Source organism: Triticum urartu, chromosome 1 (genome assembly GCF_003073215.2).
Source record: "Triticum urartu cultivar G1812 chromosome 1, Tu2.1, whole genome shotgun sequence".
Classification (NCBI taxonomy): domain Eukaryota; kingdom Viridiplantae; phylum Streptophyta; class Magnoliopsida; order Poales; family Poaceae; genus Triticum; species Triticum urartu.
In genome coordinates this window covers 198,309,975-198,382,063 of record NC_053022.1, presented here as the reverse complement: position 1 = coordinate 198,382,063, position 72,089 = coordinate 198,309,975, and the positions used below count along the sequence as shown (strand labels likewise).

The following is a 72,089-nucleotide window of genomic DNA, read 5'->3' as shown; positions in this document are numbered from 1 at the left end:
TGTGACCTTGAGGTTGTGAATTGTTGGAGAGACCAACAATGGCAGACATCCTACCGCAGTGGTACGGTTAGGATGGTCCTCTTAGTCAAAGATGATGGGTGTGCGTGACCATTTGAGTGGTTTCCGAGCCTCTGGCGCTGGCTCCACGGCATTGACCTCACGTGCCCACCGTTTGAGTTGGCGGTGAGAGGAGTGCATGTATGCACCCCCGTCAATGCAAGGGCGTTAGTGGCCTTCTGGAATTCCTGCTCACTAGTTTCCTCTTCATCCCCTCCATCACTCTCATCATTGCAAGCTTCCTTCTGTCGGCCCCTAGCATGTTTTCCTTGGTTCTGGAAAGGTTTGCTGGGGCGATTTACTTCACCGTCTCGGCCCTTCCCGCCAGCGGCATTCTGACCTTTCTCCCTATCACGCTTCTCATATTTTGCTCTCTACCTCTTTACCAACCGCTCAACCTGATAACACTCCTGAAGATCGTGGCCCTTGGTCCGGTGAATCTTGCAGTACGACCCGTCGCCTTTCCCATCTTTCTCGGTAGCCGCGGCCTCCCGGCAGTCAGCGCACACGGCAGCCTCCTTGCCGGGGGCTTTGGTTTTAACCTTCTTGCTGACACTAGGTGTGCCTGATCCTCCAACAGTCATTACTACCTTATCCTTGCGCCTCTTGCTGCGCTTCTTGCTCTTCTTCTAACTGGTGGATTCATCATCATCCTCTGAGTTGACATTGATGCAATCCTCTTCTCCTGGGAGTTTCCTTCCTTCCTCCATCCGAGCACACTTGTCCACCAAAGTGTAGAGATCCTTCACAGTCCTGGGCAGCCGCACGTTCATCTTGGAACGAATCTTGCGGTTATGCACATTAGATTGGAAGGCAGCTATCACAGCTGCTGGATGGATATTTGGGAAGTTCGTGTGGACTCTGCTGAACCTCTACAAGTACTTCCGGAGGGTCTCTCCATCTTTATGTTGGAGGAGCTGCAAGTCACTGGGCCGCCCTGGTTCTTGATGGCCGCCAGTGAAGGCGCCAATGAACTCGTGGCACAGGTCAGCCCATGAAGAAATGGAGTTCTCCGGTAGGTGCATCCACCAAGACCTCACATTGGACTTGAGCGCCAAAGGGAAGTAGTTGGCAAATACCTTCTCATCTCTTCCCCCGGCAGCCTGAACAGCGATGGTGTAGATGCTCAGAAACTCTGCCGGGTTTAGCCTCCCATCATACTTCTCGGGTATCTCTGGCTTGAATGTACGGACGGACGACCAACGGACTTGCCGCAACTCATGAGTGAAGGCAGGGCACCCAACCTCAAAAGGCAGGCACCCGCCAACCTCGAGCGCGGGATCATTAACGCCAGGACCATCGCACCCATTGGCCCGACGGGGGTTGTCGCGGCGTCGCTCGATGATAATGCGAGCGTCTCCCCTCTGCCTGTCCTTCGGGGCTCGCCGTTGGCCCGGACGTGCTCGAGGGTCAGAAGAGGCCATCGAGACGTTGTCACGTTCTTGATTCTGCCGCGCTCACTCTGGTTGCCGTGGTGGGGACTGTACCATGGGGTGGCCCCTTTTGGACCAGCAGAGCGAGCCGTCGTTGTTGCTTGGGGAGGCCGTGGCGGGTAGCTCGCTGCGATCCCCCAGCCTCAGCGAAACCGAGCAGACTCTGGATGGTGGCATGATGACCCATAAGTATAGGGGATCAATTGTAGATCTTTTTGATAAGTAAGAGTGTCGAACCCAACGAGGAGTAGAAGGAAATGACAAGTAGTTTTCAGTAAGGTAATGCCTGCAAGTGCTGAAATTGTAAGTAACTGAGTAGTTTGATAGCAAGATAATTTGTAACGGGCAAGTAACGATAGTAGTAACAAAAGTGCAGCAAGATAGTGTAACGCCCTCGATGCGGCTATAGCTCCCACGTGTCGAGGCACGACTTAGAGACATAACCGCATTGAAAGCAATGTCGCAAGTCAGGCAATCATTACAACATCCCATGTAATATATAATAAAAGGGGGAGAAACATAGTTGGCTTACACTCGCCACGTCACATTCAAGTACATAAATAACATCCATCATACAAACACTCATGGCCCGACTACGGCGCCAAAATAGAAAATGACCCAACATGCGACAAGGTCCCAATCAAACCCCAACTAGGCACCACTACTGATCATCAGGAAAAGACATCGTAGTAACGCTGAGAGTCTTCATCGAACTCCCACTTGAGCTCGTACTCGTCACCTGGAGCGGAATCACCTGGACCTGCATCTGGAGTTATAGTATCTGTGAGCCACAGGGACTCAGCAATCTCGCACCCTCGCGATCAAGACTATTTAAGCTTACAGGAATGTAAGGCAAATATATGTGGAGCTGCAGCAAGCGACTAGCATATATGGTGGCTACTTATTCCGCAAAAGAGAGCGAGAAGAGGAGGCAAAGCGCGAGCGTGAAAAACTAGAGGAACAACCTGCGCAAACATTACTCCAACACCGTGTCCGCTTCCCGGACTCCGCCGAGAAGAGGCCATCACGGTAACACACACAGTTGATACATTTTCATTAATTAAGGTTCAAGTTATCTACAACCGGACATTAACAAATTCCCATCTGCCCATAACCGCGGGCACGGCTTTCGAAAGTTCAATCCCTGCAGGGGAGTCCCAACTTAGCCCATGACAAGCTCTCACGGTCAACGAAGGAATAGACCTCCTCCCAAGACGTTCCGATCAGACTCGGTATCTCGGTAATTCAAGACACTTCGACAGGTTAAAACAAATCCAGCAACACCGCCCGAATGTGCCGACAAATCCCGATAGGAGCTGCACATATCTCTTTCTCAGGACACACTCAGATGAACACTACGTACAACTAAAACCAACCCTCAAGTTGCCCCGAGGTGGCGCTGCAAGTGGCTCTATTTGGACCAACACTCAGAGGAGCACTGGCCCGGGGGGTTTAAAATAAGATGACCCGCGGGCTCCGGAAACCCGAGGGAAAAGAGGCTAGGTGGCAAATGGTAATACCAAGGTTGGGCATTGCTGGAAAAGCTTTAATCAAGGCGAACTATCAAGGGGTTCCCATTATAACCCAACCGCGTAAGGAACGCAAAAATCCGGGAACATAACACCGATATGACGGAAACTAGGGCGGCAAGAGTGGAACAAAACACTAGGCGAGAGGCCGAGCCTTCCACCATTTACCATGTATATAGATGCATTAAGATAACATGGCAATGTAATGATATCCCAACAAGTAAATAAATGATGTTCCAACAAGGAACGGCCTCCAATCTTCACCTGCAACTAGCAACGCTATAAGAGGGGCTGAGCAAAGCGGTAACATAGCCAATCAATGATTTGCTAGGACATGGTGGGTTAGAGTTTCAACATGGCAATTGGGAGGCTGACAAGCAAAAGGTAGGCATCGTAGCATTGGCATAGCAAAGAGCGAGCAAACTAGCATAGCAAAGATAGTAGTGATTTCGAGGGTATGATCATCTTGCCTGCACAGTTGTCAGAGTTGACTGGATCCTCACAAGCAAACTCAACGGGCTCCTCGGTAGCGAACTCGTCTCCCGCCTCTACCCAAACAAGACAAACAAGCAACAAGGATACAATCAACCACGTGCATGACCAAGCAATATGATGAAATGATGGCATGCTATGCGGGATGTGATGCAGGATGCAAAATGCAAGATATGACAGGAAATGCATGAACCTGGCCTCAACATGGAATTCCAAGGGTGCCACTGAAAAGATGATATGAAATCACTTGAAAACGATATAAAGATCATCGGAATCGGAGTTACGGTTTGGAAATGGCAAGCGTTTTAAGAATGACACCGGTCTGCGATTTACAGCAAGTAGGCATCTAAATGCAATGAGATGAACATGCTACAGCCACCAAACATGACAACAAAATACATGTCAGGGATGTACACAAGATTCTTAACAAAAGACTAGCACTGAGCTATGGCCAATTAATTCATTATGAGGTTCAAACAAGCATGGCAAAAACGCAAATGCAAAACAGATTCCAGACTTAGTGAAATTAACACTTGTCTGAAATTTCAGATCGCGAAGCCCTCTTCAGAGCAGCAAAACAACATAATAAATGACCTGATTAAGACAAGTAAGAACATGGAATGGAGCTACTCAACGAGCTTAACAAAAGTCCCTAAGTGACCTGGGGTCAAAAGGGATCACAAAATATACTAACGGGCACACGAACATAGCTAAAACACAATCAGTTTTCAGACTTCGTGAAAACTGAGACATGCTGAAATATAACTCACGAAGGCATGTAAACGAGCTCGATGCACTCACCACGGTACAAGTCATGGCAAGGAAAGCATATATTCATTAATAAGGCACAAAATACAAGCTATACATGGCAAGAACAATGGCATAGCATGCACGGATCAACTACAACAACGCTGGCAAAATCGCAAACGAGTTGACGATCTGCCCAGATTCACAACGAAGCAAAAGTAGAGCTCGATTGACTCAAGCTAGGGTGCTCCATAATTGCAAAAAAAGACATGGATGGATAGAGCATAACATGATTAACAAAACTCCTTTACTGATCATCCTCAAAAGAGGTGCGGATCACTAGGAAACAAGCTGAACATATGGCATCATGAACTAAATAATCCCAGACTTAGTGAAAACTACTAAGTCTCTGAAAACAAATTTCCCGGGTACCTCACTTTGCAAGCTTGCACAAGTCACCACACACATCCTAAAAATGCATGGGTTGCACCTCTGGAAAGAAGACAAAATCCTTAATAAAACATATGAAGGACTCACAGGCATAGCATGCACACAATAATCATGGCAAAAATGACAAAAGTCTAAGATGAACTAGCAGATCTGACAATTAACTCACGAAGCCTCCTTATAATAGAATTTTGGGCATCAAGATGAGCTCAAATGAAAATGACGCAATGGAATGAAATGATGTACTCGTCGAGTCGAACATTTTGATATGCTATACGCCCAAATCGGAGCTACGGATGCAAAGTTACGGCAGGTCAAAGTTTGCATAAAATTAGGGTTTCGGGAGGAGAAAGTCAACTGAGATTCCAGATCTGGATCCAGATCACTGTAGCAGTACTGTTCACGCGCGCGAAAATCAAGGTTCGCCGGGGTTGAAGACGACGGCGGCCGGAGTTGGAGGGGTCGCCGGGGTAGGAGAGGAGGAGGCCGGAGAGGGCGGCGGAGAGGCGGCGCCGGCCGGTGGCGGCGAGGGGCGGCCGGTGGCGTGGAGGCGGCGGTGGTCGCGGCGAGGCGGCAGCCGGCGTCGTCGGGCGAGGCGGCGAGCGGCGGCGGGGCGGCGTCCGACGTCGGAGAAGATGCCGAGGGGCGGCGCGGCCTCGCGCGGGCCGGGGAGAGCCTCTCGCGGGCCGGCGGGCTTCGGCGGCGCCGAGAGGAGAGAGAGGGCGACGTCGAATCGGGGAGCGCCACGTGGCGGCGGAGGTCGGGTCAGACACGTCCGGCCCAGCAGTTTTTGTCCGGCGGCGGCGTGGGAAATGGATCTAGGGTTTCGGGGAGGGAGAGAGATCCGAATTTCGGGGGGCCTTTATATAGGCATACAGGGAGCTAGGAGAGTCTAAATGAGGTGCGGTTTTCGGCCACGCGATCGTGATCGAACGCTCTAGGACATGGAGCAGAGTTTGGTGGGTTTTGGGCCAAATTGGAGGGGTGTTGGGCTGCAACACACACAAGGCCTTTTCGGTCCCTCGGTTAACCGTTGGAGTATCAAACGAAGTCCAAATGGCACGAAACTTGACAGGCGGTCTACCGGTAGTAAACCAAGGCCGCTTGGCAAGTCTCGGTCCAATCCGGAAATGTTTAATCCCCACACACGAAAGAAAGCTAGAAATGACCACCGGAGGAGAACGAAGCGCCGGAATGCAAAACGGACAACGGGGAAAATGCTCGAATGCATGAGACGAACATGTATGCGAATGCAATGCACATGATGACATGATATGAGATGCATGACAACGAAAACAACACACGGAGACAAAGTCCCGAACCTGAGAAATAAATATAACTTAATGCCGGAAACGACAAGAGTTGGAGTACAAAATGGAAAGTTACATCCGGGGTGTTACAACACTCCACCACTACGAAAAGATCTCGTTCCGAGATCTAGGACTGAAAGAACTCCGGGTACTCAAAACGGAGGTGATCCTCGCGTTCCCAGGTAGCTTCACGGTCGGAATGGTGTGACCACTTGATTTTGAGAAATTTGATTGACTTGTTGCGAGTCTTGTGTTCAGTCTCTTCAAGAATAGCAACTGGGTGCTCACGATAGGAGAGATCTTCTTGGAGCTCAATGTCCTCGAAGTTGACGGTGCGGTCAGGAGTCTTGAAGCACTTTCGAAGCTGAGAGACATGGAACATGTCATGAACATTTGCAAAGTTTGAAGGAAGTTCGAGTTGATAGGCGAGGTCGCCTCTCTTGCTGACAATCTTGAAAGGTCCCACGTATCTAGGGGAAAGCTTCCCTTTGATACCGAAGTGACGAGTACCTATCATAGGAGAGACACGGAGGTAAACATGATCTTCGATCTCAAAAGCCAAATCACGGTGCTTACTATTATAGTAGCTCTTCTGGCGGGATTGGGCTGCTTTGAGGTTATCACGAATGACTTTGCACATTTCTTCTGCTTCTATGATTAAGTCATTACCCAAAAGCTGACGTTCACCGGTTTCAGACCAGTTGAGAGGGGTACGGCACTTCCTGCCATACAAAATTTCAAATGGGGCCTTGCCCGAACTTGCTTGAAAACTGTTGTTATAGGAGAATTCAGCATCAGGAAGACAATCCTCCCACTTCATTCCGAAGGAGATCACACTAGCCCTGAGCATATCTTCAACAATCTGGTTGACACGCTCGACTTGACCGCTTGTTTGAGGATGGAAAGCAGTGCTGAAGCGGATGTTGGTGCCCATGGCCTTCTGAAAAGAATCCCAAAACTTGGAGGTAAAAATGCTGCCACGGTCTGAAGATATCACTTGAGGAATACCGTGCAGAGAGACAATTCGAGAGGTATAGAGTTCCGCCAATTGAGCTGCAGTGATCGACTCTTTGATAGGCAGAAAGTGAGCCACTTTGGTGAGTTTGTCGATGACAACGAATATAGCATCATTGCCATGCTTGGACTTTGGAAACCCAGTCACGAAGTCCATTTCAATGTGGTCAAACTTCCATTCTGGAATGGCAAGAGGTTGGAGGAGACCAGCTGGCCTTTGGTGTTCTGCCTTCACTCTTCTGCAGACATCACATTCATTCACGAATTGAGCGATCTCGCGCTTCATTCGAGTCCACCAATAAGCTTGCTTGAGATCCTGATACATCTTCGTGCTCCCAGGGTGGATGGAGAGGAGAGAATTGTGAGCCTCGTTCATGATCACTTTACGGAGGTCACCTTTGGGCACAACAATACGATCCTCGAAGAAGAGAGTGTCCTTGTCATCAAGGCGGTAGCACTTGTACTTGGACTGACTCTTGGCAATCCCAATCTTCACCTTTTTCACCATAGCATCAAGAAGCTGGGCTTGGCGAATCCGGTCTTCTAAGGTAGGAGAGACTAGAAGGTTGGCGAGGAAACCTTGAGGAACAACTTGCAGATTAAGTTTGCGGAAAGCTTCACAAAGCTCGAGTTGATAAGGCTTGAGAATCAGACTGTTGCAATACGCTTTCCTGCTCAAAGCGTCAGCAATCACATTGGCCTTTCCTGGAGTATACTCGATACTCGGATTATACTCTTGAATCATCTCAACCCATCGAGTTTGCCTGAGGTTGAGATTAGGCTGAGTGAAGATGTACTTGAGACTCTTGTGATCAGTGAAAATATCCACTTTCCTTCCCAATAGAAGATGTCTCCAAGTCAAAAGAGCATGCACAACTGCTGCCAACTCGAGATCATGAGTGGGGTAGTTCTTCTCATTAGGCTTCAACTGACGAGATGTATAAGCAACAACTTTCTTCTCTTGCATCAAAAATGCGCCAAGTCCTTGGAGAGAGGCATCACAAAAGACCTCGTACGGCTTGGATTCATCAGGCGGAGTCAGAATTGGAGCAGTGATCAATTTCTCTTTCAAAGTGTTGAAAGCAATATCACACTCCGGAGACCAAACGTACTTGACGTGCTTCTGAAGAAGATTTGAGAGAGGCTTCGCGATCTTAGAAAAGTTTTCAACGAATCTTCGGCAATAGCTTGCGAGACCGAGGAAACTGCGGAGTTGCTTCACGTTCTGAGGAGGTTCCCAATTCGCAATTGTGGACACCTTCTCAGGATTCACGGAAATGCCCTTGGCAGAGATGATATGACCAAGATAAAGAACCTCATCGAGCCAAAATTCGCACTTGGAGAACTTGGCGTAGAACTGATGTTCTCTGAGCTTATCGAGAACCAAACGCAAGTGCTTGGCATGATCTTCCTTGTTCTTCGAGAAAACCAGAATGTCGTCGAGATAGACCAAAACGAAGTCATTGGTGTAGGCGTTGAAGATGAAATTCATCATGCGAGAGAACGTCGGAGGAGCGTTGGCAAGGCCAAAAGACATGACAGTGTATTCATATGAACCAAAGCTTGTTCTGAATGCTGTCTTGGGAATATCTTCTTCACGAATGCGAATCTGGTGATAACCCATACGGAGATCAAGCTTGGAGAATACTTGAGCACCTTTGAGTTGTTCGAACAGCTCATTGATGTTGGGAAGTGGGTATTTGTTCTTGATGGTCTTCTTGTTCACTGGACGGTAATCGACACAAAGTCGGTCCGTTCCATCCTTCTTCTTCACAAAAAGAACACCACAACCCCACGGAGAAGAACTAGGCCGGATGAGACCCATTCTTTCTTGCTCATCGAGTTGCTTCTTCAGCTCCTTCAACTCTTCAGGTCCGAGCTTGTAAGGACGTTTGCACACAGGTTCCGTGCCAGGCTCAAGTTCAATAACGAATTCAACTGGCCGGTGCGGAGGCATTCCTGGGAGCTCTTCTGGAAAGACGTCTTGATATTCGCAAACGACTGGAATTTGCGAAATAGCGTCCAATTCACCCTTCTCATTGAGAGAAAACAGAAGGATAGTATCATCACGAGCGGCAAAGACAATTACATCCTCAGACGAATGAGTCAATTGAATCTGCCTGGCTGCACAATCAAGCTGAGCCTTGTGCTTAGAAAGCCAATCCATTCTGAGAATAAGATCAATATCCGAGTTACCAAGAACCACCGGAGAAGAGAGAAACTTGTAATCGCCCAACGTGATAGAGACATCTGGGACGCAATTGTTAGAAGTCATTTGCTTGCCCGGAGACACAATCTTCAATGGAACAGGAATCCTTTCGGTCACAAAATCATGCTTGGCCACAAATGGAGTTGAAATAAAAGAAAGCGATGCACCAGTGTCAAAAAGAACTTTTGCAGGAACATCGTTAAAAGGAAGGTTACCCATGATCACATCTGGTGAGTCCTCTGCCTGAGCTGCATTTAGCAGATTGACCTTGGCGTGCTTGGGGTTATGCTTGACCACAGCTGTACTTGCCGATCTGACAGGAGGAGGAGGAGGAAGACGCCTCTGGTTGAAACACTTGTTGGCATAGTGACCCTTCTGTTGGCACTTGTTGCACGTGACCTCTGAAAGCGGACGGTGATACGGAGCACTCGATCTTGGAGCTTGAGACGAAGTCTTGTTCTGAAAGCCAGGGTTGGGTGGGTGGGAAGAACCACTGCCACCTTTGCTCTTCTGCTGGAATGGCTGACGGAACGGAGGAGGAGGAAGCCAAAACTTCTGCTGCTTGGCCACTTGAGTAGAGGAAGAAGGAGTAACATCTCTGACTCGCTTCCTGGAAGCATCACACCTCAACTGAGCAGCCTCTTGCTTCAGTGCCATGTTGTAGAACTCATCGTATCTCAAGGGCTCGAAGAGGACAAGAGCGAGCTGAATATCTTCTCTGAGACCACCCCTGAACTGATATATCATGCTCTTCTCATCAGGCACGTCCTGCTTGGCAAAGCGGGCGAGCTTCTGGAACAACTTGTTGTAGTCATAGACAGACAAAGAGCCTTGCTTCAGATTGCGGAATTCCTCACGCTTGCTTTCAACCACACTCTGCGGAATATGATGAGCTCGGAAATCTTGACGGAAATCATCCCAAGTGATAACACGTCCACCTCTGGAATCCTTGTACTGCTGGAACCATTCTGCAGCTTGATCTTTGAGTTGGAAGGAAGCGAACTTGACAAAGTCCTCAGGCCTGACGTTACTGCACTCGAAATGCTTACACAGATCCACAAGCCAATCGTCAGCATCGGTTGCCTCAACACAATTGCTGAAAGTCTTTGGCCCGTTAGCAAGGAACTGGTTGAGTGTAGCAAAGTGACTCTGTTTGCTGCCTTGATTCCCTTGACTGCCTTGATTGCGCTCTTGAAGAATTTGCATGATCAGCTGAGTGTTCGCATTGGTTGCGGCCATCACAGCTTGCCATGCCTCTGGAGGAGGTGGAGGTGGTGGCGGATCAGGATTCGGAGTCGTGCGTGTTGGAGGAGCCATCCTGAAGAGGTTGACCACCATTAGCACATTGACAGATAAATATTGAAGCTGAATCCAACGGAATGAAAATTGCAACATATAGTCTTCACATCCGAAAAAAATGAATGAATGCATTCCTCTTGAAATGGTCACATATCCATAAATTGAGAAGCCACGTAGAATTAAGGTAGAGAAATAAATCAACAAGGTATGGATCAAGAACGAATAATCGGTAAGAAATCCCAATCTCAAACCAATATCCTTGGAAGAAGAACTAGAGCTACTAGAATTCCCACCTATGAAACTCCCGAACCTTTCCGGTTATGCAATCAGGTGTTGGGGATACAGGGGAAGCATAATATCTCACCCAAACTAACAAATCCTACATCCAGCTGTATCCATCCTTCAACACATAACCGAGAAAACTTCGGAAACCATCTACCTCAACCTTCGAAAAGCATCTGTTATACAAGTTATGGCGATACTCCCGAACTCCCGCCCCAGTACTGGGTGGCGTCGAGGTTATCTCACCAACGAACTGCATAAAAGAGATTTTCGATGTCGGCGAACATATCTCAAGTATTCCAGAATTGCAACGATAAAATTATGATGACAACACCTCAGAGCTCAACTCCCCGGGACACTTCCACTAAACCCCTGACAGGAGGCACCAAGTCAATGTTCTCATCATAAGCCATCGGAACGATTCCAAGATACTCGCGTGATCCTAAATTTTTTTTAGTGAAATTTGAGAAGAGAAGAGTCAAAACTCTACGTCAGGATGCCTTACCAGAGCGATGAGGAGACTGGGAAGTAAAAAGAATTCCTAAGCTCTCCGATATATAATTCCTAAATTACTCAAAACATTTTTCTAGACACAACTCGGCTGCTAAAAACGATCAAGCAATGGGGCTCCTAAGGACGGGGAAGGCTCTGATTACCAACTTGTAACGCCCTCGATGCGGCTATAGCTCCCATGTGTCGAGGCACGACTTAGAGACATAACCGCATTGAAAGCAATGTCGCAAGTAAGGCAATCATTACAACATCCCATGTAATATATAATAAAAGGGGGAGAAACATAGTTGGCTTACACTCGCCACGTCACATTCAAGTACATAAATAACATCCATCATACAAACACTCATGGCCCGACTATGGCACCAAAATAGAAAATGACCCAACATGCGACAAGGTCCCAATCAAACCCCAACTAGGCACCACTACTGATCATCACGAAAAGACACGTAGTAACGCTGAGAGTCTTCGTCGAACTCCCACTTGAGCTCGTACTCGTCACCTGGAGCGGAATCACCCGGACCTGCATCTGGAGTTATAGTAATCTGTGAGCCACAGGGACTCAGCAATCTCGCACCCTCGCGATCAAGACTATTTAAGCTTACAGGAATGTCAAGGCAATATATGTGGAGCTGCAGCAAGCGACTAGCATATATGGTGGCTATCTTATTCGCAAAAGAGAGCGAGAAGAGGAGGCAAAGCGCGAGCATGAAAAACTAGAGGAACAACCTGCGCAAACATTACTCCAACACCGTGTCCGCTTCCCGGACTCCGCCGAGAAGAGGCCATCAGGTAACACACTCAGTTGATTCATTTTAATTAATTAAGGTTCAAGTTATCTACAACCGGACATTAACAAATTCCCATCTGCCCATAACCGCGGGCACGGCTTTCGAAAGTTCAATCCCTGCAGGGGAGTCCCAACTTAGCCCATGACAAGCTCTCACGGTCAACAAAGGAATAGACCTCCTCCCAAGACGTTCCGATCAGACTTGGTATCTCGGTAATTCAAGACACTTCGACAGGTTAAAACAAATCCAGCAACACCGCCCGAATGTGCCGACAAATCCCGATAGGAGCTGCACATATCTCTTTCTCAGGGCACACTCAGATGAACACTACGTACAACTAAAACCAACCCTCAAGTTGCCCCGAGGTGGCGCTGAAAGTGGCTCTATTTGGACCAACACTCAGAGGAGCACTGGCCCGGGGGCCTTAAAATAAGATGACCCGCGGGCTCCGGAAACCCGAGGGAAAAGAGGCTAGGTGGCAAATGGTAAGACCAAGGTTGGGAATTGCTGGAAAAGCTTTAATCAAGGCGAACTATCAAGGGGTTCCCATTATAACCCAACCGCGTAAGGAACGCAAAAATCCGGGAACATAACACCGATATGACGGAAACTAGGGCGGCAAGAGTGGAACAAAACACTAGGCGAGAGGCCGAGCCTTCCACCCTTTACCATGTATATAGATGCATTAAGATAACATGGCAATGTAATGATATCCCAACAAGTAAATAAATGATGTTCCAACAAGGAATGGCCTCCAATCTTCACCTGCAACTAGCAACGCTATAAGAGGGGCTGAGCAAAGCGGTAACATAGCCAATCAATGGTTTTCCAGGACATGGTGGGTTAGAGTTTCAACATGGCAATTGGGAGGCTGACAAGCAAAAGGTAGGCATCGTAGCATTGGCATAGCAAAGAGCGAGCAAACTAGCATAGCAAAGATAGTAGTGATTTCGAGGGTATGATCATCTTGCCTGCACAGTTGTCAGAGTTGACTGGATCCTCACAAGCAAACTCAACGGGATCCTTGGTAGCGAACTCGTCTCCCGCCTCTACCCAAACAAGACAAACAAGAAACAAGGATACAATCAACCACGTGCAAGACCAAGCAATATGATGAAATGATGGCATGCTATGCGGGATGCGATGCAGGATGCAAAATGCAAGATATGACAGGAAATGCATGAACCTGGCCTCAACTTGGAATTCCAAGGGTGCCACTGAAAAGATGAGATGAAATCGCTTGAAAACGATATAAAGATCATCGGAATCGGAGTTACGGTTTGGAAATGGCAAGCGTTTTAAGAATGACACCGGTCTGCGATTTACAGCAAGTAGGCATCTAAATGCAATGAGATGAACATGCTACAGCCACCAAATATGACAAAAAAAATACATGGCAGGGATGTACACAAGATGCTTAACAAAAGACTAGCACTGAGATATGGCCAATTAATCCATTATGAGGTTCAAACAAGCATGGCAAAAACGCAAATGCAAAACAGATTCCAGACTTAGTGAAATTAACACTTGTCTGAAATTTCAGATCACGAAGCCCTCTTCGGAGCAGCAAAACAACATAATAAATGACCTGATTAAGACAAGTAAGAACATGGAATGGAGCTACTCAACGAGCTTAACAAAAGTCCCTGAGTGACCTGGGGTCAAAAGGGATCACAAAATATACTAACGGGCACACGAACATAGCTAAAACACAATCAGTTTTCAGACTTAGTGAAAACTGAGACATGCTGAAATATAACTCACGAAGGCATGTAAACGAGCTCGATGCACTCACCACGGTGCAAGTCATGGCAAGGAAAGCATACATTCATTAAGAAGGCACAAAATACAAGCTAGAAATGGCAAGAACAATGGCATAGCATGCACGGATCAACTACAACAACGCCGGCAAAATCGCAAACGAGTTGACGATCTGCCCAGATTCACAACGAAGCAAAAGTAGAGCTCGATTGACTCAAGATAGGGTGCTCCATAATTGCAAAAAAAGACATGGATGGATAGAGCATAACATGGTTAACAAAATTCCTTTACTGATCATCCTCAAAAGAGGCACGGATCACTAGGAAACAAGCTGAACATATGGCATCATGAACTAAATAATCCCAGACTTAGTGAAAACTACTAAGTCTCTGAAAACAGATTTCCCGGGTGCCTCATTTTGCAAGCTTGCACAAGTCACCACACACATTCTAAAAATGCATGGGTTGCACCTCTGGAAATAAGAAAAAATCCTTAACAAAACATATGAAGGACTCACAGGCATAGCATGCACACAATAATCATGGAAAAAATGACAAAAGTCTAAGATGAACTAGCAGATCTGACAATTAACTCACGAAGCCTCCTTCTAACAGCATTTTTTGCATCAAGATGAGCTCAAATGAAAATGATGCAATGGAATGAAATGATGTACTCGTCGAGTCGAACATTTTGATATGCTATACGCCCAAATCGGAGCTACGGATGCAAAGTTACGGCAGGTCAAAGTTTGCATAAAATTAGGGTTTCGGGAGGAGAAAGTCAACCGAGATTCCAGATCTGGATCCAGATCACTGTAGCAGTACTGTTCACGCGCGCGAAAATCGAGGTTCGCCGGGGTTGAAGACGACGGCGGCCGGAGTTGGAGGGGTCGCCGGGGTAGGAGAGGAGGAGGCCGGAGAGGGCGGCGGAGAGGCGGCGCCGGCCGGTGGCGGCGAGGGGCGGCCGCGGTGGTGCGGTGCGGCGGCCGGTGGCGTGGAGGCGGCGGTGGTCGCGGCGAGGCGGCAGCCGGCGTCGTCGGGCGAGGCGGCGAGCGGCGGCGGGGCGGTGTCCGGCGTCGGAGAAGAAGCCGAGGGGCGGCGCGGCCTCGCGCGGGCCGGGGTGGGCCTCCCGCGGGCCGGCGGGCTTCGGCGGCGCCGAGAGGAGAGAGAGGGCGGCGGCGAATCGGGGAGCGCCACGTGGCGGCGGAGGTCGGGTCGGACACGTCCGGCCTGGCAGTTTTTGTCTGGCGGCGGCGTGGGAAATGGATCTAGGGTTTCGGGGAGGGAGAGAGATCCGAATTTCGGGGGGCCTTTATATAGGCATAGAGGGAGCTAGGAGAGTCCAAATGAGGTGCGGTTTTTGGCCACGCGATCGTGATCGAACGCTCTAGGACATGGAGCAGAGTTTGGTGGGTTTTGGGCCAAATTGGAGGGGTGTTGGGCTGCAACACACACGAGGCCTTTTCGGTCCCTCGGTTAACCGTTGGAGTATCAAACGAAGTCCAAATGGCACGAAACTTGACAAGCGGTCTACCGGTAGTAAACCAAGGCTGCTTGGCAAGTCTCGGTCCAATCCGGAAATGTTTAATCCCCACACATGAAAGAAAGCTAGAAATGACCACCGGAGGAGAACGAAGCGCCGGAATGCAAAACGGACAACGGGGAAAATGCTCGAATGCATGAGACGAACATGTATGCAAATGCAATGCACATGATGACATGATATGAGATGCATGACAACGAAAACAACACACGGAGACAAAGACCCGAACCCGAGAAATAAATATAACTTAACGCCAGAAACGGCAAGAGTTGGAGTACAAAAAGGGAAAGTTACATCCGGGGTGTTACAGATAGCCCAATCCTTTTGAGGCAAAGGACATGCCAAAACAGTCTCTTATGATAAGCAAAGCGTTCTTGAGGGTACACGAGATTTTCATCTAGTCACTTTCATCATGTTGGTTTAATTCGTGTTTGGTACTTTGATAATTTGATATGTGGGTGGACCGGTGCTTAGGTGCCGCTCTCACTTGAACAAACCTCCTACTTATGATTAACCCTCATGCAAGCATCCGCAACTATGAGAAAAGTATTAAGAATGAATTCTAACCATAGCATTAAACTTTTTGATCCAATCGGTCCCTTACGGAATAACGCACAAACTGGGGTTTAAGCTTCTGTCACTCTCGCAACCCATCACCTAATTGCTACTCCATAATGCATTCCCTTTGGCCCAAATATGGTGAAGTGTCATCTAGTCGACTTCACATGACACCACTAAGGGAATCACAACATACATACTATAAAAATATCGCACACATATCAAGTTCACATGATTACTTGCAACATGATTTCTCCCGTGACCTCATGAAAAAAAGTAACTACCCACAAATGATAATCATGCTCAAGATCAGAGGGGTATTAAATAGCATATTGGATCTGAACATATAATCTTCTACCAAATAAACCATATAGTAATCAACTACAAGATGTAATCAACACTACTAGTCACCCACAAGCACAAATCTATAGTTCCGGTAACAAGATTGAACACAAGAGATGAACTAGGGTTTGAGATGAGATGGTGTTGTTGAAGATGTTGATGGAGATTGCCCTCCCCAAGATGGGTGAGTTGTTGGTGATGATGATGACGATGATTTCCCCCTCCGTGAGGGAAGTTCCCCCGACGGAATCGCTTCGCTGGAGGGCAAAAGTGCTCCTGCCCAAGTTCCGCCTCGAGACGGCGGCGCCCCATCCCGAAAGTCCTCCCCTTATTTTTTCTAGGTCAAAATGACTTATGTACCAGAAGATGGGCACCGGAGGTGGGCCTGGGTGAGCACAACCCACCAGGGCGCGCCTGGGCTCCCTGGCGTGCCCAAGTGGGTTGAGCCCACCTAGTGGCCCCCTGTTGGTAGTTATTTGTTCCAATATTCATCATATATTTGATAAAAATCTCTTCGAAGTTTCAGCTTGTTTGGACTTGTGCAGAATAGGTGGCCTGATGTAGCTTTTGCAGGACCAGATTTCCAGCTGCCGGAATTCTCCCTCTTTGTGTCTACCTTGCATATTATGAGAGAAAAGGCATTAGAATTACTCCAAAAAGCATTATTATGGATAAAAACATCATAAATAACAGTAGAAAAACATGATGCAAAATGGACATATTAGCTCCCCCAAGCTTAGACCTCGCTTGTCCTCAAGCGAAAAACCAAAATCGAAAAACATGTCCACATGATTAGAGGGAGAGGTGTCGATAAAACAAAATACAGACATAGAAGCATCATGTTCATTATTATAACAACAAAAAACTTAAACATAGGACTCTTACCATCAAGCTCTTATCATAGAATTCTCATGAATAAGTGGCAATTCATCACACTATTGAAGTATAAAGCGAAAACTCTATTAAAAACCAACAAACTATGTTCTCAATCAACTTTGCAACTACAATTCATCATCTTTTCAGGAAGGGTCACATATCGGAGCCTTTAGGCAAGTCCACATACTCAACCACCATATAGTCTTCTATGATTGCTAACACTCACCGCATACACATGAGCAAAATGTTTCAACCAGACACATAGAAAGATAGGGGCTTATAGTTTCGCCTCCCAATGTATTCACCTCAAGGGCGATGTCAACAATAATAGCTCATGCTATCTATATTCAACTGGACATATGTGCCTAGATCTTTCCTCACCACATGATGCTTGCCAAAGGTGAAAAATAAAAAGGAATAGAAGGAAAACTTTGACTCTTTGCATAAAAGTAAATACATAAAAGTAAAAGATAGGCCCTTCGCAGAGGGAAGCAAAGGTTGCCATGCACTTATTTGTTTGTATGCTCAACCCCTTAGTGCAAAAGAACATCATGTAGTATTTCCCCTTGTGATATCAACCTTTATTATGCAGTCTGTCGCTTTTATTCTTCACCATCACAAGTTCGTACAATGATCAATTTTCTCTTACACTAAATGATCTCACACTTTTAGAAGCAATTTTTATTGCTTTTTTATGCACCGATGACAACTTACTTAAGGGATCTTGCTCAATACCTGGGTAGGTATGGTGGACTCTTGAAGATAAGATTTGGGTTTAAGGGGTTTTGGATGCACAAGTAGTATCTCTACTTAGTGCGGAATTTTTGGATAGAAAAGATAGGGGCAAGCACTGGTGTCGCTTGAAGCTACGTTGGTATTTCCCCAAAGAGGAAGGGATGATGCAGCACATCGACGGTAGGTATTTCCCTCAGATATGAAACCAAGGTTATCGAACCAGTAGGAGAACCAAGCAACACAACGTAAACAACACCTGCACACAGATAACAAATCCTGGCCACCCGACGTGTTAAAGGGGTTGTCAATCCCTTCCGGGATACGGCGGCTCAAGATAGGCAAACGGACGTGAGGTAAATTTGTAGTAGATTGATAGATCGAACGTTAGATAAAGAAATAAGAATAAATTGCAGCAAGATATTTTTGGGTTTTTGGTTTAGTAGATATGAAAATAAACGCATAGGAAAATAGATTGCAAAGGCAAATAATATGAGGAAAAGACCCGGGGGCCGTAGGTTTCACTAGTGGCTTCTCTCGAGAAAAATAGAAAAGCGGTGGGTGAACAAACTACTGTTTGGAAATTGACAGAACTTCAAATACTCATGATGATATCTAGGCAATGATCATTATATAGGCATCACGTCCAAGATTAGTAGACCGACTCCTGCCTGCATCTACTACTATTACTCCACACATCGACCGCTATCCAGCATGCATCTAGTGTATTAAGTTCATGGAGAAACGGAGTAATGCAATAAGAATGATGACATGATGTAGACAAGATCTATCTATGTAGAGATAGACCCCATCATTTTATCCTTAGTAGCAACGATACATACGCGTCGGTTCCCTTTCTGTCACTGGGATCAAGCACCGTAAGATCGAACCCACTACAAAGCACCTCTTCCCATTGCAAGATAAATAGATCAAGTTGGCCAAACAAAACACAAATATCGGACAAGAAATACGAGGCTATAAGAGATCATGCATAAAAGAGATCAAAGAAATTCAAATACTTTCATGGATATAAAAAGATAGATCTAATCATAAACTCAAAGTTCATCCATCCCAACAAACACACCACAAAAGAGTTTACATCATATGGATCTCCAAGAGACCATTGTATTGAGAATCAAGAGAAGAGATATGAAGCCATCTAGCTACTAACTACGAACCCGAAGTTCTACGAAGAACAACTCACACATCATCGGAGAGGCACCAATGGAGGTGGTGAACCCCATCCGAGATGGTGTCTAGATTGGATCTGGTGGTTCTAGACTCTGTGGTGGCTAGATGAATATTTCGTCGACTCCCCTAGGGTTCTAGAAATATTGGGGTATTTATAGAGCAAAGAGACGGTCCGGGGGCACCCAAGGTGGGCACAACCCACCAGGGTGCGCCTGGGCCTCCTGGCGCGCCCTGGTGGGTTGTGCCTCCCTCAGGGCACCCCAGGCGTAGGCAGGGCCCGTTGTGTTCCTTTTGGCCCATAAAAATTCTCCGTAAAGTTTCGTGGCATTTGGAATCCGTTTGATATTGATTTTCTGCGATGTAAAAAACATAGAAAAAACAGCAAATGGCACTTGGCACTATGTCAATAGGTTAGTACCAAAAAATGATATAAAATGACTATAAAATGATTATAAAATATCCAAGATTGATAATATAACAGCATGGAACAATCAAAAATTATAGATATGTTGGAGACGTATGAGCATCCCCAAGCTTAACTCCTACTCGTCCTCAAGTAGGGAAGTGAGAAAAACAGAATTTTTGATGTGGATTGCTACCTAACATGTGAAATCATATTTCTTTCTTTATAGCATGGACATTTGGACTTTTATATTGTTCAAAGCAATAGTCTAATTTTGACATGATAATTTAAATACTCAAGCATATCAAAACAAGCAGCCATGTGTTTCAAAATATCATGATTTAAATATTGTTCATTGAACTTTTATATTGTTTCTTTGAAAGACATGGTTGCTTGTTTTGATATGCTTGAGTATAAAAGTTCAATGACTATAAAATGATTATATTGTTCAATGAATTTTTTTATTATATCCTTCTTGGATATCTATCACTTTGTGTCACATCCCAAGTTCTGGTAATGCCTAGTGCTAACATATGGTGTTGCATCATGTCTACTTTACTCAGAAAATTGAAATGGGGATGACAGAACCCCCAGCACCCCATTAATCCAGCTAGTATTTACTAAAATCTTTTTCAATGAACCTGAAATGCCCTTCTAAAATGTTCATCATCTTTGCCTTGGTCTTAAACCTCTGACAGAAATGGTGCACATATTTCTAGGACATCATAGGGTCACTGAATTAAATCATACTCTATTTGCATTCGGGCATTTAAATGCTATAGAATATTTTAGATGTCCAAATAATCCTAAACTGAAATGTTCCATGTTGGTTATATGCTAAACAGTGGGCATGAGCAGTTTGGTGATTTTTGAAAGTGCCTAAGCATTTTTAGAAAAGCCACAAAGTTGCAGAAAAATATAAAATAGGAAATAAAATAGAGAAAGGAGAAACTTACCTGGCTTACCTGCAGCCCAGCTGTGCGGCCCAACACTGTAGCTAGCCCAGCCCAACTCCTCCCCTGTCTTCAACCTCGTGCTAGTAGGCACGAGGGCGTGTGCCCGCGGCACGCACGCGCGTGCCCGGCCACCTCCTGCTTTCCCGGGGCGCCCTGAGCCTTCCGCCACGCCACGCCACCCCCCTAGACCCGTATGGATCAACCTCTCCCTCCCTCGCTCTCCCCCTCACCCGTTCCCCGCCATGGTCGAAGCCTCCATGGACACACCGCCGCCATTCGCCGCTGCCATCACCCTTCCCATGCCATCCAGCTATGCCACGAGCTCTGCCTCGACCCCCGCATCCTCTACACCAATCCAGGCGCCGCCAGGAGCTCCGTGACGACGACTCCGAGCTCTTCTTCCTCCTCGGACCCGTGGATCACCGCCGTCGATTCACCGGACCCCGTGGCTCCCCTGCCTCGCCAGCAGCACCAGAAGAACTGCGGTGAGCTGCTGCACCATTTCCCCCATGCCCCGTTGCCTAATTTGCGCCCTAGCTAGCTCCACCACCCCGCCCGAAAGCTTGCTCGCCGCCGGCCATGTCGCCGCCGTGGCTAGAGCCCGCAAACGTCGCGTCAGAGCATGTTTTTGTCCTCAGCGCGTTCCCAGGAACCCAGAACACCAACCCACTCGTCCTCCCGTGCACCGTAGCACGCTGTCCACCTTCGCCGAACTCCGGCCGCCACGGAAGCGGACACCGCCATCGATCTAGGTCGTCTCCAGCGACCCCACTAGCACCAGCCGACGCGGACGAGGCTCAGGGTCCCAACGGTGCCATCCGCGCCTCGAACCGTGGCCTGTGCTGCGACTCCGTGCATCGCCGCCGTCTCGGACCTCGCCGGCGGTTAGTCGCCGGCAGGTTTGACCGATTTGACCGGGGGTTTGACCCCGTCTGACCAGGGTTTGACCACCCTGGGTCACTGACGCATGGGGCTAGCCCTGCTAATTAACCTAGGTTAGTGTTAATTTATTTAGTTAGTTTTAATTAGCCTCTGACATGTGGGCCCAGGCCTTAACTAAACTAGATTAGGTTTAGTTTAATTTTAGTTAACCTTGTTAGTTAACTGTGTCACTGACGTGTGGACCCCACACGTCAGGTTTGACCTGGACCGAGCCGTTGACCTGCTGACGTCACTGTGAGGTCATGCTGACGCAGTAAAGCACTTTCTGGATTTAAGTTTATTCAGAAAATTCTAGAAATTCGTATAAACTTCTAAAAATCATAGAAAATCAACCGTAACTTCAAATGAAATAATTTATATATGAAAAATTATCAGAAAAATTCAAGGAATCCATCTGTACCATTTTCATGCATGTTTGAGAAAGTTAACCTCACTGTTTAGGATGAAACATGATTAGGGCAAATTTCATAATAGGTTTGGAGTTGGAATTGATATAGTTTTGAATTCCCCTTCAATTAAAATGACTTTCTGTTGCATTAGCCCAAATCACAGCATATTGCCATGTCATGATCATGCATCATATTTTTGCATTGCATTGATTGTGCTCTCCCTCTCTGTTGCCGGTATTCGTCCCCTCTCGATAGACGTACTTCCGACGATGAGTTCGATGACACCGATGAAGAGCTATAATATCTTCAGAAGTGCCAGGCAAGCAAAACACCCTTCCTCATTCCGATACAATCCCACTCTCTCGCTCCTGCTCTCTTTTACTGCATTAGGACAACAACGATTCAACTGTTACATGTTGCGGTAGTTGAACCTCTTTCCACTGCATGACCTGTCATTGCCGCAGTAAATAGATGAAACCCACTAGCATGAGTAGGAGTTGTTTGAGCCCTGATGTGCCTACTCATTCATGCTTATTTGTCATGCCTGCTACTACTTAGAGTTGAGTCAGGTCTGATTCATCGGGGATGAATTGGAACAGTGATGAACATGTCCTACTGTGTGTGAGCTAAGTGTGTGAACACGATTTGGTAAAGGTAGCGGTGAGAGGCCATGTAGGAGTACATGGTGGGTTGTCTCATTGAAACCATCCTTAGGAACTGAGTTCTGTGTTTGTGATCCATGAAACAGTTACTACCACGCATTGGGCCCGAAACCAATGGACCCTCTCGGCTTCTTGATCACCCTTGTCCTCTGTCCAGGAGTTGCAACTAGTTTCTGGTGTTTATAGGATATGTGTTGGCGGCCGTGCGTAGCGCTGACCCTAGGGGTGGGCTATGATGCGGTAGATACACCGTGGCCGGGCATGCCAGATGACCGTTTTGTGTCTCGGAACCCTGTACAGATCGTTCGGGGCCGTATGTGGAAACCTCGGCCGGACTCCCTGCGGATGGAACCTGGATAGGTGATAAACCTGGACTAGAGACTTGAGTGTTTAGGTAGGCTGTGGCCGACACCCTCATTAGGCTTCCGCTTGAAGGTTGCCGAGTACATGTCGTGTAAACGGCGGTAAGTGGTGAGAGCGTGTGTGCAGAAGTACACCCCTGCAGGGTTAACATCATCTATTCGAATAGCCGTGTCCACGGTAATGGACTGCTGGGTTGCCTATAACAGTTCATAGACAAGTGAAAGTGGATACTCTAAAACTCGCAAGATAAGTGTGAGTGCTATGGATGGCCTTCTCGTAGGGAGACGAGAGCGGATCCATAGTGGTGTATTGAATGGTGAACATGTGGACTCGTGTGCGCCACCTCAAAAGAGTTGCTTGCAGTCGTAGTTCAGATTAGCCACTGAGTCAAAGCTGGCTTGCTGCAGTTAAACTCCACCACCCCCTTTGTTGATACCGGTGCATATGTAGTTAGTTCTGATGTAAGTCTTGCTGAGTACCTTTGTACTCACGTTTGCTTAATTTATTGTTTTGCAGAGAGAGACTTCAGTCTCGCTAGTAGTTCCGTGGACTTCGACGTTTAGCTTGATACCTCAGCTACGATCTTGTGCCCTCGGCAGGATCTGGTAGATAGTCAGGCTTCTTAGCCTTTTTCATTTGTAGATGTCTGTACTCAGACATGTTAAGCTTCCGCATGTGCTTTGATTTGTATGCTATGATTGTTGGGTCATGAGACCCATGTTTGTAATATCTCGCTCCTCGGAGCCTAATGAATAAATACTTGAGTTGTAGAGTTATGTTGTGATGCCATGTTGTATTTACACATATCGAGCATATTGTGTGTATGATTGAAATGCTTGGTATGTGTGGGATCCGACAATCTAGTTGTTTATCTTGGTAGCCTCTCTTATGGGGAAATGTAGTCTTGTGCTTCCATGAGCCATAGTAGTCCGCTACAGCCCGGTTCACCGGAGTCCTGCTAGCCCAAGCACTACTGCTCAGGACACTTGACTGGCCGGCATGTGTTTCACTTTGTTCCTGTGTCTGGTCCCTTCAGGGAATGTCACGCGGTGACATCCGGAGTCTGCCTAGCCTTACAGCCGGGTTACCCGGAGTCCTGTTAGCCCAGTGCTATAGCCCGGATTCACACGCTGCTGACCGACATGCTCGATGTGATTCATGTATGCCTGTCCCCATAGGTTAGTGCCGCTTTGGGTTCACGACTAGCCATGTCGGCCTCGGGTTCTCTAGTCATATGGATGCTAGCAGACACTATCATATACGTGAGCCAAAAGGCCAAACGGTCCCGGGCCATGGTAAGGCGACACCTGTGGGAATACTGTGCGTGAGGCCGCAAAGTGATATGAGGTGTTACCGGCTAGATCGATGTGACTTGGAATCGGGTCCTGACAGTGTTGGTATCAGAGCCTGACTGCCTGTAGGATTACCAAGACAAACCGGTCGAAGTTGAGTCTAGAAATGCTTTATTTATATACGGGAATTGATTGTGGAAGGGAACGTAAGCCTCTTTTTGCTCCTTATACCTTATGCCTTCTGATCTGAGTCATTCTCTTCTCATTCTACGCGGGTTAAGAAACTAGGCCTTCTCATCTATCTATCAGGATGATGTTACTAATCCATAGACTATAGGATTGTTGGATTCAGTCTCAGTTCAGTTCCTTTTACCGTATGCTCATAGCTTGGCCTCAGAACCTTGATATTGTGTTGTTGAGTGGTTATGCCACCATTTTGCAGGATGTCTCAAATTGTTTTGAGCATTTACAGCCGTTATACTGTCCGAGTCATCCCAGGTTTCTAAGTAGTCTGATGCATTTGCAAATCCTTTCTTTCCATTTCTGACATCCTTTTGGGCCAGATTAATCACACTAATCGGTGAGTTGAGGTTCTCTGTTGTCTCGATATATATGTTGGAGCTATCATTATGACCCTAGGTGTTTTAGGGAGTCACCTAGTAATATAGCCATGTTTTGTGTTCCAGTGTGATGATTCTGGCCACCATTCTCGAAAGCATCCCATGATGCCATGTAGTGGTAGGTATTCTATTCATGGGTTCTTGAACCCGAGATTCACCCTACTTATCTCATGTTGATAGTGTTGCTAGTTCCTTTAGGATATTAGTAACCTTTGCGATAGTCCTCGAGATCCATGGTATTTCCTTCTTCCAAATACCATGAACCATTAAGGCAGAAGTTCTTTGAACCAAAAGATCACCATTAGAGTACTCCTGAGGAGTTCTCCATTCATAATTGTGTCTCTGCCAGTACTACCTCTCAGCATGGGTCATCCGAAAGAAATATGTTGAACTTGTTCGACATACTAACCTATGCATCCACAACTAGAAAGATATATGTTCCTTGAGTTGTCCCTCTGTAGTTGTATTCCGATCCTTGTTATTGTTGAAGAGTAGTTGTGCATTGGTGTTATCGATGCCTATTATTCATGTGATCCGTCAAGCCATTCCATTCCGGAATGACTAGGAGAAACAAACTCCCGTACCTCATCCATATCCAGGATTGGGCCAACGCAGTTGTATTCCGCAGATCAAAGTGACAATCCAGCTTTTGATTCTGCTCTACCCTGAAGTATTACCCACTTTTATGTCAGGAACGTCATGAGAATTGCACCTTATCTTATGAATTCTTGATGAAGTGATACTCTCGCCATGATCATTCATTCCTCGGTCCCGTGCTGCCATAACCGGAATGCCGCCAAGGACAAGTGAACTATGATGTGTGAAATCAATACTCCTAGCAACCTCGATGCTTGTAGTTAATGGACAATTCTCATTCTTAGCGTGTTGGTTATTGAATCAATCATTCTAAGATTGATCATGCTACCTGATCCTTTCCCTAGTGCACTCTTCGATCAAGAGTTGGGACTGTGTCTCCTTGCTTTTTTGATCATATCGTCTTGCCCTAAAGCAAGAATTGGTCTCGAGGCTTAGTACATATGGTGGTTTCATTATTTCCGAAGATCTTCTCGGAAGGTATTACCTGGCACCGACCGGTATATGTTGAGTTCGTGATTAAATGGGTTTTCTTATAAATCAACCTCTTTCTCCAAGAATCTGTGTTGGATATCCCTGAGCTAGTTGGTTAAGCTGAACAACAACTTGGAGAGTTGGAAGATAAAAGGCTTTGCCGAATTTGGTTCTTCCTGAAGGGATATTTTTGTGTTGTGTGTGTGTTGAAGAAAGATGATATCTTCACCAATTGGTCCTCGTGATCAGTTGTTGGATCTATTGTCTTGTCAAAACTTTGACTTGAGTATGGGTTTCGTCAAGTCAAATCAGAACCAACGATGTTCATAGTGTTGTCTTACTCATGGTTGATCCCTCGAGAATACACCATTATATCTTTTGGTCTGACAAATGCTATCACACCGTGTTCACATGATGGTGGAAGTCCAGTGATATGGAAATTCCGATGAGTTGTTGTTGAGCCCATCAGCAGCATCTTATTTTCTCCATGGCTCATGTCGAACATCAAGCTAGTGTTGGAAACTTGTGCAAGCATATCTTCATGCTCTGTTCATGAAGTATCTGTCTGGATGAAAGAAGTGACTTCCTCTGGTTCATGTGCAATCGATGCAAGTTGCCGCCGTGAATTCGAGAAAAGATTGTTTTTGTTTCCTCTGGAATCTTCCCAGTTAGTCACGCATAGGTGCGAAGTAACTCTATGGTTTGATAGGTTGGCCACTCCATTCTATATGTGTTTTCCTAGCACACCAAGCCACTGACTGATTTTGTTCAAGGAGAAGAAGTTCCTTCCTAAGAATCATGACTTATGTCAGGACTTCGTTATCCTCGATGACGGTTCCCCAACCTAAACTTGTAGTATTTTATTATAAGACTACCACGTGGTCACGCTTGTCTCGGATAGCGTGTTCACAGGTTTGTAGCAGAACCTCATGTTTTGGAGCCTGCTATCGCAGTTCATTCCCCGAGAATCTCGCAACGTCATCTCGTCAAATTGTGTTGCAAACCTTCATTTTCCTTTCTAGACTCGATGAGTCTGGAATATCCTGACACCAACCAGATCTGAATCTCAGGCAGATATGATGGTTGGAGCATTTTCCAAGAACTATAATATCGGTCTCTCGATAACCAGGTAAAGTGGATGTCGTGGCCAACACACCCAGCGGAAGACCTATTATTGTAGTATCTTGATTGAAGAAGTTGGCCACCTCTCATAAGGATTTCGTAGGATTTTCTCCAGAAGTTGTTCCTTATGGATCCTTTGTATTCCGAAGTCCGACCACTACTTGATGGCTATGTTGATGCTTTAAAGCATGATGGTAACCAGTACATCAAGGAGAACATTAGAAGCGGAGTGCTAAATGTCTCTCGGTCGATCATCCAGATTTTGATTCCTTGGCCTCGCTAAGGTGAAATCTGAGAAAGTGTTATCTTTCTTTGCATCTGCATCTTCCACCATTATTCATCATGGTAGCATGTTGTGTTGCCAGGATCCTTGACACGGATATTGGTAAAACCTTGATTGATACGGAAATGCTCAAGTTCTTGAGAGCACGCTTAAGCACTAGGATTTATCATCGGCATTAACTGGGATCCGTTCTCAGTTTCTTGATTATGCCATAACCTTTCAAACAGTGGAATCTCTCTCTACTGTTGGGTTCCTCCCCAGTTACTAGAATCATTCCCAGCATTTCATTTTGTTCCCAGCTTGCACCTCCATTGTGTCCTCCTACTACGGACTACCCTTCTCAGTAATTACTGATCAGGATCATCTCAAAGTGGTCCTACCATGGGTTCCATCTATTTCCGATGATAAACAAATCATCCATCGCGTTTTCTTCAACAAGGTAGTCCACATCATCCATTCTAGTATGAGTATGCCATTTCTTCAAGCTCCTTCACGCGATCGTTTGTGATTGCCTCAGGCTGGTGAGAAGAGTTTCAATGATCTCTGAATCAAAAGTAATTCTTTTTGCCACTTAAGGAAATATTTCTACGAGTCACCTTTCCCTAAGGTGTCCCGTTATGGAATCATGGAAATTACCTCCTGGCTACTTTGAAACCATGCACCATCCTACTCCAGCGTGGAATTGTTGCCTACCAATTTGAACCCTTGTCATCTATTACCTTCCATCTCTCTCGGTGTGTGTTTTGTGTCTCAGCTCAAGAGATGTTCTAATGTCTCACTCCATGAGTTTATCTTGAGTTGCTCGATCTTTGAGAAGATCGTTTCCTGTAGAGTTTCCTTCTCTTCATCGTGTTGGATGAAGATCTCGAAGACAAAGACGTCAAGAGCAATGTGATGCAATATATTGGTATCTTCGAGAGGCAGTTGGATCAAGAAGACTGTGATAGTTTTGTGACCCCTCTGTCTTCTTACTCCACTTCTTGAATCTCGGGACGAGATTCTTGTTTTAGTGGGGGTGAGTTGTCACATCCCAAGTTCTGGTAATGCCTAGTGCTAACATATGGTGTTGCATCATGTCTACTTTACTCAGAAAATTGAAATGGGGATGACAGAACCCCCAGCACCCCATTAATCCAAGCTAGGATTTACTAAAATCTTTTTCAATGAACCTGAAATGCCCTTCTAAAATGTTCATCATCTTTGCCTTGGTCTTAAACCTCTGACAGAAATGGTGCACATATTTCTAGGACATCATAGGGTCACTGAATTAAATCATACTCTATTTGCATTCGGGCATTTAAATGCTATAGAATATTTTAGATGTCCAAATAATCCTAAACTGAAATGTTCCATGTTGGTTATATGCTAAACAGTGGGCATGAGCAGTTTGGTGATTTTTGAAAGTGCCTAAGCATTTTTAGAAAAGCCACAAAGTTGCAGAAAAATATAAAACAGGAAATAAAATAGAGAAAGGAGAAACTTACCTGGCTTACCTGCAGCCCAGCTGTGCGGCCCAACACTGTAGCTAGCCCAGCCCAACTCCTCCCCTGTCTTCAACCTCGTGCCAGTAGGCACGAGGGCGTGTGCCCGCGGCACGCGCGCGCCCACCACCTCCTGCTTTCCCGGGGCGCCCTGAGCCTTCCGTCACGCCACGCCACCCCCCAGACCCGTATGGATCAATCTCTCCCTCCCTCGCTCTCGCCCTCGCCCGTTCCCTGCCATGGCCGAAGCCTCCATGGACACACCGCCGCCATTCACCGCTGCCATCGCCCTTCCCACGCCATCCAGCTATGCCACGAGCTCCGCCTCGACCCCCGCGTCCTCTGCACCAATCCAGGCGCCGCCAGGAGCTCCGTGACGAACGACTCCGAGCTCTTCTTCCTCCTCGGACCCGTGGATCACCCGTCGATTCGCCGGACCCCGTGCCTCCCCTGCCTCGCCAGCAGCACCAGAAGAACTGCGGTGAGCTGCTGCACCGTTTCCCCCATGCCCCGTTGCCTAATTTGCGCCCTAGCTAGCTCCACCACCCCGAAAGCTTGCTCGCCCCGGCCATGTCGCCGCCGTGGCTAGAGCCCGCAAACGTCGCGTCAGAGCATGTTTTCGTCCTCAGCGCGTTCCCAGGAACCCAGAACACCTACCCACTCGTCCTCCCGTGCACCGTAGCACGCTGTCCACCTTCGCCGAACTCCGGCGCCGCGGAAGCAGACATCCGCCGTCGATCTAGGTCGTCTCCGGCGACCCCACTAGCACCAGCCGACGCGGACGAGGCTCGGGTCCCAACGTGCCATCCGCGCCTCGAACGTGGCCTGTGCTGCGATTCCGTGCATCGCCGCCGTCTCGGACCTCGCCGGCGGTTAGTCGCCGGCAGGTTTGACCGATTTGACCGGGGGTTTGACCCCGTCTGACCAGGGTTTGACCACCCTGGGTCACTGACGCGTGGGGCTAGCCCTGCTAATTAACCTAGGTTAGTGTTAATTTATTTAGTTAGTTTTAATTAGCTCTGACATGTGGGCCCAGGCCTTAACTAAACTAGATTAGGTTTAGTTTAATTTTAGTTAACCTTGTTAGTTAACTGTGTCACTGACGTGTGGACCCCACACGTCAGGTTTGACCTGGACCGAGCCGTTGACCTGCTGACGTCACTGTGAGGTCATGCTGACGCAGTAAAGCACTTTCTGGATTTAAGTTTATTCAGAAAATTCCAGAAATTAGTATAAACTTCTAAAATCATAGAAAATCAACCGTAACTCCAAATGAAATAAATTATATATGAAAAATTATCAGAAAAATTCAAGGAATCCATCTGTTCCATTTTCATGCATGTTTGAGCAAGTTAACCTCACTGTTTAGGATGAAACATGATTAGGGCAAATTTCATAATAGGTTTGGAGTTGGAATTGATATAGTTTTGAATTCCCCTTCAATTAAAATGACTTTCTGTTGCATTAGCCCAAAATCACAGCATATTGCCATGTCATGATCATGCATCATATTGTTGCATTGCATTGATTGTGCTCTCCCTCTCTGTTGCCGGTATTGTCCCCTCTCGATAGACGTGCTTCCGACGATGAGTTCGATGACACCGATGAAGAGCTATAATATCTTCAGAAGTGCCAGGCAAGCAAAACCCCCTTGTTCATTCCGATACAATCCCACTCTCTCGCTCCTGCTCTCTTTTACTGCATTAGGACAACACGATTCAACTGTTACATGTGCGGTAGTTGAACCCCTTTCCTCTGCATGACCTGTCATTGCACAGTAAATAGATGAAACCCACTAGCATGAGTAGGAGTTGTTTGAGCCCTGATGTGCCTACTCATTCATGCTTATTTGTCATGCCTGCTACTGCTTAGAGTTGAGTCAGGTCTGATTCATCGGGGATGAATTGGAATAGTGATGAACATGTCCTACTGTGTGTGAGCTAAGTGTGTGAACATGATTTGGTAAAGGTAGCGGTGAGAGGCCATGTAGGAGTACATGGTGGGTTGTCTCATTGAAACCGTCCTTAGGAACTGAGTTCTGTGTTTGTGATCCATGAAACAGTTACTACCACGCATTGGGCCCGAAACCAATGGACCCTCTCGGCTTCTTGATCACCCTTGTCCTCTGTCCAGGAGTTGCAACTAGTTTCTGGTGTTTATAGGATATGTGTTGGTGGCCGTGCGTAGCGCTGACCCTAGGGGTGGGCTATGATGCGGTAGATACACCGTGGCCGGGCATGCCGGGCGCCCGTTTGGTGTCTCGGAACCCTGTACACATCGTCCGGGGCCGTATGTGGAAACCTCGGCCGGACACCCTGCGGATGGAACCTGGATAGGTGATAAACCTGGACTAGAGACTTGAGTGTTTAGGTAGGCTGTGGCCGACACCCTCGTTGGGCTTCCGCTTGAAGGTTGCCGAGTACATGTCGTGTAAACGGCGGTAAGTGGTGAGAGCGTGTGTGAAGAAGTACACCCCTACAGGGTTAACATCATCTATTCGAATAGCCGTGTCCGCGGTAATGGACTTCTGGTTTGCCTATAACAGTTCATAGACAAGTGAAAGTGGATACTCTAAAACTCGCAAGATAAGTGTGAGTGCTATGGATGGCCTTCTCGTAGGGAGACGAGAGCGGATCCATAGTGGTGTATTGAATGGTGAACATGTGGACTCGTGTGCGCCACCTCAAAAGAGTTGCTTGCGGTCGTAGTTCAGATTAGCCACTGAGTCAAAGCTGGCTTGCTGCAGTTAAACTCCACCACCCCCTTTGTTGATACTGGTGCATATGTAGTTAGTTCTGATGTAAGTCTTGCTGAGTACCTTTGTACTCATGTTTTCTTAATTTATGTTTTGTAGAGAGAGAGACTTCCGTCTCGCTAGTAGTTCCGCGTGGACTTCGACATTAGCTTGATACCTCAGCTACGATCTTGTGCCCTCGGCAGGATCTAGTAGATAGTCAGGCTTCTTAGCCTTTTTTGATTTGTAGACGTCTGTACTCAGACATGTTAAGCTTCCGCATGTGCTTGATTCGTATGCTATGATTGTTGGGTCATGAGACCCATGTTTGTAATATCTCGCTCCTCGGAGCCTAATGAATAAATACTTGAGTTGTAGAGTTATGTTGTGATGCCATGTTGTATTTACACATATCGAGCATATTGTGTGTATGATTGAAATGCTTGGTATGTGTGGGATCCGACAATCTAGTTGTTTATCTCTGGTAGCCTCTCTTATGGGGAAATGTAGTCTTGTACTTCTATGAGCCATAGTAGTCCGCTACAACCTGGTTCACCAGAGTCCTGCTAGCCCAGCACTACTGCTCATGATACTTGACTGGCCGGCATGTGTTTCACTTCATTCCTGTGTCTGTCCCTTCGGGGAAATGTCACGCGGTGACATCCGAAGTCCTGCCTAGCTTGCTACAGCCCGGGTTCCCGGAGTCCTGTTAGCCCAGTGCTACAGCCCGGATTCACACGCTGCTGACCGACATGCTCGATGTGATTCATGTATGCCTGTCCCCATAGGTTAGTGCCGCTTTGGGTTCACGACTAGCCATGTCGGCCCGGGTTCTCCGTCATATGGATGCTAGCGACACTATCATATACGTGAGCTAACAGGCGCAAACGGTCCCGGGCCATGGTAAGGCGACACCCGTGGAAATACCGTGCGTGAGGCTGCAAAGTGATATGAGGTGTTACCGGCTAGATCGATGTGACCTGGAATCGGGGTCCTGACACTTTGGGACTAATTTTCATGTGTTGCTTTTCATAAGCTCAAACAAATATAAGTGAAGATCATGAGCATAATATTTATTTCTCTCAAATTAATTTAAGTGAAGCAAGAGAGCATTTCTTCAAAAATACTAAGCACACCGTGCTGATATAAGTGAAGCACTAGAGCAAGTCCATTGCTCATAAAAATTTAAGTGAAGCATAGAGAGCAATTCTATCAAGTCATGACATAATTTTGGCTCTCTCAAATAGGTGTGTCCAGCAAGGGATCAAAACTTAAAACACAAAATAAAACAAGCAAAGACTCATATCATGCAAGATGCTCCAAGAAAAACACATAATATGTGACGAATAAAAATATAGTTTCGAGTAAAATACCGATGGTCGTTAGAAGAAAGAGGGGATGCCACTCGGGGGCATCCCCAAGCTTAGTTGGTTGCTCATTTTTGGATAATAGCTTGGGATGCCGGGGAATCCCCAAGATTAGGCTCTTCTACCCCTTATTCCTTCATCCATCGTAAGATAACCCAAAACTTGAAAACTTCAATCACACAAAACTCAACAAAACCTTCGTGAGATCCGTTAGTATAAGAATAATAAATCTCTACTATAAGTGCTGTATCAAACCAATTCATATTTTGTTCTTGTATTATATCTACTGTATTCCAACTTTTCTATGGCAAAAACTCATAAAAGAAAACCATAGAGCCATCAAAATAAGCACACAACACAAAGAAAACAGAATCTATCAAAACAGAACAGTATGTAGCAATCTTACTATTTGGAATTGTCGGTGTACAAAAAGAGGGGTACACTTTTTATACCCCTATAACTGTGCATGGGCAGTCTGAGCCACGGGCACTACCACACCAAGCAAGGCAAGGGAGGTGAGCCAGGGTAAGACCGAAGCTCAAGAGAACTACGATGCCAAGGCCAAGACCACAAAGAGCAAAGGGGACGAAGCGGACTCCCCCGGCAAGATCCTTGCCGGGAGACAATTCTAGCAGCCCCGGCAAGACCCTTGCCGCGGCGACTCATCCCGCGCCTATGGAGCAAATCAGCCTTGAGTCCACTGCCCCCAAAGGGCAAGGATTCGGGAGACATCCCCGTGGTGACATGCAGATCTTTGTGAAGACATTCAAGATCAGGTACGCACTAAGGAGACGACAACCCTTGGCGGGATCCCAGCCGAGGAAGACCACAAGCCCCCCGGCAAGCGCCTTGCCGGGGATGACAGCAGGCGCCCCGGCAAGGCCCTTACCGAGGACACCCACGGGGCCACCATCAGGCCCACGCCGACTAAACCTCCACCACCGCATGCATGCAGCTGCTGACCCAACCAGCTGGGCAAGCACCTGCGTGGCGGCATGCAGATCTTCGTGAAGACCCACCACTGCGCCACCTCAGCTTCATGCTTACCTACATGGCATTGCAGGCGTCGCTGGCCAGGGCGCGTGTCGACACAAGAAGGAGCGGCGACGGACGAGACAGATCTCTCCCCCGTCCGCGATAAAGCAAGGACACCTAAGCAAGATGCATTAAATGCGCCTTGTCATGTAATGCGGGGGATAACCTCGCATCACTGTACCCTTTCCACCTCCTGTGCGCCACAGTGGCAACCCCTTTTTTCTATAGATGGAGGCCCGAGGCGACCAGGAGAAGGATTCAGCTTTTTGGAGCTCCTCACGCCCCATAGCTAGCTCAAGAACACAGATATACAATCCACCAAAAGCAGGAGTAGGGTTTTACGCATCCTCGCGGCCCGAACCTGGATAAACGAACCGTGTGCTACCTGTTAGATCCGCTCTTCTCACGACCCCGCGCCCCGCTAACCGTAGTAGGGATTCTTGTGATCCCATAGGTGTCGTTCCCACCGACATCTCTGGCGTGCCAGGTAGGGGGCGCAGTAGTGAGAATCGGCTTTAGCAGTTAGTTCGGTGCTTCTTCATCATCATGGCGCCCAAGAAGAAGACGACGGTGGCGGTTGGCCAGTCGGAAGCCGGACAACCCGTCCCGACGCGGGCGAGCAGCGGACCGATCGCAGAAAGGACCCGGGGCGCTGCTCGCGAACACCAACACCATCCCAGCAGCTGGAGTTTGGGAGGCGGCGATGTTTGTGCGCCTGGTAACGGGCCACACGTCGCCAAATCCAAAGGCGGAGCCAAGCCCTTCGCGGGTGGAGCGGGGCCTTCCAGGGTCATCGCCACCCCGCCCGAAGGCGACGCAAGGGCCTCCATGACTCCCACGCCGGCTCCAACTGCGCGCTCCTCCCAGGCAGCGCGCGACGAACGGCGTAGTCACGCTGAAGATCCCGGGCATCGCCACGGGAAGAGCCCCGAGCGCCACTCCCGGGACATAGAAGACCTGCCCACTCGCCGAGGCGCTAGTGAAAACGGCATGCGACCGCGGGGTCGTGATAGAGCTGCTTCTGACATGGTCAGAAGTCGAAGCGCGTCGCGATCCGTGCAGGTTTCGCTGCCACCGACGCCAGTAGAGGCCCTGGCGCGCGCACAGTTGCTCCTCGATTTTCCTCCGGCTACGGGGAAACTCGACGAATGGAGAGCCACTATCCGAAGCCTTGTTGCGGTGGCCAACAAAGACGGACCATGTCTGGTGAGGCCCCCGGGTCGACGCTCCGACGGAGTCCCGCGGACCAGTGGCGGAAAAGCCGGCGGCGCCGCGACGACGATGCATTCACCTCTTCCCCGTCCGGTACCACGGACGCCGGCTCGTCGCGACGTTGCGGGCGACGACATCTCCATGGCATCGTCTGACCCGCGGACCCACTATGACCAGCGCCAAGTTCTTCGGGAACGAGCCCATGAAGACGCTCGAACCACTATCGAGCGCCGACACGGAGTGCGCCACTAGTCAGACAGGCGAGCATAGCCTGCTGTGAACCACCTGGCCCTGGAGAGCCCTGGAGGCCTACCTTACGAGGTAGGTTGTCTGGCTTTTACTCGTGAACTGCGGCAGTTCCAGTGGCCCACTCACCGCACCTTCAAACCTGACGTTGGCGAAAAGTACAATGGCAAGACTCACCCGTCTGAGTTCCTCAGCATCTACACCATCGCGATGCAAGCCGCCGGAGCCCGCGACGATAAGGTGCTTGTGAACTACTTTCCATTGGCTCTTAAACCCAACACCATGTCGTGGTTGATGCACTTGCCGATAGACTCCATTTCCTCCTGGTCGGATTTGTGCCATGAGTTTGTGGGCGCCTTTACTGGAGGTCACCAAGCCCATGGCCAAGCAAGCGACCTGCATGTCATTCCCCAGAAGGGAGGCGAGAGTCTGCGCAAGTATATACAGAGGTTCAGCCGGGTACAGTACAATATCCCTGATGTTCACCCTGCCGCCATCATCAGCGCGTTCCATCAGAACGTGCGTAACCGCAAGATGCGCGAAGAACCGGCAATGAACAAGGTGAAAGATGTGGCAGAACTCTATGTTCTTGCTGACAGATGTGCCCGAGCTGAAGAGGGAAGGAAGTACCCCGATGCCGGCGTGGAAACCGACTCCTTAGATGAGGATACTGCCGCCCCGGCGAAGAAAGGCCGGCGCCGCAACAGGAAGCGCAAAGGTAAAGCTATGCTTGCCGTCGAGGGATCTGACGACACCGGCTCCGCCAAGAAAACCAAGGCAGATGACCCCGGCAAGGAGATTGCCAGATGTGTCGCCTGCCGGGCCTTGGCGGCTGCCAAGAAGCCAGGAAACTCCGACAAGCAATACTGCAAGATCCATCGCACCAAAGGCCATGATCTCCAGAAATGCCGACAGGTTGAGCTCCTTGCTGAGAAGCAGAGGGCTGAATATGAGAGGCGTGACAAGGATAAAGGCCAGGACGGTGCTGAGGGGTCCGGCAAGAAGCGTGGTGGCCAGGCGGGCCGTCGCGGCAAAGATAAACAGCAGGAGAGGCCCTCCCGGGGCCATGACAAAAAGCAAGAAGACGATGATCACGAAGAGGACGATGAGTCTGGTGACCAAGAATTTCAGAAAGCTACAGAGGCCATGTGCGTCGATGGCAGCGCCTCGCTGCATACCTCTCACCGCCAGCTTAAACAGTGGGCGCGTGAGATTACAGGAGCGGAATCGTCGTTTGATGCCCAAAGGCCGCTGAAGTGGTCCAGCACACCTATCATTTTTGACACTGAGGATAACCCTGATCGCACTACTGCAGTCGGGTGCTTGCCATTGTTGGTTTCACCAACAATACGCAACCTCAAGGTGACAAAGATGCTAGTCGATGGCGGGGCCGGTCTAAACTTAATCTCGCCTGCCGTGATCGAGAAATTGCAGATTCCTGATGAAGACCTCGAAGAGACGGGCATGTTTCAGGGGGTCAACCCGGGAAGAAGTCAACCAAAGGGAAAGGTCACGTTGCCGTAACTTTTGGGAGTGATCTGAACTACAGGACGGAAAGGATTGTGTTCGACGTTGCCAAGATCCCCTTGCCTTACAACGGGATCCTTGGCCGCCCAGCGCTGGCCAAGTTCATGGCGGCATATCATTATGCCTACAACACCCTGAAGATGCCGGGGCCTGTGACGATCATCACTGTCCCATCAGACAAGAAGGATGCGCTAATTTGCGCTGACCAACTCTACCAACAAGCAGTTGCAGCAGCCGCTGCTGCTAAGGCGCTTGCTCCTGCCGCTGGGGCCCCGGGAAGGCAAAAGAAGAAGACCGGTGAGACCTCAGGCACCCACTCTGGCAAGCGCACCTCTTCGGAGTGTAGCGCTCCCGTCGAGGATGTGCCAGAGAGCTCCGCCGACAAGAACAAGAAGTCCAGGGCCACACGCCGGGAACCAAGAAGGTTTCTGTCAAGGAGGACGGCACGGGAGGAGCTTTTACCATAAGCTCCACCCTTGACGACAAATAGGAAGACGCGCTCGTCACCTTCATGCGAGCGAATGTCGATGTGTTTGCATGGCAAGCATTCGACATCCCCGGCATTCTCAGGGAGCTGATTGAGCACCACCTTGTTGTCTGTCCTCATGCGCGGCCCGTCAAGAAGAAGGTCAGAAAGCAAGCTTTGGAACGACAAGAGTTCATCACAGAGGAGATCCGGAAACTGGAAGCAGTGGGTTTGGTAAGAGGAGTGCTCCATCCAACGTGGTTGGCCAATCCGGTGGTAGTGTGCAAGGCAAATGGGAAGTGGAGGCTGTGTATTGATTACATAGATATTAATAAGGCTTGTCCCAAAGACCCCTTCCCGTTGCCGCGCATCGACCACATTGTTGACTCCACAGCTGGGTGTGATCTGTTGTCATTCCTCGATGCCTACTCCGGCTACCACCAGATCTTCATGACAAGGGAAGATGAAGAGAAAACATCATTCATCACCCCATGTGGTACGTATTGCTTTATACGGATGCCTTTCGGGTTGAAGAGTGCTGGTTCAACGTTTGCAAGGGCGGTCCAGATTGGTTTTGAACCCCAGCTCCATAGAAATATGGAAGCTTATATGGATGATACAGTGGTCAAAACCAAGAACACGGCAACCCTCATATCAGATTTACAAGAAACATTTGAAACCTACGCAAGATCAATCTCAAGCTGAACCCTGAGAAGTGTGTCTTCGGCGTCCCGTCTGGCAAGCTTCTCGGGTTCTCTGTGTCATAGCGTGGGATAGAGGCCAATCCGGACAAGATCAAAGCTATAGAGCAGATTGAAGCGCCCAAGCGAGTCAAGGATGTGCGTCGGCTTGCTGGTTGCATTGCCGCCATGAGCAGGTTCATTTCCAAGTCCGCCGAGCGCGCCCTTCCCTTTTTCAAGATTTTGAAAAAGGTGGGCCCGATGGAGTGGACGCCAGAAGCCGAAGCAGCATTGCAAGATTTGAAGAGGTACCTCTCCTCCACGCCAATACTAGTTGCGCCTAGGCCACAGGAACCGTTGCTGCTGTACATGGCGGCAACGAACCAGGTGGTCAGCGCCGCACTAGTGGTGTAGAGAGAAACTGATGATGAGGTAATAGTAGCGACGGAGCCCAATGCCATCGATGCGGGGACGACGCAGCCAATTGAAGTGCCGCCGAAGAAGAAAATGATGCAGCACCCGGTCTACTTTGTTAGCTCCCTCCTGCAGGGGGCTAGATCGAGGTACTCCGGTGTGCAGAAACTGCTCTTCGGCCTTCTTATGGCCTCGAGGAAGCTGCATCACTACTTCCAGGCGCACGAAATCACTGTCGTCACTCGCCTCCCTCTGCAATGGATATTGCACAATCCAGACGCAACGGGAAGGATCGTAGAGTGGGCACTGGAACTGTCCAGCTTTGGCCTCAAGTTTGAGAGTACCTCGACGATTCAAAGCCGAGTCCTGGTGGAGTTCGTTGCAGAATGGACCGTGATGCCTGACGAAGAAACCCAAGAGACTGCTCTCCCCGGCAAGGAGGCAAGTTGCGACTGGATCATGTACTTTGATGGAGCTTTCTCCTTACAGGGCGCCGGGGCTGGCGTACTGCTTGTCGCGCCCACCGGAGAGCACCTCAAGTACGTGATCCAGATGCACTTCCCCAGGGAGGTGTCAACAAACAATACGTCTGAGTACGAAGGGCTGCTTGCCGGTCTTAGGATCGCGGCGGACCTCGGAATCAAGAAACTCGTCGTCAGAGGCGACTCGCAACTTGTCGTCAAGCAAGTCAACAAGGATTACCAGAGCCCGTTGATGAAGGCCTACGTCGATGAAGTGAGAAAGCTGGAAGAGCGTTTTGATGGTATACAGGCAGAATACATTCCCCGAGCAGAGAATGATATCGCCGATTACCTATCCAAATGCGCTGCCCTCAAACTACCTGTGGAACCAGGTACCTTTGTGCTTCGGCTAACTCAGCCATCTGTTGATCCATCAACAGAGCAGAACAAGAGGAGAAAATCAGGGCCCGACAAGTACTTTCCCGCCGAGCTCCCCGAAGCCACCGGCAAGGATGTTGCTGGAGACACTGAGCCCGCCATAGGACGGCTAGCTCCGACAGAGCATCATGCTCTTGCCGTCGAGACAGCCGCTCCTGTAGCGGAGGAAATGCCTTTAGTCCTCGCCGTCGAGCCCCAGGCTCCAGCGTGGGCACAACATACCATCCGATTCCTCCAAACAGGGGAACTTCCTGAGGAGCAGGAAGAAGCAGAAAAAGTAGCCCATCGCTCTACTATGTACCAGTTCGTCGATGACGTCCTGTACAGAAAGAGGCCGAACGGCGTGAAATTGAAGTGTATCCCTTGAGAGGAAGGACTGGGGCTGTTGGCAGAGATACATGGAGGCATATGTGGATCCCACATAGGGTCAAGAGCCCTTGCCGGCAAGGCGTTTCGGCAAGGCTTCTTCTGGCCCACTGGCCTCCAGGATGCGACGACACTAGTCACCAGGTGTGAAGCGTGTCAGTTCCATTCAAAGAAACTTCATCAGCCAGCTCAAGCCCTTCAAACCATTCCTCTCTCATGGCCCTTCTCGGTCTGGGGGCTCGACATACTGGGCCCTTTCCCCCGCGCTATCGGGGGCTTTGAGTACTTGTACGTCGCAATCGACAAGTTCACAAAGTGGCCAGAGGTGGAAGCAGTGAGGAAGGTCACAACTCAGTCAGTCGTCAAATTCTTCAAGGGACTAGTGTGCCGTTTTGGTGTACCCAACAGGGTCATCACCGACAACGGTACATAGTTCACAAGCCGCACCTTCATGCAATATACCCAAGAACTCGGCAGCAAAGTCTGTTTCGCTTCCGTTGCTCACCCATGAAGCAGTGGTCAAGCTGAGAGGGCAAATGATGAAGTACTGCAAGGCTTAAGGACAAAGACCTTTGACAGGCTGCGCAAGAGTGGAAGGTGCTGGATTGATGAGTTGCCGACGGTTCTTTGGTCAATCAGAACGACGCCAAATCGAGCCACCGGCCAGACACCTTTTGCCCTGGTATACGGGGCAGAAGCAGTTCTCCCCACTGAACTCATATACGGGTCACCTCGAGTACTCGCTTATGATGAGCTTGAGCAAGAGCAACTGCGCCAAGATGATGCAACGCTCCTTGAGGAAGATCGTCTTCGGGCGGCTGTGAGAGCAGCGCGCTACCAGCAAGCCTTGCGCCGCTACCATAGCCGCAAGGTTCATGCCCGAAGCTTTGAGGAAGGCGACCTTGTTCTTCGGCGCGTTCAATCGGCCAAGAATTCCAACAAGTTGACGCCAAAGTGGGAAGGCCCTTATCGGGTAATACGAGTCACCAGGCCCGGCACAGTCCGCCTGGAGATCGAAGATGCCGTTCCGGTGAGTAACTCTTGGAACATTGAGCATCTTCGCAAGTTTTACTCATGAGGCGCGGCTTGCCGGGCCCCCCGGCAAGCCACCTTTTGTACGAGCCTTGCCGATGAAGCATGTAACCCTCTGTACAAAGCCAGGCGCAGACCCTGAGCATAAGTAAATGAAGCGCTGGCGCCCTAAGTTATAGCATGCATGCTAGGTCGAGTCTCGTCCTTGGTTAGGGTTGATAGTGCTTAGCGGCGATTAACCCCTAGCTTAGAGGTCGAGTGTGCGTCTCTTTGTCTTTATTTTGTCTTCTTTGGTTCACAGGACACACAGATATCCGTGCCGAACCACTTGGGGAGAGGAAAAAAGAGGAACAGACCAGCATCTAGCCCCCGGCAAGCCAGTATTGCCGGGGGCTGCAAGAGCAAAGATTCGCCCACGGCAAACCAGGGTTGTCGGGGACTGCAGCTTCAGATAAGTTCTTCATCCCTTATCATGCATTCCATTATGGACTGAGGTATGTGAAACCTCATTTTCCCCTAAGCTACCGTGCTCCCCTAACTCTAGGCCCTAGGGCTCGTTCCTGGGGCCAAGTTGGGTCGTAGTCGCGGCAGCGAAAGGATGAAACAAGGAGCCTGACCCCGCCTCATCCCTGCCTCCGCCAAAGGCGTGAGGAAGGTCGAGCGAAGTGGGGAGACGGCAAGGCATGTTGCTGGGCAAGGAAATGTTTATCTTGAAGATATCAAGGATTTACTCCTTGTCGTGGGTTCCACCCGCAAACAAATGACCCGGCAAGCATCCCTTTTTCATTAAAAACATTCCACTCAGGTATAGTCCATAGCGAATGAAAAACATGAATGATGGGATTACAAGTTTTAAATTCAGCAAAGGCCCGAAGGCTTACAAACAAAAAGAGATAAGGTGCCCGTAATCCCTTTCTTGTCCCTCTCCTCAGGAGGTAGGTCAAGGAGGCGAAAGGGACAAAAGGAGCGCCTAGGCAAGCTACGGGTGGCAGAAGACACCAAGAGAACATCTTGGTGGCCGTCCAAAGGTTGGATAGTGATGGCAGCATCGGAACAAGAGCTCAAAGACGAGGCGGCAGGACGTCAGCACGCGTCGAAGGCATCGGTGCCCGCGTACTCCGACTTGACGGCCTTGCCGCTCGCCCTCTTCCACCTCCGCAGCCTCCCAACGCCAGCCGCCCAAGGAGACGACCCCGAGAAGTTCAGGGAGCCGGCGATGCGGATGATGGGGTCGCCGGTGCCGCACGAAGCGGCACCCGACACCTAATTGGACCCGTCATCCTGCCGCCTACTACCCTCGTCGTCGCTGCCGCTGTCCTCCTCGTCACTCCCGCCCGAGGAGGAGTCTTCACTATCAGAAGAGCTCTCCACGCAACACCTTGCACGGGTCCCAAAGCACCCGAAGACCTTGACGGAGAGAAGGCCACTCTCCATCAGCTTAAAATGGAGAGTGAGCCCCTCCGTCAAGCAGTGGATATGAGCAAACGTCTTCCATCCCCGACAAAGATACATCACGTGAGGGGCGGGGAAGTCGAAGCGGACCCGCGTGCCACTGATCCCGCAGCCCCTCATGTGCAGCCGCAACGATTCCGGCGGATCCAGCTCCATCTCCCACGCAAATGGAGTCGGGAGACGAAGGCGACGGCGCGGCGGCCGACGCAGCCTGACGAAGAACTCACAAGGGTCATCCCCAACATGGCCCTCCATTGGAGGAGGAGCTGCTGGCAGAGGCGAGGCCGGCGCGCCGCCCCGTCCTCCTCTTCCCCGAGCGCCCCGGCCTCGCCCCCTCCCCCTTCCCCTCGCGGCTGGCTCTTCCACCGCAGGCGCAGGGGAAGGAGGGACGCGTTGTCGAGCGGCGACCCTCGCCGCCACTGTCGAAGGACCGGGATTCCCTCTCTCCATGACAGATGGAAGGGAGGAGCAGAAGCTGAAGGAAGAAGAAGATGAAAGAATGCGGGACGCCATCCCCCCTCCCGCTCTTTGTAAAGGATCGGGGTTGGGGCTCGTCCGCGCCGCTCGGCCAATCAAGATACGGAAGGCGTAGGGAGCCAGGACCGACCCGCTGCCCCAACCAGCGACGGCCCGGTTTCCCGCCTCCACCGTTTGCCACCCCAGGCGCATGGGAGACACGTGGCCGACGTGCGGAACCGAGGGGACGGGTGAGACGACCACTCCCCACCCCGTGATCGTGGGGAGTGGACGCCTTGAAGACCGCGCCTCAGCCCCATTTAGTAAATGGGCCGCGCCTCCATGCCTCCCTCCGTTTATGGGGAAGGCGCGAACCGCCCCTTTACTACGATGTGACGCATGCCTACGGGAACCAACCCCACGCATGCTGCCCACATCCCGCGCGACTCGTCCCGCACCTACAGAGCAAATCACCCTTGAGTCCACTGCCCCAAAGGGCAAGGATTCGGGAGACATCCCCGTGGCGACATGCAGATCTTTGTGAAGACATTCAAGATCAGGTACGCACTAAGGAGACGACAACCCTTGGCGGGATCCCAGCCGAGGAAGACCACAAGGCCCCCGGCAAGTGCCTTGCCGGGGATGACAGCAGGCGCCCCGGCAAGGCCCTTATCGAGGACACCCGCGGGGCCACCATCAGGCCCACGTCGACTAAACCTCCACCACCGCATGCATGCAGCTGCCGACCCAACCAGCTGGGCAAGCACTTGTGTGGCGGCATGTAGATCTTCGTGAAGACCCACCACTGTGCCACCTCAGCTGCCTGCCTACCTACTTGGCATCGCAGGCGTCGCTGGCCAGGGTGCATGTCGACACAAGAAGGAGCGGCGACGGAGAAGACAAATCTCTCCCCCGTCCCCGATAAAGCAAGGACACCTAAGCAAGACGCATTAAATGCGCCTTGTCACGTAATGCGGGGGATAACCTCGCATCACTGTACCCTTTCCACCTCCTGTGCGCCACTGTGGCAACCCCTTTTTTCTAGGCCCGAGGCGACCAGGAGAAGGATTCGGCTTTTTGGAGCTCCTCACGCCCCATAGCTAGCTCAAGAACACAGATATACAATCCACCAAAAGCAGGAGTAGGGTTTTATGCATCCTCGCGACCCGAACCTGGATAAACGAACCGTGTGCTACCTGTTAGATCCGCTCTTCTCACGACCCCGCGCCCCGCTAACTGTAGTAGGGATTCTTGTGACCCCATAGGTGTCGTTCCCACCGACAGGAATACTTCTGTAACTCCAAAAATTCAGAAAAATTAGGGCAACCTGCGCAATTTGTATATTGATCTAGTGCAAGTGTAATGGGTATTTTATCGCTCTCTGGTAAATAAAGAAAATTAATTTCATGAGTGTAAAAGTTTCTGTTTTTTCAGCAAGATCAAACAACTATCACCCAAGAAGATCCTAAAAGATTTACTTGGCACAAATACTAATTAAAACATAAAAGACACAATCATAATAGTAGCATAATTGTGCTAACACACAAAACATGAAGCAAAAAGAAAAAAAATAAAATTTATTCATTGGGTTGCCTCCCAACAAGCACTATAGTTTACGCCCTTAGCTAGGCATAAAGCAAGGATCTAAGTTTTGTCATCTTTAGTTCGAGATCCATAAGATGACCTCATGATTGATTCATATGGTGGCCTAATTCTTGTTCTAGGAAAGTGTTCCATACCCGTGCTCAAAGGAAACTGGAACTTAATATTGCCTTCTTTCATATCAATCATGCCACTGATAGTGCGTAAAAACGGTCTACCAAGAATAATTGGACAAGACGGATTGCAATCAATATCAAGTACAATAAAATATATGGGCACATAATTCCTATTTGAGAGAATAAGAACATCATTAATTTTTCCCATAGGCTTTTTAATAGTAGAATCCGCCAAGTGCAAATTCAAAGAACACGATTCAAGATTGGTAAGACCAAGCACATCACATAAAGATTTCGGATTAGTAGAAACACTAGAACCCAAGTCACACAAAGAAAAACACTCATAATTTTTAATCTTGACTTTGATAGTAAGTTCGAACTCATCATGCATTTTCTAGGAATTGAAACATATAATTCCATTTTTCTTCAAAAGCTTTCATCATAGCATCAACAATATGTTTAGTAAAAGCTTTATTTTGTTCATAAGCATGGGGTGAATTTATCATGGATTACAACAAAGAAATACAATCAATCAAATAGCAACTATAATAATTAAAGTGTTTGTAATCCAAAAGAGTGGGCACATCACTAGCTAAGGTTTTGACCTCTTCAAACCCACTTTTATTAATTGTCTCAACAAGATTTTCACCCTTCGAAACATTGGGATGCCTTATACCTAAAGTTGACTCTTCTCCAGTCCCTTTTTCATCAATATTAACTTTACTAAACAAGGAATCAATAGAAGAACACTAATCATTTTAAGATCTTCATCACTTTTGTGAAAGAAATCACTATAAAATGCTTCTTCTAAAAATTCTCTTTTAGCTGTAAGCATAGCGGTTCTTTTCTTACTTTCATCCATAGAAACATAAAGTGCTTTAATTGATTCATCAACCTTAGGCACAAAAATTTTCATCTTGAGATTTTCCACATCATGAGCAATTCTATCAACACTGCTAGACAAATCATCAATCTTACTCAACTTTTCTTCTATGGAAGGTTGAAAACTTTTTGGGTATTGATAAATTATTTAATATTATTCTCAAGATCAGGGGTGTTCATATTATTATTATAAGATTGATTTCCATAGGAATTACCATAATTATTAGAGGAATTACTAGGAAAAGGCCTAGGATTAAAATTACCTCTATAAGGAGGCTACGTGCGAGTAGGAGGCTACGCGCGAGTCCCTCGTACCTGCACAAAACAAATAAATCCTCGCAACCAACGTAAATAGGGGTTGTCAAGCCCTATAAGGCCACTTACGAGAGTGAGATCTGCTAGATATGATAAAGATAATATTTCTGGTATTTTTATGATAAAGATGCAAAGTAAAATAAAGGCAAAGTAAATAACAAAGGAAATAACTAAGTAGTAGGAGATCAATATGATAAAGATAGACCCGGGGGCCATAGATTTCACTAGTGGCTTCTCTCGAGAGCATAAGTATTCTATGGTGGGTGAACAAATTACTGTTGAGCAATTGACAGAATTGAGCATAGTTACGAGAATATCTAGGTATGATCATGTATATAGGCATCATGTCCGAGACAAGTAGACCGACTCCTGCCTGCATCTACTACTATTACTCCACTCATCGACCGCTATCCAGCATGCATCTAGAGTATTAAGTTAAAAACAGAGTAACGCCTTAAGGAAGATGACATGATGTAGAGGGATAGACTCATGCAATATGAAGAAAACCCCATCATGTTATCCTCGATGGAAACAATACAATATGTGCCTTGCTGCCCCTACTGTCACTGGGAAAGGACACCGCAAGATTGAACCCAAAGCTAAGCACTTCTCCCATTGCGAGAAAGATCAATCTAGTAGGCCAAACCAAAATGATAATTCGAAGAGACTTGCAAAGATAACCAATCATACATAAAAGAATTTAGAGAAGATTCAAATATTATTCATAGATAGACTTGATCATAAACCCACAATTCATCGATCTCAAGAAACACACCGCAAAAAGAAGATTACATCGAATAGTTCTCCACAAGAGAGGGGGAGCACATTGTATTGAGATCCACAAAGAGAGAAGAAGCCATCTAGCTACTAACTATGGACCCGTAGGTCTGAGGTAAACTACTCCCACTTCATCGGAGAGGCTATGGTGTTGATATAGAAGCCCTCCATGATAGATGCCCCCTCCGGCGGAGCTCCGGAACAGGCCCCAAGATGGGATCTCGTGGATACAGAAAGTTATGGCGGTGGAATTAGGGTTTTGGCTCCATATCTGATCGTTTGGGGGTACGTGGATATATATAGGAGGAAGGAGTACGTCGGTTGAGCAATAGGGGGCCCACGAGGGTGGAGGGCGCGCCTGGGGGGGGGGGGGTAGGCGCCCCCCCTACCTCATGGCCTCCTGTTCCTTTTCTTGATGTAGGGTCCAAGTCTCTCAGATCATAATCTTCCTAAAAATCATGTTCCCGAAGGTTTCATTCCGTTTGGACTCCGTTTGATATTCCTTTTCTTCGAAACCCTAAAACATGCAAAAAACAACAATTCTGGGCTGGGCCTCTGGTTAATAGGTTAGTCCCAAAAATAATATAAAAGTGGATAATAAAGCCCAGTAATGTCCAAAACAGTAGATAATATAGCATGGAGCAATCAAAAATTATAGATACGTTGGAGACGTATCAAGCATCCCCAAGCTTAATTCCTGCTCGTCCTCGAGCAGGTAAATGATAAAAACATAATTTTTGATGCAGAGTGCTACTTGGCATAATTTTAATGTAATTCTTCTTAATTGTGGTATGAATATTCAGATCCGAAAGATTCAAGACAAAAGTTCATATTGACATAAAAATAATAGTAATTCAAGCATACTAACTAAGCAATTATGTCTTCTCAAAATAACATGGCTAAAGAAAGTTATCCCTACAAAATCATATAGTATGGATATGCTCCATCTTCACCACACAAAATATTTAAATCCTGCACAACCCCGATGACAAGCCAAGCAATTGTTTCATACTTTTGACATTCTCAAAACTTTTTCAATTTTCACGCAATACATGAGCGTGAGCCATGGACATAGCACTATAGGTGTAATAGAATGGTGGTTGTGAAGAAGACAAAAAGGGAGAAGATAGTTTCACATCAACTAGGCGTATCAACGGGCTATGGAGATGCCCATCAATAGATATCAATGTGAGTGAGTAGGGATTGCCATGCAACGGATGCACTAGAGCTATAAGTATATGAAAGCTCAAAAAGAAACTAAGTGGGTGTGCATCCAACTTGCTTACTCATGAAGACCTAGGGCAATTTGAGGAAGCCCATCATTAGAATATACAAGCCAAGTTCTATAATGAAAAATTCCCACTAGTATATGAAAGTGATAACATGAGAGACTCTCTACTATGAAGATCATGATGCTACTTTGAAGCACAAGTGTGGTGAAAGGATAGTAACATTGTCCCTTCTCTCTTTCTCTCTCTCTTTTTATTTGGGCCTTTTCTTTTTTATGGCCTCTTTTTTCGTCCAGAGTCTCATCCCGACTTGTGGGGGAATCATAGTCTCCATCATCCTTTCCTCACTGGGACAATGCTCTAATAATGATGATCATCACAACTTTTATTTTTCTTACAACTCAACAATTACAACTCGATACTTAGAACAAAATATGACTCTATATGAATGCCTCCGGCGGTGTACCGGGATATGCAATGAATCAAGAGTGACACGTATGAAAGAATTATGAATGGTGGCTTTGCCACAAATACGATGTCAAATACATGATCATGCTAAGCAATATGACAATGATGGAGTGTGTCATAATAAACGGAAGGATGGAAAGTTGCATGGCAACATATCTCAGAATGGCTATGGAAATGCCATAATAGGTAGGTATGGTGGTTGTTTTGAGGAAGGTATATGGTGGGTGTATGATACCGGCGAAAGGTGCGCGGTATTAGAGAGGCTAGCAAAGGTGGAAGGGTGAGAAAAGTGCGTATAATCCATGGACTCAATATTAGTCATAAAAAACTCATATACTTATTGCAAAAATCTACAAGTTATCAAAGAAAAGTATTACGCGCATGCTCGTAGGGGGATAGATTGGTAGGAAAATACCATCGCTCGTCCCCGACCGCCACTCATAAGGAAGACAATCAATAAATAAATCATGCTCCGACTTCATCACATAACGGTTCACCATACGTGCATGCTACGGGAATCACAAGCTTCAAAACAAGTATTTCTCAAATTCACAACTACTCAACTAGCACAACTTTAATATCACCATCTTCATATCTCAAAACAATTGTCAAGCATCAAACTTATCATAGTATTCAACACACTCATAAGAAAGTTTTATTATTAATCCTGTGTACCAAGAATATTACGATTTTAAGCAAATTACCATGCTATTTAAGACTCTCAAAATAATCTAAGTGAAGCATGAGAGATCAATAGTTTCTATAAAACAAATCCACCACCGTGCTCTAAAAGATATAAGTGAAGTACTAAAGCAAAATTATATAACTCAAAAGATATAAGCGAAGCACATAGAGTATTCTAACAAATTCCAAATCATGTATGGCTCTCTCAAAAGGTGTGTACAGCAAGGATGATTGTGGTAAACTAAAAAGCAAAGACTCAAATCATACAAGACGCTCCAAGCAAAACACATATCATGTGGCGAATAAAAATATAGCTCCAAGTAAAGTTACCGATAGAAGTAGACGAAAGAGGGGATGCCTTCTGGGGCATCCCCAAGCTTTGGCTTTTAGGTGTCCTTAGATTATCTTGTGGGTGCCATTGGCATCCCCAAGCTTAGGCTTTTGCCACTCCTTGTTCCATAATCCATCAAATCTTTACCCAAAACTTGAAAACTTCACAACACAAAACATAAAGTAGAAAATCTCATGAGCTCCGTTAGCGAAAGAAAATAAAAGACCACTTCAAGGTACTGTAATGAACTCATTCTTTATTTATATTTGTGTTATACCTACTGTATTCCAACTTCTCTATGGTTTATAAACTATTTTACTAGCCATAGATTCATCAAAATAAGCAAACAACACACGAAAAACAGAATCTGTCAAAAACAGAACAGTCTGTAGTAATCTGTAGCTAGCGCAAGATCTGGAACCCCAAAAATTCTAAAATAAATTTCTGGACGTGAGGAATTTATCTATTAATCATTTTAAAAAATAATTAACTAAATAGCACTTTCCAAATAAAAAAGGAAATAGTTCTCGTGATCGCTAAAGTTTCTGTTTTTTTACAGCAAGTTCAACAAGACTTTCCCCAAGTCTTCCCAACGGTTCTACTTGGCACAAACACTAATTAAATGCAAAAAACACAACCAAAACTGAGGATAGATAAATTATTTATTAATAAACAGGAGAAAAAAGTAAGGAATAAAAATAAAATTGGGTTTCCTCCCAACAAGCGCTATCGTTTAACGCCCCTAGCTAGGCATAACAAGCAAGAATAGATCTAGGTATTGCCATCTTTGGTAGGCAATCCATAAGTGGCTCTCATAATAGATTCATAAGGTAATTTAATTTTATTTCTAGGAAAGTGTTCCATGCCTTTCCTTAATGGAAATTGTAATCTAATATTTCCTTCCTCCATATCAATAATTGCACCAATCGTTCTAAGGATAGGTCTACCAAGAATAATAGGACATGAAGGATTGCAATCTATGTCAAGAACAACAAAATCTATGGGCGCATAATTCCTATTTGCAACAACAAGAACATCATTAATTCTTCCCATAGGTTTCTTAATAGTGGAATCCGCAAGGTGCAAATTTAGAGAGCAATCATCAAAATCACGGAAACCTAACAAATCACACAAAGTCTTTGGAATCGTGGAAATGCTAGCATCCAAATCACATAAAGCATAGCATTCATGATCTTTAATTTTAATTTTAATAGTTGGTTCCCACTCATCATAAAGTTTTCTAGGGATAGAAAGTTCCAATTCAAGTTTTTCTTCATAAGATTGGATCAAGGCATCAACGATATGTTTAGTAAATGCTTTATTTTGACTATAAGCGAGAGGAGAATTTAGCACGGATCGCAACGAGGAAATACAATCAATCAAAGAGAAATTTTCATAGTTAAATTCCTTGAAATCCATAATAGTGGGTTTAGCAAAATCTAGGGTTTTAATTTCTTCAATCCCACTTTTATCAAATTTAGCATCAAGATCAAAAAATTCCGAATTCTTAGAACGCCTTCTAGGTAAAGGTGGATCATATTAAGTCCCATCATCATCAAGATTCATATTGAAAAAAGAATATTTAATAGGGGACACATCAATAACTTTTAGATCTTCATCATTATTTTCATAGGAACTAGAAGAACACGCTCTTATAAAGGCATCTTTCTTAGCACGCATACTAGCGGTTCTTTCTTTGCACCCATCAATGAAAATTCTCATGGCTTTGAGAGACTCATTGATATCATGCTTAGGTGGAATAGATCTAAGTTTCAAAGAATCAACATCAAGAGCAATTCTATCAACGTTCCTAGCCAAATCATCAATCTTAAGCAATTTTTCTTCAATCATAGCATTAAAATTCTTTTGCGAAGTAATAAATTCTTTAATATTAGATTCAAAATCAGAGGGCATCTTATTATAATTTCCATAAGAATTGTTGTAGGAATTACCATAATTATTAGAGGAATTACTAGGATAAGGCCTAGGATTAAAATTTCCTCTATACGCGTTGTTACCAAAATTGTTCCTACCAACAAAATTCACATCCATAGATTCATTATTATTCTCAAACAAAGTAGACAAGGGCATATCATTAGGATCAGAAGAAACTCTTATTAGCAAATAATTTCATAAGTTCATCCATCTTTCCACTCAATACATTAATTTCTTCTATCGCATGCACCTTTTTATTAGTAGATCTTTCAGTATGCCATTGAGAATAATTAACCATAATATTATCTAGGAATTTAGTAGCTTATCCTAATGTGATTTCCATAAAAGTGCCTCCCGTGGCCGAATCTAAAAGATTTCTAGAAGCAAAATTCAATCCGGCATAAAAATTTTGTATAATCATCCACAAATTTAAACCATGAGTAGGGCAATTACGTAACATTAATTTCATTCTCTCCCAAGCTTGTGCAACATGTTCATGATCAAGTTGCTTAAAGTTCATAATATCGTTTCTAAGAGAGATGATCTTAGCGGGAGGAAAATACTTAGAGATAAAAGCATCTTTGCACTTGTTCCATGAATCAATACTATTTTTAGGCAAAGACGAAAACCAAGCTTTAGCACGATCTCTAAGTGAAAAAGGAAATAGCTTCAATTTAACAATATCATTATCCACATATTTCTTCTTTTGCATGTCACACAAATCAACAAAGCTATTTAGATGGGTAGCGGCATCTTCACTAGGAAGGCCGGAAAACGGATCTTTCATGACAAGATTTAGCAAAGTAGTATTAATTTCACAAGATTCAACATCGGTAAGAGGAGCAATCAGAGTGCTAATAAAATCATTGTTTGTCACATCCCTAGTTCTGGTATGACCTAGGCTAGCCCTTCATGTTTGCATCATGTTTAAATTCCATTTACATTTGAAATGGGGATTTGTGAAACCCTCAGAATCATTTCTGAAAATGACCCAAGTAAAAATTGCTCCAAAAAGGTCCAAGAAAATGCTCCTGTTGCTCTCTGAAAATATTGGACAGAGATAAAAATCAAACCAATATTTTAAAGAGCTCATAAGTATTTATTTTGGGCATTTGGAATTAATCCAGTATTTATTTGCGTTGGATAAATATTTTTTTATATACAAAATATTGTCCAATAATTCTGAATTTTGGTGAGGGGCTTTGGATTAATTCCTTAGGTCCCTGCAAATTTGACAGAATTAAATAAAATGATTTGGTATTTTTATTAAATCAAAACAAATGTCAGAAAATAGAAAACAAAAACAAAATAGAGAAAAAAAGAGGAACTACCTGGACTTACCTGGGCCACTTGCTGGCCTGGCACTGCAGACAACCGGCCCAGCTGTGCGGCCCAGCTAGCCCAGCTCGCCTCCTCCTCTGTCGTCTTCCTCCCGCCATGAGGACGAGCGCGTGGCCGCCGCGCGCGAGCACGCGCCGGTCACCTCCTACTTCCCTGCTCGCCGCTGGAGGCATCAGAGGGCGACACGCACCCCCTTGAAAATCCCTCGACCCTCTCTGAAAGTGCAACTATCCCTAGGTTGCTTTTGGTAATTCATAACAAAATATAGCTCATTGAGCTAATGCTATTCCAAGATGATTATTTCAGGAAAGCTCAATGAATGGCATGGCATGGATGTTAAAGTGGAACCCTCAAAATGCTAAGGACAAAGGATTGGCTCAAGCTGAAAAGCTCAAGACTCTTCATTTTATATTTTAGTGATCCAAGATCACATTGAGTCCATAGGAAAAGCCAATACTATCAAGGAGGGATGAGGTGTTGCTTAATGAGCCTCTTGCTTCATGTGCTTAGAGATATGCTCCAAAACCCTCAACTACTTTCCCATATCCACATATGACCTAAACCCTAAGCCAAACTCGGTCCTACCGATTCTTCCTATCCGGCGCCACCGAGTTTCACTTGTCATAACCCCCTGCCAAACCCTAGCAATTCGGTCCTACCGATAGGGATCTCGGTCTCACCGAGATGGGATTGCAAACTCTCTGTTTCCCTTTCGTAACTTTTCGGTCTCACCGAAAGAGCGAATCGGTCCCACCGAGATTGCAATGTAAACTCAGTGTTTCCCCTTTGTAACTTTTCGGTCTCACCGAGTTCCACTCGGTCCCACCGAAAGAGCAAATCGGTCCCACCGAGTTTGCCTGACCAACTCTCTGGTTAGATAATTACCAAAATTGGTCTCACCGAGTTTGTGTAATCAGTCTCACCGAGATTACGTTATGCCCAAACCCTAACCATATCGGTCCTACCGAGTTGCATGTCAGTCCCACCGAAAATCTCTAACGGTCACTAGGTTTACATTTTCGGTCCGACCGAGTTTATTGATTCGGTCCCACCGAGATTGGAAAACTGTGTAACGGTTGGATTTTGTGTGGAGGCTATATATACCCCTCCACCTCCTCTTCATTCGTGGAGAGAGCCATCAGAACACATACACAATTCCAACTCATATGTTCTGAGAGAGAACCACCTACTCATGTGTTGAGACCAAGATATTCCATTCCTACCATATGAATCTTGATCTCTAGCCTTCCCAAGTTGCTTTCCACTCAAATCTTCTTTCCACAAAATCCAAATCCTATGAGAGAGAATTGAGTGTTGGGGAGACTATCATTTGAAGCACAAGAGCAAGGAGTTCATTACCTACACACCATTTGTTACTTCTTGGAGAGTGGTGTCTCCTAGATTGGCTAGGTGTCACTTGGGAGCCTCCGACAAGATTGTGGAGTTGAACCAAGGAGTTTGTAAGGGCAAGGAGATCGCCTACTTCGTGAAGATCTACCGCTAGTGAGGCAAGTCCTTCGTGGGCGATGGCCATGGTGGGATAGACAAGGTTGCTACTTCGTGGACCCTTTGTGGGTGGTTGCTTCTTCGTGGACCCCTTCGTGGGTGGAGCCCTGTGTGGACTCGCGCAACCGTTGCCCTTGGGTGGAGCCCTGTGTGGACTCGCGCAACCGTTACCCTTCGTGGGTTGAAGTCTCCATCAACGTGGATGTAGGATAGCACCACCTATCCGAACCACGGGAAAAACATCCGTGTCTCCAATTGCGTTTGAATTCTTCAAACCCTTCCCTTTACATTCTTGCAAGTTGCATGTTTTACTTTCCGCTGCCTATATACTCTTTGCATGCTTGCTTGAATTATGTGATGATTGCTTGACTTGTCCTAAATTAGCTAAAATCTGCCAAGAACTAAAATGGGAAAAGGTTAAGTTTTTATTTGGTCAAAAACCCCTCGACCCTCTCCTCCTCTCCCTCGCTCTCCCTCCTCCCCTGGACCTCTCTCTCTCACCCCCCTCGAACGGCTCCGTCGCCACCGCTTGCCGTTGCCGTGTCCACCGTGCTCCCCTCGCCTCGCTGCTGTGTCCAAAAGCTCCGGCCCCGCACCCCCCCCGCCAAGCCACGCGAGCGGAGGCGCCCTGCAGCGGCTCCCCCGACCTCTTCTTCAACCTTGGTCCACCAGAGATCCCCTTCGCCGCCCGCTCGCTTCGACGCTTCCCCGAGCCAAACAAGCCGCCCATCTGACTCCCTGTGAGCTCTGCCATCTTCTCCCCTGCTCCCCGCACTCGTACGCTTCCTCTAGCCGCCTCCTCTACCGCAGCCGAGCCGCTCCGCCGCACGAGCTCGATGCCGGCGTCACTCCGGTGACCTTTTGGTCACCGCTGGTGCCTAACGCACTCCCCGCACCCCCACGAGTCCGACGCGCCAAACCGGGGCTCCTGCCATGCTCTGCATCATCGACTCGTTCGATGCCCGAACTCCGGTCACCGCCGCGAGCCCCGCTCCGACAAACTCCGGCCACCCCGTGCCCTCCCGCTTGCTCCATCCGACGCGGACGAGCTCCAGCTCCTCGCCTGTGGTCTCCGCCGCGCTTTTGGCCGCCGGAGCGACGATTCCCGAGCCCCTCCGTCGCATTCGGCCTCGCCGGCGGCTAAACAGCCGGTGGGATTTGACCCCTTTGACCACACCGGCTGTCAGGTGGGCCCCATGGGTCAGGTGGTAGCTTAAGGCTAATCACCCTCTAACTAAACCCCTGTGCAACTGACCAGTGGGCCCCAACGACACTAATCCTATAATTAGGATAAACTAACCCCCTGTTAACTAACTGGTCACTAACGTGTGGACCCCACACGTCAGGTTTGACCTGGTCAGCCCTGCTGACGCCTCTGTGATGTCATGCTGACGCAATAATGATTTTTCTGGATTTTAAATAATTCAGAGAATTCCAGAAAATGTTCGAAACTTCAAAAATTCATAGGAATTCAACTGTAGCTCAGATTGAAATAATTTATATATGAAAAATTATCAGAAAAATTCAATCTATCCATCTGTACCATCTCATGCATGACAAACCAACCTATACATGCTGTATATATGAAAACATATAAATGGCATATTTAAGAGCTTAATTTGGAGTTGCATTTGAACCCTTGGTTCAAATGGACTTCAACCAAATAAATGCTAGATGCATTAACTCAAACAACATCACATACTCATGCCATGTTCATGCATCATATGTTGCATATGCTTGTGTTTGATCCGACACCGTTCCTTCTCGATAGGTCCTGCTCCGGAGAGTGTTCGAGAGTACCTGTCTGAGGAGCAGTGCCCCCCTGTTGATCTACCAGGCAAGCAACCCCCCTTGTTCATTCCGATACAATCCTACTCTCTCGCTCCTGCTCTCATTTATTGCATTAGGACAACAACGATTCAACTGCTACTTTATGCTGCGGTAGTTGAACCCATTCCTCTGCATGACCTGTCATTGCCACAGTAAATAGTTAAAACCCACTAGCATGTGTAGGAGTTGATTGAGCCATGTTGTGTTCCTACCATGCTTTGCCTGCTATTGCTTAGAGTATGTCAGGTCTGATTCATCGGGAATGAATTGGAGTGTTACGATATGATCGGTGCTGAGAGTTAAGCGTGTGAACACGATTTGGTAAAGGTAGCGGTGAGAGGCCATGTAGGAGTACATGGTGGGTTGTCTCATTGGGACCGTCCTTAAGAACTGAGTTCTGTGTAAGTTGTCCAATGACTAGCTACTACCACACATTGGGCTCCGGGCGCTCCAAGCTCTCTCGACTTATTAACCGCCTTGATCTCTGTCCAGGAGTTGCAAATAGTTTCTGGTGTTTGTAGGTAGTGCTATTTTTCTACCGAGTGGCACCCGGCAGGGTGGACTTGGGACAGACTAGGCACACGTGGCCCGGTGTACCGAGTGGCACCCGGATGGTGGGCTCGGGAACCCTGTACACATCGTTTGGGGCCGTGAGCGAAACCCCGGCCGGATCTCCTTGCGGATGGAACCCGAATAGGTGATAAACCTGGACTAGAGTCTTGTGTGGTTAGTCAGGTCGTGGCCGACACCCTCGCCAGGCTTCCGCTTGAAGGTTGCCGAGATACATGACGTGATTATGGTGATAAGTGGTGAGAGCGTGTGTGAAGAAGTACACCCCTGCAGGGTTATCATGATCTATTCGAATAGCCGTGTCCTCGGTTATGGACTTCTTGGATGCTTACGTGGTACATAGACAACTTAAAGTGGATACTCTAAAATGCTCAAGACAAGTGTGAGTGCTATGGATGGCCTTCTCGTAGAGAGACGGGATGAATCCATAGTAGTGTATTGATGTGGTGATTAGTGGACTCGTGTGCGCTGCCTCACCTCAAAGAAGTTTCTCGTTGTCGTAGAACAGGATAGCCACTGAGTCAAAGCTGGCTTGCTGCAACTAAACCCCACATTACCTTCTTGATACAAATGCATGTATGATAGGATCTGATGTAAGTCTTGCTGAGTACCTTTGTACTCACGTTTGCTTTATTTATGTTTTGCAGGTGAGACATCTGTCTCACTAGTAGTACCGCTTGGACTTCGACGAGTAGCTTGTTACCTCAGCTACGATCTTGTACCTTGGAGGGACTTGTAGATAGTCAGGCTTCTCGGCCTTTTTCTTTTGTAGTTGTCTGTACTCAGACATGTAATGCTTCCGTTGCTTGTATGCTCTGAATGATGGGTCATGTGACCCCTGTTTGTATTTAATGCTATGTGGCTCTTCTGGCCTTTATCTATATGAGTTTGCGTTATGTTGTGATGCCATGTTGTACAGCACATACTTGCATGTTATGCGTACGTGTGACGTGTATTGCTATGTGTGGGATCCGACAATCTAGTTGTTTATCCTTGGCAGCCTCTCTTATGGGGAAATGTAGTCTAGTGCTTCCTTGAGCCATAGTAGTCCGCTACAGCCCGGTTCACCGGAGTCCTGCTAGCCCAGCACTACTGCTCAGAACACTTGACTGGCCGGCATGTGTTTCCACTTCGTTCCTATGTCTGTCCCTTCGGGGAAATGTCACGCGGTGACTTCCAGAGTCCTGTTAGCCCAGTGCTACAGCCCGGATTCATACGCTGTTGACCGACATGCTCGATGTGATTCATGTATGCCTGTCTCCATAGGTCTGTGCCGCTTTGGGTTCACGACTAGCCATGTCGGCCGGGTTCTCTGTCATATGGATGCTAGCGACACTATCATATACGTGAGCCAAAAGGCGCAAACGGTCCGGGCCATGGTAAGGCGACACCCGTGGGGATACCGTGCGTGAGGCCGCAAAGTGATATGAGGTGTTACATGCTAGATCGGTGTGACTTAGAATCGGGGTCCCGACAGCTTTGGTATCAGAGCCTGACTGCCTGTAGGATTACCAAGCCAACCTGGTCGAAGTTGGGTCTAGAAATTCTTTAGCTATATAGGGGAATTGATTGTGGAAGGGAACGTAAGGCTCTTTTTACTCCTTATACCTCATGCCTTCTGATCTGAGTCATCCTATCTTTCCTACGGGGTTAAGGAACTAGGCTTTCTCTTCCGTCTATCAGGATCACGTGTTACTACTCCGTAGTCTCTGGGATTGGTTGATCTGAGTCATATCCCAGTTTGAGTACCTCCGGTGTAGCCTGATTAGCAATATCCCAGAACCTTGAGTGATGATGTTGAGTATGGTGCTACCCCGTCTTTGGCAGAATGTCTCATTTCGAGCATTTTACTGCCGTTATGCTGCCGGAATTGTCCTAGGAGTTCAAGAGATAGTATTTTTCCTCGTACTATAATCTACATCCTTATGATGATGCTGAATCCATCCTTGTTTCCTTGGTTGGTCTCAGGATGTCGTCAGGTTAACCGAAGTTCTGTTGCTCGTAAGCCGGAACCACGGAGATGGTAGGGATGAGGATCTCCCGACACCTTCACGTTGGCAGAGTTCATGTTAGAGATGGAGAAGAACAAGCAGAGTCTAACCGCTTGTTAGCACGTATTGAGGAGAACACCTCCCATCAGCAAAGGAGTCAGCGTCCATCTATGATTTCATTGGTCTGAAACCCACCTACCTTCCATCATTCCATTGAACCACTCGATGCAGATGACTGCTCCGTAGTATCACACACAAGCTGCATTCTGCGAACGTAGCTGAAAGTGACAAGGTCACCTATGCTGCTTATCATCTGGAAGGTCCTGCTAGTATTTGGTGGCAGAACTATGAGGCTATGCTTCAGCTGCCAGATACCACCTGGGAGAGATTTCACCGAGCTTTTCGCGGATCACATTCCTCAGGCTCTCATGGACCGCAAGAAGGAGGAGAAGAGTTCTGTAGTTTCCACTCAGGATAAGATGGCTGTTGATGCTTACAGTAGAGAGTTGAGAACCTTGCCCCGCCTATGCTACAGAAGAAGGTGTCCACGGACGCCAGAAGCACGGCTAGGTTCCGGAAGGGTCTCAACCCCAAGTTGCGTCGTGATCTCCACTTGCATCATTGCAATACATTCCAGGCTCTTGTGAACAAGGCCATTAACGCAGAAACAGCTCAACTCACTTACGAGGAGTCTCGTAAGCACACCCGTGATTTGGGTTCTTCTTCCGGTTCTACTTCGCAGAAGCGCCGGATTTTGGGTTCCGAACTCCGCTCTTCCCCCGGTTATACACCAAGGCCTTCTTATGTGGCGCCTCACCCAGTTCAACCGTATGCTCCACCTAGGCCTATCGGTAGACCTCTTGTCAATGCGGGTCCACGTCCTACCTCAGGAACCTTGCTTCACATGCAGAGAGGCCAGGACACTATACACGTGACTGCTGCCAAACCAACTATGCTCCACCCCAGCGTGAGGAGTCTGTTGGCCGTGGTAAGCCATCACGCAAGATGATTAGTGTCAAGTCAGCTCCCACTGAACGTGGATGTGTGCATCACGTCTCAGCTAAAGGCGCTCATGATGATTTGGATGTCGTTCTTGGCACACACTACACCACGACACAAGTTTAAGGGCAATTAACTGCCGGGAAAAATCAACAATTTGGGGCAATTAACTGCCGGGAAAGTTTTGTCTGCCTGGAAAAACTGTACATGTCACTGTAACTGCCGGGAATGAGAAAGGAAGAAGGGCAGATCATCTGCCAGCATCTTTAGGGTCAGCCTAATTGCCCTCGAATCCCAATGGGGTCAGGTGCACTGCCGGGAACCACGTTGATGGGGCCAAAATTTTTGGGCCCAATAGGTGCGAAACGGTAGAAGTCGCTGGAAAGCCCACCCACGGCCTTAATTTCTTTCCCCTTGTCACTCCTTCTTCCCGCTTCTTGTTCCTTCTTCCCCCAGCCGCCGCAATGTTCCGCCCACCCTGGCAACACCGTCGCCGACCTGGCCCGTCCACATTGGTTGGCAAAGCACTGCCACCCCCACCCCCTTCATCAAGCATGTCGCCTCCCTGCACCCCTGACCCATGCCGCCCCTCCCGCACCCCGAGTCCCTGACCCACGCCGCCACCCAGTCCCCTCGACGGCCGGCACCCGCGCGCCCTCCGACCCATGCCGCCACCCAGTCCCCATCGGCAATGACCTACACCCACGCTTCCGACGTCTCACGCTGCCACCCAGTACCAATCGGTGATGACCTACACCAGCAATCCACGCCGCCGCCCGTCCCCATCGATCCACTTTGCAACCATGCCCCCACCCAGAACCGCCGCCCCATTCCTCGAGCACGACGCTGCCTTAGCCCCCTCACCACCCACGTCGCTGTGCCAATCCCCCACCACGAAACCTCCCCATCCCCTTCGCCATTGCCGCCTCTGCTTCGCATCGCACAGCAGCACGACATCTTGCGTCAAAGGAGAAGGTCCAAGTGAAGTAAGTTATTCATTAACTTGATTTCACTTGTGTTCTACATCAAAGTGCTCCATATGTGATGCTTCTTACTAAAGGGAATCCCGTCTCAACACATCAAAACATCAATTAAAAAGATTTGGCACTAGTTGTGGTTTGTTGATATTGTTTGTTATTCTTGCGCACCAGGTGTTTGAGTTTTTGTCAAACCAATAGCAACATCCTCGGAGTGAGTCGCAGCTACAGGCCGCCCTTGAGCTCTGTTCATACTTTTTTTATTATGTTGTGACATGCAGGTTTTTGTTGTTGTGTGATTTATTAAATTTGGCTATGAGTCTAACTGGATCTGATAGGTAAGAGGCTCAAGCTGAACCCCTGACCCTCTTATGTCTCTCCATGTGCCTTCTGATCCGGTGAAGGATACACCAGCGCCAGCCACGTACTGGTCAAGATCGATGGTTAGTGGCCCTGCTCTGCCCGCATATAGCCTCAATGGGGATGCTGTCTACGTTAGCTTAGTGCAGAATTAGATAAGGCCAGGTACTTTACTAAATCGTTGTCCTATGCCACATTGCTAAATACAGTAATTATTTGGGAAGTTTACATCCACTGAATTTCTATCTTGGCAAAAGCAAATCCTGATTTGGTGCTGATTTTTGCCATCTGCAACTCCTTCTTTTAGTTATAATTATGTTGAGAACTAGTAAGATTCACACAAACATCTTATTTTGTATAATTTAATTTATCCTGAGTGATAGGCTTTATAGTGCCTTATTTCCTAATAGCTGCATAAATAACCCAATAAGCCTTCTGTCCTACATGAGTTTTCAGTTACGTTTGTAATTGCCTCTTTTGCTCTGATTTTTGGTTCTCAGCTAGCCATAGTGATATCATCAGAGACGTGTTTTAGGTATGATAGCAGGGGTGTTTGACATATGTGCTCGGCCAGGGAATCATTCCAGAATGTACCATATGTCAAACACCCCTGCTATCATACCTAAAAAATAGTATAGGACGGACTGAAAAATGAAAAGAAAAGAAGATATGCGCCTAGTGGTAAATACTTGTTTGTTTGATTGTCATATCTAATTAACATATTCATGCTCAGCTTCTTGGCATATGTAATTCCGGTTATATTTTATCATGGCTTCAACAAGAACAACCTCGCTGATTACATTGATCAACAAGAATACGCCTAAAACATGACGCTGGCTATTATTCTTCTAATATTTATCTTTCATATCCGTCCTTATGTTGATCAATTCCTGCGTGCTCTAATTAGTGCTAGTTCAAACTCATTACCTAGAGATATCATAAATCATTCCAAACAGGCCCTCTGTGGTTTTTTGTTGGGTGTACGAATTGAAGCTGAAGATGAAGTTGCAGTTAATGGTCATCCATCTTGCCGCGATTTCAACATTATCTCTGTTTTATTTTGACCCTTTTATTTTTTTGGCAGTAATGTTAGTCGTGAGATAAGTGGCACCACTAAGTCACAGGGAACTTGCTCTGCTTTTATTTTGACCCTTGTGGAATTCGGACCTGCTCTTTCTTGCAAGTAGTTGTCCAAATGGATTTGTGGAACATGTGTTCTTCTGAGCTGATCTAATTGGCCGCTTCTTTTTTTTACAGGTCATCGATATAATTCTTTTGCATCCACAAATTTGAAGAGGTGTGTTTTGTGAGCTAAAAGGATGTTCTGTTGGGTTCTGTTTCTCTGTGTTCTGTTTCTATTAACTGAAACAAGATGTTATATTTGGCGCTTTTGTCTATGGTGCAATATTGGACCTATGAACCTACAAATGTATGCCTATGTGTGCGTGGGCATACATGAAGGATCGTTGTGTTGTAATACTGTACTTGTGAACCTATATATGCTTGTATACATCATGGATTGTTGAGATACATATATTATGTCTAATTGATGCAACTTTAATTACTATGCGTGCGTGTTGTTACATATGTACCATACTTGTTGGCACAAAATGAAGTGAAGACAAATGAATTGGAAGGGGATTTGTGTGCAAACAAACTATACAATTAAGGGCAGAATAACTGCCAGCAATACTTCTATCTGCCCTGGATTGTGAGACTACCGGGAAAAAAACTATATGCCATGAATGGTCCTATCTGCCGGCAAAGGTTTGAACATGCAGGTCAGAGAAACTGCCGGGCATTCTCCTATCTGCCGGCAATTGTTTTTTCCGACGGGACTTTCTAGGGCAGTTCGTAAGTGCCGGCAAAATTCGTTCCCGGCAATTTCTCTGCCTCCATTGGCTAGTTTTCCCGGCAGATATGGTGACCCCAAAGTTTTTGTCATGGTGTAGTGACACTCCTTGTCAAATGTCATCCAGCTTCGGTTCCGTTTTCGATACCGGAGCATCTCACTCCTTCATCTCTGAAGGCTATGCTCGTTTGCACGACATGTCATTTTTTGATATGCCAACTCCACTTGAAATCCAAACTCCAGGGTCTAGATGGCAAACGACCAGAATAAGCCATGGTAATGAAATCCTTGTTGACAGACTTGTATTCCTTGCATCACTTATAGCCCTCAAGTCTCAGATATTAACATCATCTTGGGTATGGACTGGATGAAAGCTCATCATGCCAAGATTGATTGTTACACCAGGTCTGTTCAGCTTACACACCCATCTGGCAAGATAGTCACTGTCTCCACTAGAGTTGCAAAGCGTCAGCTCTATTCTCTTAATGCCAACCCTCTTCCAGACCTTGAAGATATCCCGGTAGTCCGTGACTTTCCGGATGTCTTTCCAGAGGAACTGCAGGTATTCCACCTGACAGAGATGTAGAGTTTGTCATAGATCTTATCCCAGGAACCGCTCCAATCTCTAGGAGACCTTACAAGATGGCACCCTTAGAACTAGCTGAGCTTAAGAAACAACTCGATGAATCCTTGCAAAAGGTTTCATCTGTCCTAGTTCTTCTCCTGGCTTGCCCCGTCCTCTTCGTCAAGAAGAAGGATGGTACGGACCGAATGGTTGTAGATTATCGTCCCGTTAATTTGGTCACGATAAAGAACAAGTATCCGCTCCCCAGGATCAACGACCTGTATGATCAGCTCGCTGGATCCTCAGTCTTTTCCAAGATGGATTTGAGGTTAGGCTACCACCAAATCAAGATCAGAAATGGGGACATTCCTAAGACGGCTTTTGTCACTCGTTATGGTCAGTACGAGTACACCGTCATGTCCTTTGGTCTAACCAACGCTCCAGCTACATTCTCCTGCTTGATGAACTCGATCTTCATGGAGTACTTAGATAAGTTCGTCGTGGTTTACCTCGATGATATCCTTATTTACTCGAAGAACGAGGAAGAGCATGCCGAACATCTTAGACTTGTGCTAGAAAAACTCAGAGAGCACCGCCTTTATGCCAAGTTCTCCAAGTGCGAATTTTGGTTGCCAGAAGTGACCTACCTCGGCCACGTAATCTCTGGTGAGGGCATTGCTGTCAATCCCGAAAGAGTCAGGCCGTTCTTGATTGGACTCCGCCTGAAACGGTTAAGGCAGTTAGGAGTTTCTTGGCCTAGCCAGTTATTGTCGCCGATTCGTTGAGAACTTCTCCCAAGTGGCCAAACCTCTCACCGGAACTTCTCAAGAAAGATAAAAAGTTTGGAGTGGTCCCCACAGTGTGAGCACAGTTTTTAGGAACTGAAAAGACGCCTGACTTCTGCTTCCCATACTTGTGCCACCGGATTTCACTAAGACTTTGTTATCTACTGCGACGCCTCACGACAGGGACTAGGTTGCATTCTTATGCAGATCGTCATGTGATTGCCTATGCATCTCGACAGTTGCATCCACATGAGGAGAATTATCCTACACATGATCTAGAGCTTGCAGCCGTAGTCTATGCGCTTAAGACATGGCAACATTGCCTTCTTGGTAAACGTTGCTAGATTTACACCGACCACCAAAGTCTCAAGTATATCTTCACCCAACCAGATTTGAACCTTAGGCAAAGACGTTGGTTGGAGTTGATCTCAGATTACGACTTAGGGATTACCTACACCCCGGGCAAGGGCAATGTCATGGCTGATGCGCTAAGTCGTAAGTCCTATTACAATAATCTTATGTTGCAGCAGGGCCAACCATTTCTCCATGAGGAATTCTGTAAGCTTAATCTTCACATTGCTCCTCACGGATTCCTTTCTACCTTGGTGGCGAAACCTACTCTTGTGGATCAGATCATCTCTGCTCAGAAGCAGGATACGGGAATTTCCCGGATCAACAGAAACATTGACAAGGGAGTTGGTGGCAGTTTCTCCTTAAATGATCGAGGTGTCGTTTTCTTTGAGAATCGCTTGGTGGTTCCCAAGAATCAACATCTGCGACAACTGATTCTTAAGGAGGCCCATGAATCTCCTCTCACGATTCATCCCGTTAGTACTAAAATGTATCAGGACCTACGCCAGAGGTTCTGGTGGACTAGGATGAAGAGAGAAATTGCTCAGTTTATTGCTAACTGCGACGTTTTTCGTCGTGTTAAGGCAGAGCATCAAAGGCCTGCTGGCACCCTTCAGCCTTTAGCTATTCCTGAATGGAAATGGGATAAAGTTGGTATGGACTTCATCACTGGCTTTCCCAGGACCAAGAGAGGGAATAATGCTATCTTCGTAGTCATTGATCGTCTTTCCAAAGTGGCTCACTTCCTACCTGTTCGAGAGAGTATCACTGCTAGTCAGCTCGCTGACTTATATATTTCTCGAGTAGTGTCACTTCATGGTGTTCCACTAGAGATCAATTCAGACTATGGTTGTCAGGACCCCGATTCCAAGTCACATCGATCTAGCGGTAACACCTCATATCACTTTGCGGCCTCACGCACGGTATTCCCACGGGTGTCGCCTTACCATGGCCCGGGACCGTTTGCGCCTTTTGGCTCACGTATATGATAGTGTCGCTAGCATCCATATGACAGAGAACCCGGGCCGACATGGCTAGTCATGAACCCAAAGCGGCACTAACCTATGGGGACATGCATACATGAATCACATCGAGCATGTCGGTCAGCAGCGTGTGAATCCGGGCTGTAGCACTGGGCTAACAGGACTCCGGGAACCCGGGCTGTAGCAGGCTAGGCAGGACTCCGGATGTCACCGCGTGACATTTCCCCGAAGGGACAGACACAGGAACGAAGTGAAACACATGCCGGCCAGTCAAGTGTCCTGAGCAGTAGTGCTGGGCTAACAGGACTCCGGTGAACCGGGCTGTAGCGGACTACTATGGCTCATGGAAGCACTAGACTACATTTCCCCATAAGAGAGGCTGCCAAGGATAAACAACTAGATTGTCGGATCCCACACATACCAAGCATTTCAATCATACACACAATATGCTCGATATGTGTAAATACAACATGGCATCACAACATAACTCTACAACTCAAGTATTTATTCATTAGGCTCCGAGGAGCGAGATATTACAAACATGGGTCTCATGACCCAACAATCATAGCATACAAGTCAAAGCACATGCGGAAGCTTAACATGTCTGAGAACAGACATCTACAAATGAAAAGGCTAAGAAGCCTGACTATCTACCAGATCCTGCCGAGGGCACAAGATCGTAGCTGAGGTATCAAGCTAAACGTCGAAGTCCACGCGGGAACTACTAGCGAGACGGAAGTCTCTCTCTCTACAAAACATAAATTAAGAAAACATGAGTACAAAGGTACTCAGCAAGACTTACATCAGAACTAACTACATATGCACCGGTATCAACAAAGGGGGTGGTGGAGTTTAACTGCAGCAAGCCAGCTTTGACTCAGTGGCTAATCTGAACTACGACCGCAAGCAACTCTTTTGAGGTGGCGCACACGAGTCCACATGTTCACCATTCAATACACCACTATGGATCCGCTCTCGTCTCCCTACGAGAAGGCCATCCATAGCACTCACACTTATCTTGCGAGTTTTAGAGTATCCACTTTCACTTGTCTATGAACTGTTATAGGCAAACCAGAAGTCCATTACCGCGGACACGGCTATTCGAATAGATGATGTTAACCCTGTAGGGGTGTACTTCTTCACACACGCTCTCACCACTTACCGCCGTTTACACGACATGTACTCGGCAACCTTCAAGCGGAAGCCCAACGAGGGTGTCGGCCACAGCCTACCTAAACACTCAAGTCTCTAGTCCAGGTTTATCACCTATCCAGGTTCCATCCGCAGGGTGTCCGGCCGAGGTTTCCACATACGGCCCCGGACGATGTGTACAGGGTTCCGAGACACCAAACGGGCGCCCGGCATGCCCGGCCACGGTGTATCTACCGCATCATAGCCCACCCCTAGGGTCAGCGCTACGCACGGCCACCAACACATATCCTATAAACACCAGAAACTAGTTGCAACTCCTGGACAGAGGACAAGGGTGATCAAGAAGCCGAGAGGGTCCATTGGTTTCGGGCCCAATGCGTGGTAGTAACTGTTTCATGGATCACAAACACAGAACTCAGTTCCTAAGGACGGTTTCAATGAGACAACCCACCATGTACTCCTACATGGCCTCTCACCGCTACCTTTACCAAATCATGTTCACACACTTAGCTCACACATAGTAGGACATGTGCATCACTGTTCCAATTCATCCCCGATGAATCAGACCTGACTCAACTCTAAGCAGTAGCAGGCATGACAAATAAGCATGAATGAGTAGGCACGTCAGGGCTCAAACAACTCCTACTCATGCTAGTGGATTTCATCTATTTACTGTGGCAATGACAGGTCATGTAGAGGAAAGGGGTTCAACTACCGCAACATGTAACAGTTGAATCGTTGTTGTCCTAATGCAGTAAAAGAGAGCAGGAGCGAGAGAGTGGGATTGTATCGGAATGAGCAAGGGTGTTTTGCTTGCCTGGCACTTCTGAAGATATTATAGCTCTTCATCGGTGTCATCGAACTCATCGTTGGAAGTACGTCTATCGAGAGGGGACGAATACCGGCAACAGAGAGGGAGAGCACAATCAATGCAATGCAACAATATGATGCATGATCATGACATGGAAATATGCTGTGATTTGGGCTAATGCAACAGAAAGTCATTTTAATTGAAGGGGAATTCAAAACTATATCAATTCCAACTCTAAACCTATTATGAAATTTGCCCTAATCATGTTTCATCCTAAACAGTGAGGTTAACTTTCTCAAACATGCATGAAAATGGTACAGATGGATTCCTTGAATTTTTCTGATAATTTTTCATATATAAATTATTTCATTTGAAGTTACGGTTGATTTTCTATGATTTTTAGAAGTTTATACTAATTTCTAGAATTTTCTGAATAAACTTAAATCCAGAAAGTGCTCTACTGCGTCAGCATGACCTCACAGTGACGTCAGCAGGTCAACGGCTCGGTCCAGGTCAAACCTGACATGTGGGGTCCACACGTCAGTGACACAGTTAACTAACAAGGTTAACTAAAATTAAACTAAACCTAATGTAGTTTAGTTAAGGCCTAGGCCCACATGTCAGAGGCTAATTAAAACTAACTAAATAAATTAACACTAACCTAGGTTAATTAGCAGGGCTAGCCCCCATGCGTCAGTGACCCAGGGTGGTCAAACCCTGGTCAGACGGGGTCAAACCCCTGGTCAAATCGGTCAAACCTGCCGACGACTAACCGCCGGCGAGGTCCAAGACGGCGGCGATGCACGGAGTCGCAGCACAGGCCACGGTTCGAGGCGCGGATGGCACCGTTGGGACCCTGAGCCTCGTCCGCGTCGGCTGGTGCTAGTGGGGTCGCCGGAGACGACCTAGATCGACGGCGGTGTCTGCTTCCACGGCGGCCGGAGTTCGGCGAAGGTGGACAGCGTGCTACGGTGCACGGGAGGATGAGTGGGTAGGTGTTCTGGGTTCCTGGGAACGCGCCGAGGACGAAAACATGCTCTGACGCGACGTTTGCGGGCTCTAGCCACGGCGGCGACAAGGCCGGCGGCGAGCAAGCTTTCAGGCGGGGTGGTGGAGCTAGCTAGGGCGCAAATTAGGCAACGGGGCATGGGGGAAACGGTGCAGCAGCTCACCGCAGTTCTTCTGGTGCTGCTGGCGAGGCAGGGGAGGCACGGGGTCCGGCGAATCGACGGCGGTGATCCACGGGTCCGAGGAGGAAGAAGAGCTCGGAGTCGTTGTCACGGAGCTCCTGGCGGCGCCTAGATTGGTGCAGAGGACGCGGGGGTCGAGGCGGAGCTCGTGGCATAGCTGGATGGCGTGGGAAGGGCGATGGCAGCGGTGAATGGCGGCGGTGTGTCCATGGAGGCTTCGGCCATGGCAGGGAACGGGCGAGGGCGAGAGCGAGGGAGGGAGAGATTGATCCATACGGGTCTGGGGGGTGGCGTGGCGTGACGGAAGGCTCAGGGCGCCCCGGGAAAGCAGGAGGTGGCTGGGCGCGCGCGTGCGTGCCACGGGCACACGCCCTTGTGCCTACTGGCACGAGGTTGAAGACAGGGGAGGAGTTGGGCTGGGCAAGCTACAGTGTTGGGCCGCACAGCTAGGCTGCAGGTAAGCCAGGTAAGTTTCTCCTTTCTCTATTTTATTTCCTATTTTATATTTTTCTGCAACTTTGTGGCTTTTCTAAAAATGCTTAGGCACTTTCAAAAATCATCAAACTGCTCATGCCCACTGTTCAGCATATAACCAACATGGAACATTTTAGTTTAGGATTATTTGGACATCTAAAATATTCTATAGCATTTAAATGCCCGAATGCAAATAGAGTATGATTTAATTCAGTGACCCTATGATGTCCTAGAAATATGTGCACCATTTCTGTCAGAGGTTTAAGACCAAGGCAAAGATGATGAACATTTTAGAAGGGCATTTCAGGTTCATTGAAAAAGATTTTAGTAAATCCTAGCTGGATTAATGGGGTGCTGGGGGTTCTGTCATCCCCATTTCAATTTTCTGAGTAAAGTAGACATGATGCAACACCATATGTTAGCACTAGGCATTACCAGAACTTGGGATGTGACAACTCACCCCCACTAAAACAAGAATCTCGTCCCGAGATTCAAGAAGTGGAGTAAGAAGACAGAGGGGTCACAAAACTATCACAGTCTTCTTGATCCATGTGTCCTTCTCGAAGATACCAATATATTGCATCACATTGCTCTTGACGTCCTTGTCTTCGAGATCTTCATCCAACATGATGAAGAGGTAAGGAAACTCTATAGGAAACGATCTTCTCAAAGATCGAGCAACTCAAGATAAACTCATGGAGTGAGACATTAGAACATCTCTTGAGCTGAGACACAAAACACACACCGAGAGAGATGGAAGGTAATAGATGACAAGGGTTCAAATTGGTAGGCAACAATTCCACGCTGGAGTAGGATGGTGCATGGTTTCAAAGTAGCCAGGAGGTAATTTCCATGATTCCATAACGGGACACCTTAGGGAAAGGTGACTCGTAGAAATATTTCCTTAAGTGGCAAAAAGAATTACTTTTGATTCAGAGATCATTGAAACTCTTCTCACCAGCCTGAGGCAATCACAAACGATCGCGTGAAGGAGCTTGAAGAAATGGCATACTCATACTAGAATGGATGATGTGGACTACCTTGTTGAAGAAAACGCGATGGATGATTTGTTTATCATCGGAAATAGATGGAACCCATGGTAGGACCACTTTGAAGATGATCCTGATCAGTAATTACTGAGAAGGGTAGTCCGTAGTAGGAGGACACAATGGAGGTGCAAGCTGGGAACAAAATGAAAATGCTGGGAATGATTCTAGTAACTGGGGAGGAACCCAACAGTAGAGAGAGATTCCACTGTTTGAAAGGTTATGGCATAATCAAAGAAACTGAGAACAGATCCTAGTTAATGCCGATGATAAATCCTAGTGCTTAAGCGTGCTCTCAAGAACTTGAGCATTTCCGTATCAATCAAGGTTTTACCAATATCCGTGTCAAGGATCCTGGCAACACAACATGCTACCATGATGAATAATGGTGGAAGATGCAGATGCAAAGAAAGATAACACGTTCTCACATTTCACCTTAGCGAGGCCAAGGAATCAAAATCTGGATGATCGACCGAGAGACATTTAGCACTCCGCTTCTAATGTTCCCCTTGATGTACTGGTTACCATGGTCATGCTTTAAAGCATCAACATAGCCATCAAGTAGTGGTCGGACTTCGGAATACAAAGGATCCATAAGGAACAACTTCTGGAGAAAATCCTACGAAATCCTTATAGAGAGGTGGCCAACTTCTTCAATCAAGATACTACAATAATAGATCTTCCGACTGGGTGTGTTGGCCACGACATCCACTTTACCGGTTATCGAGAGACCGATATTATAGTTCTTGGAAAATGCTGCAACCATCAGATCTGCCTGAGATTCAGATCTGGTTGGTGTCAGGATATTCCAGACTCATCGAGTCTTGAAAGGAAAATGAAGGTTTGCAACACAATTTTACGAGATGACGTTGCGAGATTCTCGGGGAATGAACTGCGATAGCAGGCTCCAAAACATGAGCTGGTTCTGCTACAAACCTGTGAACACGCTATCCGAGACAAGCGTGACCACGTGGTAGTCTTATAATAAAATACTACCAAGTTTAGGTTGGGGAACCTTCATCGAGGATAACGAAGTCCTAACATAAGTCATGATTCTTAGGAAGGAACTTCTTCTCCTTGAACAAATTAGTCGGTGGCTTGGTGTGCTAGGAAACACATATAGAATGGAGGTGGCCAACCTATCAAACCATAGAGTACTTCGCACCTATGCGTGACTAACTTGGGAAGATTCCAGAGGAAACAAAAACAATCTTTCTCGAATTCACGGCGGCAACTTGCATCGATTGCACGTGAAACAGAGGAAGTCACTTGTTTCATCCAGACAGATACTTCATGAACAGAGCATGAAGATATGCTTGCACAAGTTTCCAACACTAGCTTGATGTTCGACATGAGCCATGGAGAAAATAAGATGTTGCTGATGGGCTCAACAATAACTCATCGGAATTTCCATATCACTGGACTTCCACCATCACGTGAACACGGTGATAGCATTGGTCAGACCAAAAGATGTAATGGTGTATTCTCGAGGGATCAACCACAAGTAAGACAACACTACGAACATCGTTGGTTCTGATTTGACTTGACGATAACCCATACTCAAGTCAAAGTTTTGACAAGACAATAGATCCAACAACTGATCACGAGGACCAATTGGTGAAGATATCATCTTTCTTCAACACACACACAACACAAAAATATCCCTTCAGGAAGAACCAAATTCGGCAAAGCCTTTTATCTTCCAACTCTCCAACTTGTTGTTCAGCTTAACCTACTAGCTCAGGGATATCCAACACAGATTCTTGGAGAAGAGGTAGGACTGGCAGAGACACAATTATGAATGGACAACTCCTCAGGAGTACTCTAATGGTGATCTTTTGGTTCAAAGAACTTCTGCCTTAATGGTTCATGGTATTTGGAAGAAGGAAATACCATGGATCTCGAGGACTATCGCAAAGGTTACTAGTATCTTAAAGGAACTAGCAACACTATCAACATGAGATAAGTAGGGTGAATCTCGGGTTCAAGAACCCATGAATAGAATACCTACCACTACATGGCATCACGGGATGCTTTCGAGAATGGTCGCCAGAATCATCACACCGGAACACAAAACATGGCTATATTACTAGGTGACTCCCTAAAACACCTAGGGTCATAATGATAGCTCCAACATATATGTCGAGACAACAGAGTACCTCAACTCACCGATTAGTGTGATTAATCTGGCCCAAAAGGATATCAGAAATGGAAAGAATGGATTTGCAAATGCATCAGACTACTTAGAAACCTGGGATGACTCGGACAGCATAACGGCTGGAAATGCTCAAAACGATTTGAGACATCCTGCAAAATGGTGGCATAACCACTCAACAACACAATATCAAGGTTCTGAGGCCAGCTATGAGCATACG

At 47.1% G+C, this 72,089-nt stretch overlaps 1 long non-coding RNA gene across 1 annotated transcript; it reads left to right on the top strand.

Moving 5' to 3' along the window:
- The first annotated feature begins 59,600 nt into the window (after nt 1-59,600).
- LOC125523345 lies at nt 59,601-62,063 on the top strand. Its single transcript, XR_007290207.1, has 3 exons — nt 59,601-60,154; nt 60,320-60,670; nt 61,763-62,063. It is a non-coding gene; the product is annotated as an uncharacterized LOC125523345 (long non-coding RNA).
- The last annotated feature ends 10,026 nt before the right edge of the window (nt 62,064-72,089 follow it).